Below are 72,089 nucleotides of genomic sequence, written 5' to 3'. Positions count from 1 at the left end.
GTGCCGGAAATTTTATAATTGCTCAAAATATACTTGTTGAATGAAGAAATAAATGAGATTTTCTTACTGTGGCCTTACATGCACCTTCTTGACATTGTCAACCTGTAGATCTGGTTGTTTTATCATTCCACAGGCAGAGGAGGAAGTAAGAAAAGAATCTGGGATATGTGCTCAACCCACTTTCTATATGAATACTGCCACCATGGGCCACGTGAATTTTTTAATCTAATTACTTTTATTTTCAAATGTATAAATTGGTGTGAAGTCTCAGTCAAAGATGACACATTGAACGCATGTATCTATTTTAGTTTTTCCTTGAAACCACACTAAATTGATAATAAAAGATTTTTAAGGACATCAACTCAGAAAAGGAAAGGGAAGACAGATGCGAAGATAACAGCCATCAAATTTTGTAAGCTCAAAAGAAAATAGATAAGCAGGAAATAACTCAGAAGAGCTGAGTAAAATTAATCTTAAACCAGCAAGAGAGAAAGCCAAGGGCTAAGTGAGGAAAGCTGGTTTAAATGACAGAATTGGCTAAATGCTCAGGGACTGACAATCACAGATCCCACTGGAAATGGAGATAAGCCCCACTTACTTTTGGGGGATAACGGGGATATATTTTCTGAAGAAATATACAGAGAATTCTAGACTTGGTAACCAGTGTTGAGGCAGGAAAAGCATATTTACAACAAAGATATCATGAAAATTTGCATGCTCCAGTCTGAAGCCGTTCCTTTCTTCCTCTCATAGCAACCAGTCACAGCAGCTAGGTCATCCTTTGTGCTAGAAATGGGGAGACACTTCTCTAGGAACTGGACCAACCCAAAAAAGAGACCAAACTTCTCCAGCAGATCACTATAATTATATCAATACTCATAGTCCTTATGTCACATTGGTCTATTGGTAATTTGGCTAAATTAAGAGGTACCTATGCCTTTCTCTGTATGGTTCTGAGTTAGAACTGCCAAGAGAAAAATTTGCATTTTCAGTTAAACAGTGGTCATTTCTCTCTAGAGAATCCCACAGGCCCTGGTAACAAGCAGCATTCTCAGGCCCATCACCCAACACCTGGTGGCAAACCTGCAGAGACCATACCAAGGAAATAGTTCTCATGGCCTCACTTTGAGCTCCTGTTTGTAGTCCATTTGAGTGACAGGATATACTTGGTTTCTTAGAATCTCTAGAAATTACAACTTGTCTACCCAGCTCAGCGCATGAACTGGAACTTGCTAGTGGCTATTCCTCTGATTTGCCAGTCTTTCTCTCCCAGGGCACTCTTCCAATCCAGTTCTGTAACTCCTCCCACAATTATTTAGGTTTATTCCCTAAGACAACTTTCTTAACAAATATGTACTTATAGGGTCAACAAGCTCCATTCACTTGCACAGAGTTTCCATTCAGCTTTTTTTTTTTTATTTTATTTATTCATTTTTAGAGAGGAGAGAGAGAGAGAAACAGAGAGAGAGAAGGGGGAGAAATAGGAAGCATCAACTCCCATATGTGCCTTGACCAGGCAAGCTCAGGGTTTCGAACCGGCGACCTCAGCATTTCCAGGTCGACGCTTTATCCACTGCGCCACCACAGGTCAGGCTCCATTCAGCTTTTAATCCCACACTCTTTATTTGCCCAGATCAAGCATTTGAGGAAAGCCTCTGAAGGCCTCTAATAAAAAAGACTCAAAACAGAAAAACAGGGGAAAAAAGCTTCAAGCAGAGATATAAAAAGCTTTCTCCCCAAAAATATGTACTATGGTAAATTTCCTTTGGAAGAAAAGATACAATGTTGCAGACACAAAACAAGAGAAGGTTTTATTATAAACAAGTATTCAGACAACAAAAAGCTCTCAGAATTAGAAATATGATAGTAAAAATAAAAAACTCATCAGAAGAACTAAAACATAATACTGAAGCTATCCCCAGAAAAAACAACAGCAACAACAAAATATATGAGAAAAGTATTTTTTTTCTAAATAGAAAACTAATCCAGAGGATCTAATATCTGAAAATATAGGGGTTCTAGAAAGTGAGAAAAAAAGGAAACAGAAAAGAAGAAAACAAAAAACTGAAGCAATTTGCCTGACCAGGCAGTGGCACAGTGGATAGAGTGTTGGACTGGGATGTGGAGGACCCAGGTTTGAGACCCCGAGGTCACCAGCTTGAGCACGGGCTCATCTGGCTTGAGCAAAAACCTCACCAGCTTGGACCCAAGGTCCCTGGCTCAAGCAAGGGGTTACTCAGTCTGCTGAAGACCCGCGGTCAAGGCACATATGAGAAAGCAATCAATGAACAACGAAGGTGTTGCAACAAAAAACTGATGATTGATGCTTCTCATCTCTCTTCGTTCCTGTCTGTCTGTCCCTATCTATCCCTCTCTCTCTGACTCTCTCTCTGTCCCTGTAAAAACAAAACAAAACAAAAAAAAACTGAAGCAATTCAAGGAAAGTGCCAGAACTGAAGAGTTTCTAGATTAAAAGGGCTCATGCACTGTCCAACAGAATGAATGTAAAAAGATCCACACTAAAGTACATCACTTGAAATTTCACAACACTGGGGAAAAGAGAAATATCGTAACAACTTCTCAAGAATAAAATCTGATCACATACATAGGACTAAAAGAAAGGATATGTTTAAATTCCTAAACATCAATAATGAAGCAATGTTTTTAAATTTTGAAAGAAAATACTTTTCTATATATAATGCTACACGTATTCAAGTCAGATGGTAAGATTTATGCTTGGTTAAGTAAGGTTTTAATTCACTCACCCTGTCTGGAAGCTACTTAGTGAGATGATTAACTGAAGTAAAAGTTCTGACAATTTCAATATTTGAGTTTTTTCACCAGACCACCAACAGTTTTCCAACACCACCTAACGCGCTTACAAATCCACTCAATTCTGACACCAGCCAGCTGGAGATAGTATCAGATCCTACAGACTAAGGCAGTGGTTCTCAAAGTGTGTGCCAGGGTGCACTGGTGTGCCCTGAAAGATTTCCAGGTGCGTCCTATGGTATTCCAGAGAAATGTGTGCCTGTTGGGGACCAAGAAACCAACAGGGTTTTTGGATTTTAGATTTTTTGGGGACAGAGGTGTGGGGAATTAGCTGTAAGCTGATAGTCTGTGTAGCATCCACCGGGTATGAGAACAAACGTCGGAGACTTTCAGGAGTTAAGATGTTACTTTATTGGCCAGTTTAACCTGCGCAGGGGCGAACTCCCAAGATGTCCGGAGACACCGTGCCCACAAGGAGCTGCAAATGGGAGCCGCACCTGGAGCTTACAGCCAGGCCCTTATATATCCTAAGTGAGCAAGCATAGGACAGAAGCAGATGTGGCAGTTTAGCTATTGGCTAGGGAAGTCACACGCAGCATAGCAACAGGGGCCGGCATAGCAACATGGGCCGGTTTTAGCTTAGTGGCGAATTTCAAACCTAAACTTCTGATAAGGGTCTCTGACCTTCTTTGTTCCCAGCCTCACAGGAGCCATATCAGCACTTACTGTTCCTTCAATAGTTACACTCTTTGCAGCACTCCCTGTTCCTTCAATAGTTACACTCTTTGGCAGCCCCAGTACTCCCTGAATCTAACAGTCTGCTCAACCCCCCACCTCACTTGCCTGATTAGGTTGCAAAAGGCTGTTAAGCTGCGGTGATGGATTGTTTACACTACCCCCCTTTTTCCCGGAAAGACTGGAGGCAAGTTTCTTCTATCCTTTGGTGTAAAGTTAAGATGATATGTATGGCGGGGGTTTTCTGCACTCAACATAATTAAGAGTAAAAAGAGAGAAATTCTTCAATGTATTGATGAGGAAATGAGTGTTTGCCTTTCAAATATATGCCCAACATTGAAGAAATCACTAGGACACATCAGGCTCATGTTTCTCATAAACACAAGAATAAAAAAACTTAACACGTTCATGCCGGGACCTGCTGAATTTACTAAATCTTTCTAAGAATGTATCTATATATATATAAAGATAACTTTTTGTCGTTTTTTTTTATTTTTAACTCCTTTTTTACGAATTCTAAAAAGCATAACTCAAAAAATGTAACATAAAATTTTTTTAATGTCAGAATAAATATAATTCTGTTGTATTTATATTGTTTAATTACCATAAAAGCATGCTTGGACTTTATATTTTTTCTTTAATATTTGACTTAATTATTATCACATATTTCTCAGAAATTTGTATATAGTGTGCCTACAATTATTTGTAGAATTTTAAATGTGCCTGTTGGGCAGATAAAATATATTATGCTCACTTTGTTAAAGATGGCGCTGCTGACATGGAAGCTGTCGCCCAGGTGATATTAATGTGTATTGGGGGCGGGCTGTGGGCAGGCAAGATGCTTGTAGCCGGGGGCTTGGTTTTAGGACTAAGCCTTTCCCACCCTTTTTGATGTGGGGTGGTACAATCCCATCATGCCCCAGATAAATGACTTTGTATTAGAGACTTCCCTATTTTGTATATTGGATTAAAGATTTTGATTTCTACACTATAAAATGGGGGCAGAACGGGAGCTTGCTCTCTTGGTTCCTAAGATTATCATTAGAGGAGAGAGTAGAGCAGAGAGCAGAAGGAGGCCATGTGGAGGAGGCCAGGCAGAGTGTTGAGTGAGAAGCCAGTTTGTGCAGAGTTTGTGCAGGGAGAAGGAAAGAGATGGGGAACAGAGGTGAATAAGGTCTGGTGAGCTAGAAACGTTTGATTCTAGGAAACTCGGATAAGTCAGTAGCTTTGTGAGCACTGAATAAGTAGGTTTTGGAGCCCAGTGTGTGTTTTACTTGCCCACCAGGTGCAAGCTGGGATTAAAGATGATGGCCCATCAGTTTTTGGCTCTGTTGTTTCTTTACCGAATGTCAAAATCCAATATGAACCCGCATGGGCCGGGCGGCTGTGATGGTGGCCGTGGATACTGGCTTTACAGTATGAAAACCTCTTCATTTACATTATAAATGTGGCAAGGGATTTCCATGAGGGGTGCCCTGGGTGGCACCAGTTCTGGTTTTTCTCATTATTCTCATCAGCTGTCTTTGGGATGCCAAACTCAAGTCCCCATGTTGTCTGTCTCATTATGAGAAGCTAGTACTAGTGTTTGCAACTCTGAGGATGCAAAACCAGTTTGGACGGTAGAGGGAGAGGAATGTGAAAAATATTGTTTTCAGCATTTGATGGCTTTTGTATTTTGTGCCACATGTATATTACCTATTTCAAACATCAAAATAAAACACACACTTAATTTTAATTAGCCTTCTAGCAAATTAAGCTAACTTGGATGTTGCAGCCTCTTACTGAAGCAGGCTTTCCAAGTTTTATAAAATGTAATGTCCAACTTCTTGGTAGCCAGTGGAAGATAGAGACAATGAAATAATGCCTTCAAAATTAAAAAAAAAAAAAACTTACTTTGAATGTAATGTGGTATGTATGGAATTATTACCTAGAATTCTATGCATAGTCAAACTATCATTCAAGAATGAGAATAGAATAAAGATATTTAGATATTTTCCACCCTGAAAAGCTTCAAATTATATTTCACAGGGACCATTTTCCAAGAAACTACTGAAAAAAACATATCAAGAATAACAGATAGCCTGACCTGTGGTGGCGCAGTGGATAAAGCGTCGACCTGGAAATGCTGAGGTCGCCGGTTCGAAACCCTGGGCTTGCCTGGTCAAGGCACATATGGGAGTTGATGCTTCCAGCTCCTCCCCCCTTCTCTCTCTCTGTCTCTCTCTCCTCTCTCTCCCTCTCTGTCTCTCTCTCCTCTCTAAAAGTGAATAAATTAAAAAAATTAAAAAAAAAAAAAAAAAGAATAACAGATAAAACTGGAAAGACAAAGGTGTAGGTTATAGTAAATAGAAAATTCAACCCAGGAGATAAAAACAAAGGCAAACTTCCAAGAAAGGTGACTACAGGCTCCCCAACATATTCAATCTAGTTAGAGCTGATCAGAGACTTCAGAAACCTCCAGGGAAGTTGCTTCCAAGAAATGAAGTAGCTAGAGCCCTTAATGCACCTGAAAAGCCTGAGAGAAATGTTAGAGAACTGGTTTGTGTCACTCCTCAGTCCTCCTTTTTTCAAATGCATTCCTTGCCAATCCCCTCCTCTACTGTGTTTCAGGAGGGATGGCCCCTGAAAATTGGCTTTCCCAGTGTTGGGCAGATAAAATATATTATGCTCATTTTGTTAAAGATGGCATTGCCCACGTGGAAGCCAGTCGCCTAGGTGATTGCTTGGAATGGGCGTGATTATGTTAATATGTGTTGGGGGAGAGCTTTTGCACCAAAAGGTTTTATTTTATTTTATTTATTTATTTATTTATTTATTTATTTATTTATTTTCATTTTTCTGAAGCTGGAAACGGGGAGGCAGTCAGACAGACTCCCGCATGCGCCCGACCCGGATCCACCCGGCACGCCCACCAGGGGGCGACGCTCTGCCCCTCTGGGGCATCGCTCTGTTGCAACCAGAGCCATTCTAGCGCCTGAGGCAGAGGCCACAGAGCCATCCCCAGCGCCCGGGCCATCTTTGCTCCAATGGAGCCTCGGCTGTGGGAGGGGAAAAGAGAGACAGAGAGGAAGGAGAGGGGGAGGGGTGGAGAAGCAGATGGGCGCTTCTCCTGTGTGCCCTGGCCGGGAATCAAACCCGGGACTCCTGCACACCAGGCTGACGCTCTACCACTGAGCCAACCGGCCAGGGCCTGCACCAAAAGGTTTTAAAAGAAAGAGAGATCACGTTGTTCCGGAAGAAGAGTGATTAGGTTCTACGAGAAGCCCATGCTGTAGGAGAGCAGAGAAAGGCCATGTGGAGGAGAGGAGAAGCAGCTAAGATGGAGGAGTGCTGAAGAAGCCAGTTTGTGCAGAGTTTGTGCAGAGAGAAGGAGATGGGGAACAGAGGTGAATAAGGCTGGTGAGGTAGAAATCTTTGATTCTAGGAAACTCGGTTAACTCAGTGGCTCTGGGAGCCATGAATGGAAAGGGAAGTGTTTTCCCACTGTGTGTATTTCTTGCCCGCCGGGTGCAAGCTAGGACTAAAGGTGATAGCTCACCAGTTTTTGGCTCCGTTGTTTCATTACCAACTATCCGAATCTAATGCAAACCTGCATTGGGCAGGCGGCTGTGATGGTGGCCGAGACTACTGGCTCTACGTCCAGGCTTCTGTGTTAGCACGTGTCTTAGTCTGTTCAAGCTGCTCTAGCTAGATTCTACAGACTGGATGGCTAATAAGCAACAATAAATTGATTTCTCATAGTTCTAGAGGCTGAAAGTGCCAGTGTGGTCTAAGTGTAGGCCTACTTCTGGGTCACAGACTTCTTGCTCCATCTTCATGTGGCAGAAAGGACAGAGGAGCTCTCTCTGACCTTTCCTAGAAGGGCATTAATCTCATTCAGGAGGGCTCCACCATCCTGACGTAATAACTCCCAGAGACCTCCAACTTCTGATCTCATCACATAAGGCATTAGGATTTCAGTTCATAATTGTTGGAGGGACAGAAACATTTGGACCATAGCAGCAAGTTTATGACTGCAGCCTCTGGTGACAGATCAGAGCAGAGAAGAGAATAGAAATCAGATTATTTATTTTCTTCCTTCTCTATTTTGAGCAGCTTCTTTAGCAACATTGGTATTTCCTTTTTGGTGGCAGTTATTCCTGGACATAGAAACCATTACTTTGGACCCTGGAATACAGTAATACCACCTTTTTTTCTTTCCTCTCTTTTCCCTAGAGGTGCTGGTGCCATTCTGCTGTTACTAAATTTTTTAGTTATTTTACTGCTCTCTTTTAGCTTTTCAGCTTATGTCTGCATTCCAATTCCATGTATTGAATTTCCTTGGTTGTAAATACTGAAAGTGGTTTCTTTTCCTGTTGTCTCAGACTGATACAGGCAGTGGTGGGATTCAGCCAGTTTGCACCGGTTCAGCAGAACTACCTAATATTTTGTTGAGTTCAGCAAACCAGTTGTTAATGGTACTTGTAATCAGAATTCTCTCTAAGGTGGGCACCTGGACAGCTGCTCAATGTAGAATTCACAAATTTACATTCTTTACTCTTTTTTAATGTTCATCTGCACAACAGTGTATTCTAAGTGCCCATAGTAATGTTCATTCTGTCCATAGGGAAAAAAAATTGCAAGTGAAGAGACCAATCAAGAAGCAATATGGCCTAACCAGGCAGTGGTGCAGTGGATAGAGCGTCGGACTTGGATGTTGAGGACTCAGGTTCGAGACCCTGAGGTCACCAGCTTGAGCGCAGGCTTATCAGGTTTGAGCAAAGCTCACCAGCTTGAGCCCAAGGTCGCTGACTGGAGCAAGGGGTCACTCGGTCTACTGTAGCCCCCCGGTCAAGGCACCTATAACAAATCAATCAATGACTAACTAAGGAACTGCAACAAAGAATTGATGTTTCTCATCTCTCTCCCTTCCTGTCTGTCTGTCCCTATCTCTGACTCTCTCTGTCTCTGCCACAAAAAAAAAAAGAAGCAATATGGAAATACCTTAAATAACAATTTTATTGGGGTTTTTTAGGTATTAAATATATTTTCATTAATTTTTAAAACTCTTATAACATAATCTAGTTTTGTGTATATCTTTTATTGTTCATAAGTATTAAATGCATAAAATAATAAACTACCTTTCAGTATATATATTTTTATACTTAAAATGGTCATTAAGGCAGAGAACTGGTTGTTAAATTATTTGAATCCCACCATTGGATACAGGTTTAAACTACATAGAAATAAAAATCTAATAAAATGTAAGAAAATCTAAGAAAACAGTAAAACAAAATAATAGCAGGGAGAAAATTTGCATAAGAGAGAGAAGGTGCTCATACTTTATTATATAGCTCAGCTCCTTTTTATTTAAATGGTCAAAACAATGCAAGTAATGAATATTGACCTATCAAATATTGTGTGTACATTTAATAACCCAAGCCCTCCACTTCGATATACCAGATCATAGTATTTCTCATATAAAGTAAAAAAATATTCCTCCTGCCTGCAATAGCTAGGATATCTTGAAGTCCAATTGTTCACATAGGCAGGTAGCTAGCTCTATGGGAAAAAAGAGCAGAGAGGGTTTAATAAAACTTGGAAAGCTTCCTTCAGGCAGAGGCTGCAACAACCCATTTAGCTTAATTTGTTAGAAGGCTAAAGTATTCATAGGCCCAGTTGCACATTTCAAGAATCCATTGTGCCTTAGCCCTCCAAAACCAAGGCACTGCGGGTCAGGTGCTAGGGTTGGGTGGGGAAGCTCTTCTGTGCTTTCACTTTAAGACATACTCAGTGCAAGCCATAATGGCAGCCATAAAGGCTTGTCAGTCTAGCCTAGAAGAAGGAGCTCTGTGTTAAGAGGCACTAATACAAGCCCATTAAATTTTAAAGAAACTGATTGGTTAATTTAAAAGAAAGCTAGTCCTTCCCCCCCCCCCTCAAAAAAAATATAAACATGGGTTTAACAGAGGGCTGGCTCCTTTTTCCCCTCTTCCTGCTTGGAAGCAAGCTTGCCCTGCTCCTTCCCTTGTGGGGTCTCCCAGCAGCAGCCAGGCCACGTAGTCAGCAGCCGAGCAATTTCCCAAGTGCAGGTTTTGAGCAGTACCTGGACTGGAAAAGTTTTGATATGGGCTAAACCATGGCACAGAATATCTGCACTTCGGTCTTTACATTGGGCTCAATGAAGACTAGCTGGACATTTTCCTTGTTGGACAGACACCAAAAGCCTGTGGGCAACCTTCTATTTCAACCCTGAATAAATCTGCCTGCCCAATATCACTGTTGTAGAAGAATATGATATAGAAGAAATAAAAGAAAAGCCCTCTCCTTCTGGCGTAGGTGAGAAGGAGAGGAAAATAGAGGGAAGAGGAGGAGGAAGAAAATATGACAACTAAAACGTGTGGATCCTGACCTATCTCCTCCAGTCTTCTTTTCAGGGTGGGACAAATAAAGTGCATAAAGTCCAAATGCAGGGTATCTGGCCCTTCTCCATTTTGGGAACTTTCAAAGAAGACCCACTTCTTAGAACCAGAGACAGAACCATGCCAAGTAAACTTGGCAGCAACTTAGAATTCTAGCTGGGAGCTTGACAGGAGTGGCTGCTATCATAAGGGTTTTAGTTTTTAGAGAGAGATATTGAAGAACAGAACTCTTTGGAGTCTAGGCAGCACTAAGGAGGGCCAAGATGGGAGTGAAACAGCATTAGTTGATACCAACAATTGTACCTCAGTTCACCAACCTCGGTACTTGAGTTCTGGCTAAGAAAGGATTCAGAGCCAATATCCAAACTATAAAAGAAAGTTTATTTAGAAAGTCACAGAGGTAAAGAAAGTGAACTGCAGAAGAAATGGGCTCAGGAAACAAGTTACAGAAGCAAAAGAAGGGTCCTTGGAGCTTAGAGGAAAGAAAAAGACAAGGAAAATATCCTGGGATGGGGGGCACAGGTGTGCTCCATAGAGAGGGCCACCCTGGGTCCTTGTCTTGAGGGTATTTATCTGGAAGTTTCAGGAGAGGATCTTGATAGAATATTCATTAGCTTTCTAGGTATGTCCTTTGAGAGTGTAGTCTCTATTGATTGGTTGGCACCAGGGAAGATGGTCATTAGTCATTAGTCATTGTATCTGGTCTTATGTCAGTTATTGGCATAGCTTAACTGGTTTTGCGCTTTCCTTGGCCTGGAGCAGAAACACAACTGAGGCCCTGATGTATTTGATGTGAGTCTGAATCTTATTGTTCTGGGGTTTTGATGCTTAAGTGCTATACTCAGGCCACCATGTTAGTTCAACTTCTAAGAGAGTCTAACCCATATGACCCACAAGATGCTAGGCAAGGAAAGGTTATCCTGGGGGCAAGATCCTTGCTTTCCCAGTTTTGCCTGTTGCTAAGCACACAGGGCTTTGCACCTTGGTGGCCTTCCTTATCTGGTCTATCATCCTTGCTCTGCTCATGTCTGTCCAACTGCTGACCCCAGAACTGAGTAATGCAGAGAGAACACCAGGTCCTCACTAAACTGAAGATCAAGAGATAACAAGTTCATTGCCATGATTGTCATCGGTGGATTTCAGTAATGGACACACAGCAGAAAGAAAATAAACCAGCCAGTGCACCCTAAGGACCAGGCTGAAGCCAAGAGATCCTATTTCCCTCCATTCTCTCAACAAAACTGTGGGAATTTGTTATAATACTTTGTAATTTATAACCTTCTGTTAGATATAATCTTTCCTGTCATTCTCACAATGCTGTGTGATAGATGATACAGATGAGAGACTGTGGTTTAGAGAGTTAAAGTGATTTCTCCAAGGTCATGTAACTGGAACATGAGGAGCTAGGATTCAAAACCAAGTCTTGCAACTGTGAACCCCTTTCCACATGGATTCCTTCCTGAATTTCTATGACTTACAACAGGCCGATGACTCTCTAACCTTAAGTCTGCCTTAGCAAATTACCCGTACATTTTCTTAATCATCAAAAAGTAGTTTGTCAAAAATCACTGTCAATTATTCTTAATCTTGTGAACTGTATTTCCCTTCTAAATTTAACTCCATACCAAATTATGCATAGACAGAGATTCCTTGGCCTGCAGGCCCAAGATTCTGAAAGTTTCTGTAATGCCTGATAGAACCTTTTGAGCCATCACATTTAGTCATATCAATCATATTACCTCAAAGAACACATTGTAAAGAAAATAATGTAACATGATTGATGTGAACAGATGTGACATGGGACAATTAAGTTTCAGTTTAAGGACCCAAGAAGAAAAACACCTGATGCTCTCTATAAGGTTCGCTAAACAAAGACTTCATTGCTAAAGGTATAAATATTATTTATAGGCTTTGTCTTCCCAAGTGGGAAGGAGAAGAAATACAATATATGTAAATAGTATAATGTGTGTTTATCCACCAGGCATGGGCAGAAAATTCCCTCTGAGTGTCTGAAATCTAATATTTCCCATCGCATTTCAGAGCCAAGTCTAATTTAGCAATGCTAATCCACAGTAGAAAAATGTATTTTAGGAAATAAATTATTTATCATTATTATACATATGGATGAGAGCACTTCAAAATAATCCAATACATATATTACTTTAAGAAAAATAAAGGATTTTAATAGGCTTGAAATGTAAATATTTTACTGGGAATATTTTTAAAGCGTTTTAGATGGTAAATTTTTAAAAGGCATTTACAATGTTATAAAATATTGTGACCATTTCTTTTAAGGTCTTCTTTTTGTTGAGTTTTACTTCATAATTTAAGCACATGTAAAACAAGATAAAAAATATATACCCTTATGTGTTATAAAAATAATATAAATGGAGTCACTTCCAAATGAAATCAAAGCTGCCAACCCAGAGGGACTTCTTGCGAGTTTTACACTTTAAACCTTTAGGATATTAAAACTGGGCAAAATACCATTGGAATGCAAAGCTACAGGAATGAAAACATTATGACTACCTGATTGAAAATTAAAGAGATTCGTTAGAATTAGCTTCACTCTGTTAGCTTATCTGCATCTATAGAAATTCCTTCCTTAGCTTATTAACACCTATACAAATTTCTTATTTCTATTCACATCATTATTCCCCTGTTCTTTCTCATAACTACCCCTTACCATCACCTCCTAATATTGACACTGCCTCAATCAGTGCTTCCTAAATAGTTATTTTTGGATCTCAAATAAACACTGTTGCTTCTCACTTCGGTTTTTTCATTTAGGTTAACAGCGTGTAATATAAAATTTTAAACTATTGATGTTTTTCTGTGAGTTTTTTTCCCCATTATAAATTGAAAGATGTAACATTTGTATGTTTAAGTAGCTTAGTGGAGAGTGATAATTTATAATCAATCTAATGCTTTTAAAGCATATATTTATTGTTCCTTTTTAATGTTTCTCTCTTACCTATCTCTATTACTCTTTCTATCTTGCCTTTCTTTCTTCCTCTTTTTTTCTCAATTATTTCTTTTACAGACAAAGTCCTCAGGGCTCCAGTGCCTGATTCTCAAATGATGCACTTCTAGTCTTTTGTGTGCATAGTCAGTACTTCCTAGAAAGCCTGTTGCACACACAAAACTCTTCAGATAGGAGGCTGTATGACCTTGGCCATGTGACTAAATTCCTGTTCCTGAGGTTTCTTGATTTTATATTTGAGATAATTACAGCTTTATACTCACAGAGTAATTTGTGAGAAATTAGGTAATTCTAAAATGCTCAACATATTTAGTAGTAGATGTTTAAATATTTGTTTCTTTTTTTTCATTAGTTAAGGGTTGACTGTTTAATCTTTTTGATGAAGCTACAGTTTTATCTCCAAATTTTGTATCTTACTTTTCTTCATTAATGCTAAAGAAAGGAGATAAAAACTGTAAGTTACTTCTCCTCTTTCCCTTTTCTAATTTAATTTAAGCATATATTATGAAGCATTTGACATGGTGCTGATATAGTAAGCAGTTAGGCATGAGCGGAGTAGGAATAGTAGGCCAGGTACTGAAGATCACCAGTACAGAAAGCCCCAGGTGCTTAGAAATGGACGATTATAGGGTGAGATCACACCCATAGAGTGACCTTTCTTCTAGTACACGGATGGTCAAGAGCTTAGAGCCCCTGACCTCCCCCCCCCCCATATGTCACCAACCATACAGTAGACCTACTTAGAGAAGGAACAAAGAAGACTAGAGAATAGCGTCATTCAACCCCTATACAAGGCCTTACATGACCATGCCCTCAAGCTTTAAGCCCTAGAGATAACATCTAAAATTCAGTTGTGTTTCAGCTCTCAGCCCAAAAATGCAATAAGACCATGTAAGGCGAAATCATGGCTGATATCAGGACCCCTTGCCCTGGTATTGCAGAAATCAAAGGAGGACAAAAACACCCAGACAACTTGATGAAGGAAGTAGGATTTATTTAGCCAGTGGAACTGCGTGACCCCAAAACAGGCAACAAAACACATGCTCCCCAAAGTTAGATTTCTTACATCTTATATACCTTTACAGCTTTAGCTTTCATGTGACCAATGCCTGATTTCTATGATTTTGTTGTTTGCGGGCCTATGTGACTTTCATGTCTTAGGGAGGGGAAAGGGAGAGAAGGTCAGAGGGTCCGTCCTTGATAATCCTATCATTCATTCTTCTTACTGGAGCTACAAGTTTATTTCAAGGAACTAATAACAAGTAAGATCCACATCCATGGTTTGTTATTTTTCAAACTTTACTGTCTGTGCTTGTTCCTTCAGTCAAGAACACTGTGGTTACAGGCTGGAGTGTGAGGCCCCAGACATTGCAGGTCCCCCTCTCCTCTGCATTCTTCGGGTTTTTCCTCCTTCACTGGCACCAACCAATCAGTATAGACCACAGCCCTGAGGGGACACACCTGGATAGCTCATGAATATTCTATTGAGATCCTTCCTTGAGATTTCCAGATAGAAACTCTCAAGAACAAGAACTCAGCTCTCTCTCTCTCTCTCTCTCTCTCTCTCTTTCTTTTTCCCAAATCCCAAGGATTGGTCTTTTGCCTCTGTAACTTGTTTCCTGAGCCCCTACTACCTAGCTAGCTCACTTCTTCAACCTTTATGACTTTCTAAATAAACTTTTGCTTGTATTTGAGTCATGGCTCTGAATTCTTTCCTAGGCAGAATGCAAATGCCGAGGTTGCGAAACCAAGGTCTAACTCCACCAATAACACCTGGTGCTGTTTTGCCACTGACAGTGCCATACCTCATGAGAACTAAAGAATAAAACATTATAATTAGGGGACAAAACATTGTATACAGCAAACCAGACCCTTCACAATAATCCTATCCAAATAGTTAAGCTCATAACCTCTCCTCACAAGAAGTACCTACTTCAGCCACAGGGGAAGGCAGCTTAACATGCTTTAAACTTTCCTATTTCTCTACTGTTGCTCATTCTATGGACTTTAGCTACAGTATCCTCTCTATCAAAATTCTACTTACCCTTCAAGAACCATCTCAAATGCTATCTCCACTGGGAAGTTTTCCCTGGTTCTGCCAAAAGAAATCAATTACCATCTCTCTTGCTCCACAGCTTGCTTATAACTCTAGTGTAGACTTGAAATCCTTCCCTACAAACCTCCTTGAATATGAGATCTTATTACCTTATTTATCTCTAACAAGAAAATTCAGTAAATTTTGATAGAATATATAATTAAAAATATGAAGATTGATATGGTAATTATCCTTAAAAGTCACATTGTATGGGGATGTGGAGGTTGGGAGAAGGGAGTAAAGAGGGACAAAAATACAGTGATGGAAAATTATTTGACTTTGGGTGGTGGGTATACAACATAATCAACAGTTCAAATGCAATAGAAATGTTTACCTGAAACCTATGTATTCTTATTGATCAATGTCACTTTGTTAAATTTCAGAATAAAAATTTTATTATTTTTTTTAATTTATGTGAAATAACATTTTATGGACATTTAGAGTTTAGGGCATTTCTGCCAACTTGCCTGCATAGCACCCACATAATAAAATTCTCACATGCAACCACAGTTAATAACAAGAAGCAGAGAGATTTGGAGAAAACACTAAATTGGGAGATTGGAAATCTTGTTTCAGTCCCAGCTTCCCAACGCATTAACTATGTCACTTTGAGCACATCACATCTTTGGGCCACAATCAACTCATTTGTAAAATAAGAAGTTGAGCTAGATGATTTCAAAGGTCATTTCCAGCTGTAATATTCTGCCATTCTACAGTTACCAATCCCAAGGCTTTACCATTATTACATTGCTGTCACCCAAGGATTTATACTGATAACACTGAGTTTAGGTAAAAGTTTTAAAAAGATGAGGATGATGTCTTCAAAACAAGTGGAGAAACATTATTTGTGATTAGAATGCTGTGCCATCTCTTTCTTTTCTGAAAAGTTGGGGAAAGACATCAATGTTGACATGTGGTCAATGACTGTTTTAGGTCAGGTTCCCTGGAAGAAGAGCCAGAGATGAAGATTCCTATTTAAATGATTTATTGGGGAAGTATTCTCAAGAGAAGGGGAATTGGAGGAATAGAGATGGCAGGGGAAAAGAGAGCTCAACAAGGATGTGATTTCAGCTGAAAACAGCTTTAGTCTGAACCCATGGAAAAGCTCTGAAACACAAATTATACCACAAGTTTTATTTGCCTTGAGGAAAGTGGACTGAACATTGGATTTCTAAGTCAGTCTGTCTTTGGGCAAGATTAGGGGTGGGCTGTAACCTCCAAGGTAGGTGAGGGGGTTTCTGACTGCCCTTGACCTAAAGCAATTAAAAGTGATGCTTTAAGTTGTTAGTATTTAACCCTCAGAGCCCCTGTAAGATGGGTATTTCATCTAGTAAAAAGAATCTAGGCAGTGCGGTAAACAGAACAAAGGGGGGGGGGGGAAATCTAGTAAAAGAGGAATGTAGATTTAAAGAATAAAATGGCAATAAACAATTACATATCAATAATAACCTTAAATGTAAATGAATTAAATGCTCCAATCAAAAGACATAGGGTAGCTGCGTGGATACAAAAACAGGACCCATATATATGCTGTTTACAAGAGATACATCTCAAAACAAAAGATACACATAGACTGAAAGTAAAGGGATAGAAGAAAATATTTCATGCAAATGGAAATGGAAAAAAGCTGGGGTAGCAATACTTATATCAGACCAAATAGACTTTAAAACAAAGGCTATAGTAAGGAATAAAGAAGGTCACTACATAACGATAAAGGGAGCAATCCAACAGGAAGATATAACCATTATAAATATCTATGCACCTAATAAAGGAGCATCTAAATAAATAAAGCAGATTTTGATGGACATAAAGAGCGAGATCAACAGCAATACTATAATAGTAGGGGATTTTAATATCCCACTAACATCACTGAATAGATCCTCAAGAAAGAAAATTAACAAAGAAACAGCAGACTTACAGGACACACTAGATATGTGATGGCGAACCTTTTTATAAAAACTGCCCACTTTTGCCGTGCTGGTTGACCTCGTCCCTCCCGCCCACTAGTGGGCATTCCAGCTTTCATGGTGGGTGGTGGTGGAGCAACCAAACAGTGCAGTGATTGGCCCACCATGAAAGCTGGAATGCCTACTAGGGGGCGGGAGGGACCAGGTTGACCAGCACTGCAAAAGTGGATAGTTTTTATAAAAAGGTTCGCCATCACGGCACTAGATCAACTGGATTTAATAGATATCTTCAGAACCTTTCACCCTAAAGCAGCAGAATATACTTTCTTTTTAAGTGCTCATGGTATATTCTCTAGGATAGACTACACGTTAGGAAACAAAACGAGTCTCATCAAATTTAAAAAGATTGAAATCATATCAAGCATCTTCTCGGATCAGAATGGCATGAAACTAGAAATCAACTACAATAGAAAAACTGAAAAACACTCAAACACTTGGAAACTAAAAGCATGTTATTAAATAATGAATGGGTTAACAATAAGATCAAAGAAGAAATAAAAAATTTCCTTGAAACAAATGAAAACGAACAAACAACAACTCAAAATTTATGGGACACACCAAAAGCAGTCCTGAGAGGGACGTTCATAGCATTACAGGCATACCTTAAGAAGCAAGAAAACACTCAAATAATCAATTTAACCCTGCATCTAAAAGAACTGGAAAAAGAACAACAAATAAAACCCAGAGGAAGTAGAAGGAAGGAAATAATAAAGATCAGAGAGAAAATAAATGACATAGAAGCTAAAAAAACAATACAGAGGATCAATGAAACCAAGAGCTGGTTTTATGAAAAGGTAAACAAAATTGATGAACCTTTAACAAGACTCACCAAGAAAAAAAGAGAGAGGACTCAAATAAATAAAATTAGAAATGAGAGAGGAGAAATAACAACTGACACAGCAGAAATACAAAGGTTTGTAAGAAAATCTATGAAGAACTGTATGCCATAAAATTAGACAACCTAGGCAAAATGGACAAATTCCTTGAAACATGTAATCTTTCAAAAATCAATATAGAAGATTCAAAAAACCTAAACAGACTGATTTTATCAAATGAGATTGAAACAGTTATCAAAAAACTTTAAACAAACAAAAGTCCTGGGCCAAATGGCTTCACTGGTGAATTCTACCAAATATTCAAAGAAGAACTAACTCCTATCCTTCTCAAGCTATTTCAAAAAATTCAAGAGGAGGGAAGACTTCCAAACTCCTTTTATGAGGCAAGCATAATACTGATTTCAAAACCAGGCAAAGACACTACAAAGGAAGAAAACTATAGACCAATATCCCTGATGAACTTAGATGGTAAAGTTCTCAACAAAATATTAGCAAACCGGATCCAGCAATACATGAAAAAAATCATACATCATGATCAGGTGGGAGTTATTCTAGGGAGACAAGGCTGGTACAATATCTGCAAATCAATCAATGTGATTCAACACATAAACAAAAGAAAAGACAAAAATCACATGATAATATCAGTAGATGCAGAAAAAGCATTTGATAAAATCCAGCACGCATTTATGATCAAAACTCTCAGCAAAGTGGGGATTCAGGGATCATACCTCAACATGATAAAGGCCATCTATGACAAACCCAAAGCCAACATCATAATCAATGGGCAAAAATTAAAAGAAATCCCCTTAATATCAGGAACAAGGCAGGTGGTAGGATATAACATCAATATTCAGAAATCAGTGGCATTTTTATACATCAACAATGAACTGTCTGAAAGAGAAATTAAGAAAATAATTCCCTTCACTATTGCAACAACAACAAAAAAAATAAAATAAAGTGCCTAGGAATAAATTTAACCAAAGAGGTTAAAGACTTGTACTTGGAAAATTATAAAACATTATTAAAGGAAATCAAGGAAGATATAAACAAATGGAAGCATATACCGTGTTCATGGATAAGAAGAATAAACATCATTAAAATGTCTATATTACCCAAAGCAATCTATAAATTCAATGCAGTTCTTATTAAAATACCAATGACAGCCTGACCTGTGGTGGCGCAGTGGATAAAGCGTCGACCTGGAAATGCTGAGGTCGCCGGTTCGAAACCCTGGGCTTGCCTGGTCAAGGCACATATGGGAGTTGATGCTTCCTGCTCCTCCCCCTCTTCTCTTTCTCCTCTCTCTCTCTCCACCCCCCTTTCTAAAATGAATTAAAAAAATAAATAAATAAAATAAAATACCAATGACATACTTCAAAGATATAGAACAAATATTCCAAAAATTTATATGGAACCAAAAAGGAACACAAATAGCCTCAGCAATCCTGAAAAAGAAGAATAAAGTGGGAGGTATCACACTTCTTGATATCAAGTTATCCTACAAGGCCATTGTACTCAAAACAGCTTGGTACTGGCATAAGAATAGGTATACAGATCAATGATACAGAACAGAGAACCCAGAAATAAACCCACACCTATATGGACAATTGATATTTGACAAAGGAGGTAAGAGCATACAATGGAGTAAAGAAAGTCTTTTTAACAAATGGTGCTGGGAAAATTTGACAGGTATTTGCAAAAAAAAATGAAACTGGATCATCAACTTACACCATTCAAAAAAGTAAACTCAAAATGGATAAAAGACTTAAATGTCTTGAAACCGTAAACATCTTGGAAGAGAACATAAGCAGTAAACTCTCCTATATCTCTCGTAGCAATATTTTTGTTGATTTATCTCCACAGGCAAGTGAAATAAAGGACAGGATGAGCAAATGGGATTATATGAAACTAAAAATCTTTTGCACAGCAAAAACACCATTAAAATAAAAAGACAACCCACACAATGGGAGAATATATTCGCCAATACGTCTGATAAGGGGTTAATAACCAAAATTTATAAAGAACTTGTAAAACTCAACACCAGGAAGACAAACAATCCAATCAAAAAGGGCAAAAGAAATGAATAGCCACTTCTCCAAAGAGGACATACAAATGGCCAATAGGTATGTGAAAAATGTTCAACATCACTAATCATTAGAGAAATGCAAATTAAAACCACAATGAGGTACCACATCACACCTGTCAGAATGGCACTTATTAACAAAACAACACATAATAAGTGCTGGAGAGGGTGCAGAGAAAAAGGAAGCCTCCTGCACTGCTGGTGGGAATGCAGACTGGTGCAGCCACTGTGGAAAACAATATGGAGATTCCTCAAAGAATTAAAAATGAAACTGCCCTTTAACCCAGCTATCCCACTTTTAGGAATATATCCTATGAATACCCAATCACTAATTCAAAAGGAAAAATGCACCCCCATGTTTACTGCAGCATTGGTTTTTTTTTTGTTTTTTGGTTTTTTGTATTTTTCCGAAGCTGGAAACAGGGAGGCAGTCAGACAGATTCCCGCATGCGCCCGACCAGGATCCACCCGGCACGCCCACCAGGGGGCGATGCTCTGCCCATCCAGAGCGTCGCTCTGTTGCCACCAGAGCCACTCTAGCGCCTGGTGCAGAGGCCAAGGAGCCATCCCCAGTGCCCAGGCCATCTTTTGCTCCAATGGAGCCTCGTCTACGGGAGGGGAAGAGAGAGACAGAGAGGAAGGAGAGGGGGAGGGGTGGAGAAGCAAATGGGCGCCTCTCCTGTGTGCCCTGGCCGGGAATCGAACCCGGGACTCCTGCACGCCAGGCCGATGCTCTACCGCTGAGCCAACCGGCCAGGGCCTGCAGCATTGTTTACAATAGCCAAGATCTGGAAGCAGCCCAAGTGTCTATCAGTGGACAAGTGGATTAAAAAGCAGTAGTACATATACACAATGGAATACTATGCGGCCGTGAGGAAGAAGGAAATCTTGCCTTTTGCGACAACATGGATGGACCTGGAAACTATTATCCTAAGTGAAATAAGCCAGGCAGAGAAAGGAAAATACCAAATGACCTCACTCATTTGAGGAATCCAATGAGCAATTTGAACTGAGCAACGGAACAGAGGCAGAGGCGGGATCAAAGGGACCAGAGGGAATGTGGTCAGAGGGAAAGTAGAAGAGAAGATGGGATCAGAGAAGGGAAAGAGATTAATGAAATTATATATACATAACAGCATTATAGAGAACAGGACAGCAAATCCTGGAGGGAAGGGGGAAAGGCATTTGAGGATGTGGTCATGGGGGGGGGGGCGAGGGGAAATAAAGGGGTGGGGGGAAATATATTCAGTGGGACACTTGATTCTATGTAAACACAAATTAAAATCATAAAAAAAAAAAGAATCTAAGCAAGTACCCAAGCCGTCCTCTGATTAAAATTCTTTAAAAAAAAAAAGAAGAAAAAAAATATTTTGCCTCCTAAAGCAGAAATAAGGGCTCAGAATGTAGAAGTGTTTTCATGCTGAGAAAAAAAAATGTTAATAATAGAATATTTTAAGTTCTGAGTGTAGCCATGCATTTACTTATTCACTTTTTCATATGTTTAATAAATAAACATTCATTGAGCCCTGCTTAATATGATCTACTCCAGGAAACAATGCAACTGTGTTCAAATCAGATGTCCTTAAATGTGACAGTCTAATGGGTTTTAACAATTCAGTATAAAAAAACCATACTTCAACAAAAGAGTTCATCCCCAGATGGGATGATTCTATACACTAACTACCCTTTTTTTCTTGTTCTTTTTTCTTTTTTAACAGAGACAGAGAGTCAGAGAGAGGGATAGACAGGGACAGACAGAAAGGAACGGAGAGATGAGAAACATTAATCATTAGTTTTTCTTTGCACATTGCAAAACCTTAGTTGTTCATTGATTGCTTTCTTTTTTCTTTTTTTTTTCCATTGATTGCTTTCTCATATGTGCCTTGACCGAGTAACCCCTTGCTCAAGCCAGTGACCTTGGGTCCAAGCTGGTGAGCTTTGCTCAAACCAGTTGAGCCCGCGCTCAAGCTGGCGACCTCGGGGTCTCGAACCTGGGTTCTCAGCATCCCAGTCCGATGCTCTATCTACTGTGCCACCACCTGGTCAGGCTACACTACCCTTTCTGAAAAGGGCCTCTGAAGAGATGAATAGCTAGCATACACTGAGCCTCATCTACTACTGGGTAGACCTGACCCTACTAGGAGTACCAACCACTGACCTGTTGGTATCAAGACTCAGGATTCAAAGATAAAACCTTTGCCAAAAACAGAGCCTCTATGTGGTATTACAAAACACGTGGGGCTTTGAATTTATGCTCTACAGTTGCATGTTGGTTTTACCTCTTGCATAATATTTGCTTGGTTCTTTCTTCTTCGTTTTTTTGTTTTTGTTTGTTTGTTTTTTTAGAGAGAGGGAAGGACAGGGAAAATATGAAAATTCATATTTAAATCACATCTTTCCTGAAGAGAATGCCTGTAAAGAATAACTCCAAGGTTTCTAGCATAATTGAACAAGGGATAACTGTAGTAGCAAGTGAAACAGAAAATACTAAAAGAGGATATTTGGAAGACAAGTGTTTGAATTGGCTCGAACAATTTAACAGTTCCTTTCCATTCACGTGCATATTTCATGAAAGCTTTCCCCTAGTGGGAGGTTTCGCTTCTTGAGCCTGATAACTCCTCTTGACTGATGTCCTCTCTAGTTCATCCCTTTGGACCCAGTCCTTACTCCTTTCTCCATAATTGTAACTTTCTGGCTTCCTTACCCACTTTTCCTGTTGCTGTGATGTGTCTTTTGTTTTGTTTATACTTTATTTATGGACTAGGACTCCTTCAGCCTTTTCATGCATAGCCTTCAATTGCGAAAGTTCAGACCAAGAAGAGCCCTGGATCCCCCAGTGCCCAGGAAGAGGTGCTCTCTTAGTTATCCCTGAGGCCTGAAGTCTGCAGGAGATGTTGGATCTCTAAGACAGTGGTTCTCAATCAGGGGCAATTTTGCCTCTGGGAACATTTGGCAATGTCTAGAGAATTTTTGGTTGTCAGAGTTGTGGGGAGAGTGCTACTAGGTCATTCTTCTAGGCCAAGGATTCTGCTAAATATCTTAAAACGCACAGGACAACACCCAGGAACAAAGATGGTCTTAAATATCAACAGTGCTGAAGTTCAAATCTAGGATACTATAAGAATGTCAGCCTTTCTCACTCTAAGGCTCCACAACTTGACTCTTCTTTTCACTGAGGTTGTGAAATAATCTCTTCCAGATAACAAGAAGATATCTGTTTGTGTTAACAAAGGGCTCCCCAGTTCCATGCTCAGTCTATTTCCAGCTGCCAAGGAAGAGCATGAAGTGCCTAAGGACTTAGCTGACTTGCTGCTGCTCTCCATGGTCTGATCTCTCCCTCTAGTGGTCAGCAATCCAAATGCAGCTGGGAGGACAGAATTCCTTTTTCCCTGGCATCCGTATGGGGAATTGGAGTGCTATAGAGACTTTGCCTATCCTCTCAACTTCCAATAACAAACATCTTTTGGAAATATAATAGAGTTTTAATGGTGTTTGTGTTCAATAAAGGGCAGATACAATGATTATTAAGTTATCTGGACAGTTAAATTCTGGGTATACACAAGCAGCATCTGTTACCTTCTTGCTTTGCATTAGGTGGGGTCAGAAAGAAATGTACAGTGCCTTTCCTCTGCCCTGCTTAAAACTATTCCAAGGCATTGTAGCACAAAACTGCCTACCTTGTGACCCTCTACAGAACTTCAACAGTTACTATTGACAACCCCATCAGAAGCCAAATCAGTGGTCTACTCCACTATATAGGTCTGGTTTTAACCAGATGTTTGATGAGCTCTTTCATTTTTTTAATTGAATTTATTGGGGTAGAACACACCAGCATTTTTATTTTAAAATTAAATTTATTGGGGTGACACTGGTTAACAAAATTATATAGCTTTCAGGTGCATAATTTCACAACACACCATCTGTACACTGTATTGTGTATTCACCACCCCAAGTCAAGTCTCCTTCCATCACTATTTATCTTCCTTATACAGTGGTGAAATTCAACCAGTTCTCACTGCTTTGGCAGAATCGATACCTAATTTTTGGTTGAGTTCAGCAAATCGGTTGTTAAAATGGCACTTGTAATCAGGGTTCTCTCTAAGGTGGATACATGGGGAGCTGCCCAATGTGGAAATCACAAGTTTACATTCCTTACTCTTTTTTAATGTTCATCTGCACAAGAGTGTATTCTAAGCACCCATAGTAATGTTCATTTCATCCATAGGTGAAAAAAATTGCAAGTGAAAAAATGCCAATCAAGAAGCAATATGGGGCCCTGACTGGTTGGCTCAGTGGTAGAGCATCAGCCAGTGTGTGGATGTCCCAGGTTCAATTACCAGTCAGGGCACATAGGAGAAGCACTCATCTACTTCTCCACCCTCCCCCTCTTGCTTCTCTCTCTCTCCCCCTCCTGCAGCCAAGGTTCAATTGGAGGAAGTTGGCACCAGGCGGTGAGGATGGTTCCATGGCCTCCGCCTCACTCACCAAGAAGGGCTTGGTTGCTGAGCAACAGATCAATGCCCAGAATGGCAAAGCACCATCCTCTAGTGGGTTTGCCAGGTGGATCCTGGTCGGGGCACATGTGGGAGTATGTCTCTGCCTCCCTTTTTCTCACTGAATAAAGGGAGGAAGAAGAAGAAGAAAAAGAAGAAGAAGAAGAAGAATGAGGGGGAGGAGGAGGAGGAGGAGGAGGAGGAGGAGGAGAAACAATATGGAAATATGTTAAATAACAGTTTTATTGTTTTTTCAGGAATTATTTAATATTTTTATTAATATTTTAAAACTCTTCCTTATAACATAATCTAGTTTTGTGTACCTTTTTTATTGTTCTTATTTAAGTATTAAGTGCATGAAATAATAAACTACCTTTCGGTATATTGTTTTCTTTATACTTAAAATGGTCATTAGGACAGAGAACCAGTTATTAAATTATTTGAATCTCACCACTGCCCCTATACACTCCTCTACTTTCCCCAACCCCCCACCCTCACCAATCACCCCACTGTTTGACTGACAAGCTCTTGATTTCAAGTCTAAGAAGAGCCCATAACATAAACCAATGACTTGGAAGGAGCTGTAAATCCTTCTGCAGCACTGGATGTTCCTTATTGCACTGTGACTCCATTCAACACAATCTACCTGTTACTGTCCCTCCTCACTCTTTATCATTCAAGGAGATGGGGCCCAGGCACCTGTGGTCTAATTCAGAGACCTCTGTGATACCCCCCCAAAAAAAGAGGGTATTTTTGTTTGTAGATGCAAATGTAGTTCATAAAACTATAAAGAAAATGAGTATCATAAAAACAGATTATAGTTGTTATAGGGGGAAAAAAGAGTATATGACGAGCTTCTTGGGAGGTCCGAGTATTCTTTTGACATAGGGGATCATGACAGTGATATATGATAAAAAAAAAACATGTGTCTAAATCCAAAACAACTATTTCAATAAACATAAAACAAAAATCCTAAGTCATAATAAAAAAGAGAGAGAATGATAATAAAAAGAGAAAATTTCTTATGTGTCTTTTGGTTCTTTTTACCATCACACAATCAATACCCATGTATACTGGCTCAGTCAGACCTATCTAGTCAAGATTATTGCCTCCAGCTGGACTTCTAGCAGAATTTGACCTAGAAACCTCCGCCTATATCTCTCTTGTGGAAGTTGACTACAGCAGTCTTCTTGGAGACTTGGAGGCACAACCCTCCCAAATACTGTAATGTTTTTTGGTGAGCTGAGGTTTCAGGGGGCCACAGACTTTTGCCAGAACATCTTTTGGCCAGAAAACTTTGTAATCTTTCACTTGACCTGAGCCAGCAGATAAAATAAAAATTATTCATAAATGAAATGTAGAAAAAAATTAACCCTGAATACATTTAATGTTTAGATAGTATATTTAACATTCATAATATATTTAAACATTAACAAGATACAATAATTCCAAAATTTTGCAGAAAGACCATTTATGTGAATTATATTGATTGCAAGTAAATGCTACTATACATGAGCGGAACCTCTTTACACATAATGGTTTTGATAGAATTGCTGACACTCATTTACTTAAAGTGAAGAATAATCATCATATTCTAATCACTCTAAAAACCTGTTTACCGACCCATGATAATTTAAAATCTCTCTTACCTTTCCAATTTTAGGAAATTCCTTTAAAGGTTATTTTTAATCCCTCCAACAATTCATAGATGTTTGGATGAATGAACAAATGAATCACTCTGTCAATCAACAGACTTTATTTATGGCTCCTATGGAGAAATAATACTCTCGTGGACCAAATAGAACTGACAACTGATTTCATAAGAGGTACACTGAATGAGACAGTGTAGTTGAAAACACCTTAGAATGGTTTTTGGAACGTGATAAGGATTTATTAAAATCATGATTTAAATGCTATTCACTTCTCAGTTGTTATTGTAATGTAAGCAAAAATATAAAAGTTATAGAGACAATAGCACTCAGAATAAATATTCTTACAATAACGTAAGCATTCCAAAGATATTTGTTTTATGAATAAAACAAATAATTCCAACAGTTCTTAGAGCTAATTATTTTAATATATATTCTTGTTTCTTTCTCTGCGCATTTTTTACAGAGCTAAAATCACACTGTATACATTATCTTATATTCTGCCTATGTATTATGAAATGTCCTTTCTTCATAAGCACTAAAAACAGTTTGAAAATATAATTTTAGTGGCTCCCTAAAACATTTTATGTTCCTTAATTCACAATTCTCCTGTTGTTGGGCAATAGCATGGTTCAAGTTCTTTTTGTTTGTTTTCTATTTTTTAGCATTATAACTAAAGCTATAATAAACACTGATGTATGTCTGCATCTATTATCTCTTTTCTCATCTTTTTTTTTCTTTTGTGTGACAGAGACACAGAGAAAGAGGCAGATAGGGACAGACAGACAGGAAGGGAGAGAGATGAGAAGCATCAATTCTTTGTTGTGGCTCCTTAGTTGCTCATTGATTGCTTTCCTGTGTGCCCTGACCTGGGGGGTTACAGCAGAGAGAGTGACTCCTTGCTCAAGCCAGTGACCTTGGGCTGAAGCCAATGACCTTGGGCTTCAAGCCAGTAACCTTTGGGCTCAAGCAACCCTGCTCTCAAGCTGGATGAGCCTATACACAAGCCAATGACCTTGGGGTTTAGAACGTAGGTCCTCTGTGTCCCAGTTTGAAGCTTTACCACTGTGCCACCACCTTGTCAGGCTGCATCTATTATCTGTTAACATTGATTCACATGAGTGTTATTAGAGGGTGAAATTGTATAGTAAATATCTATTGATCTTTTCTGACTGGCCTTCATTTCCCCTTCTTTTGTTGACAGCATCTCACTTAGGAGGATCATCCAGCATCTCAAGAGGTTTGGGCAAAGCCAACTCCATTCCTGGCTCCAAGGTGCATGAGGACCCATTTTCAGGATATCTTACGCTCCTGGCTGCAATGACTGGTTCAGGACTGAATGTGAGACCCAAACCAAGCAACTAGATTTAGTCCTGGGTGTTTTCAGGAAATACAGTGCAAGGAACAATCACTCCTTTTTATTAGAGATTGCTATCCTGGTATGTTATAAGGACAATTTTCTAATGACTACTGGAGAAAATCTGCCTTTGTATGAAACTAACACAGAGGAAAGACAAAAGCTAGAAATTAAAAAAAGAAAAGGCAGATTTTTAATAACATAATTTCAGTATAAATTCCATCCTGAAACTGAGATATAATAAATTTCTGTTTGACCTAAGCAAGTTGTGTGGAAATAGTTTGCCATGCCAAAAAATGACTTTAGGGATATTGATTATTGTAAGCTGATTATTTTTTAAGAACAAAAGACTTAGAAAGGCCTGACCAGGCTGTGGCGCAGTGGATAGAGCGTCGGACTGGGATGCGGAAGGACCCAGGTTCGAGACCCCGAGATCGCCAGCTTGAGCGCGGGCTCATCTGGTGTGAGCAAAAAGCTCACCAGCTTGGATCCAAGGTCGCGGACTCCAGCAAGGGGTTACTCAGTCTGCTGAAGGCCCACGGTCAAGGCACATATGAGAAAGCAATCAATGAACAACTAAGGTGTCGCAACGAAAAACTGATGATTGATGCTTCTCATCTCTCTCCGTTCCTGTCTGTCTGTCCCTATCTATTCCTCTCTCTGATTCTCGCGCTGTCTCTGAAATAAATAAATAAATAAATATTAAAAAAAAAAAAAGACTTAGAAAGAACCTTTGACTTTTTCCTTAAATGCCTAAAAGAATGTAGATAGAGGACCTGCTCCAGGAAGGAGCTATCATCATAGATACCTGCAGTTTAATATGAAGCAGGTGTGATAGACAGGGAGGAGCTTGGCAAGACCTTTTTATCCAGGTCCTCTTTGTGTCCCATTGTTAAAGATGGCCCGGTAAACATGTATTTACAAAATATTTGTTCTTTTATCTCCATGTAATTACCTTCTTTCCCTTTGAAATCCCAAACCACACCCCCCCTTCACCTGACCTCAACAAGGCATATAAGCCTTCATTGTCTGACATATTGAGCTATCCTTGGGACCCCCATATTCTTATGGAACTCCATATGTATATACCTATAAATTTGATCACTTTCTTCTGTTAATTGGTCTCATATTATATCTTGACTGGTTTAAAAAAATAGTCTTACTGCTATTTCTAATAAAGTTAACTTTGACATCGAGTATGTTCATGATCATTGTTGGGCAGATAAAATATATTATGCTCACTTTGTTAAAGATGGCACTGCCCATGTGGAAGCACGTTGTCCAGGTGATTATATTGGGTGCCCTTCTTGCTTGACATGGGCGTGATTATATTAATGTGTGTTGGGGGCGGGCTGTGGGCAGGCAGAATCCTTGTAGCCTGGGGCTTGGTTTTGGGACTAAGCCTTTCCCACCCTTTTGATGTGAGGTGGTGCACTCTCATGAGGAATCCCATTATGCCTCAGATAAGTGACTTTGTATCAGAGACTTCATTGTTTGTATATTGGATTAAAGGTTTTGGTTTCTACACTATAAAGTGGGGCAGACTGGGAGCTTGCTCTCTCTTGGTTCCTGAGATTAGCATTAGAGAAGGAGATGGGGAACAGAGGTGAATAAGGATAGTGAGCTAGAAACATTTGATTCTAGGAAACTCAGATAAGTCAGTAGCTTTGTAAGCACTGAATGAGTGGGTTTTGGAGCCCAGTGTGTGTTTTTACTTGACCACTGGGTGCAAGCTAGGATTAAAGCTAATGGCCCACCAGTTCTTGGCTCCATTGTTTCATTACCATCTGTCTGAATCTAATGCGAACCTGCATGTAAATGGCTACGATGGCAGCTTCTGGCCTTACATTTGGCATAGTCTGTGGCAGGATTCGATGAGTACGGAGCCACCTTTGAGTGGTGGAGTAGAGGACTGGCTGCTGTTATGGTTCCTGTATGACCAGTATCCACGGCCACTATCACAGCCACCTGGACCATGCAGGTTCGCATTGGGTTCGGACAGACGGTAAAGAAACAATGGAGCCAAAAACTGGTGGGCCATTAGCTTTAATCCTAGCTTGCACCTGGCGGGCAAGTAAAAACACACACTGGGCTCCAAAACCCACTCATTCAGTGCTCACAAAGCTAACTTATCCGAGTTTCCTAGAATCAAAGGTTTCTAGCTCACCAGACTTATTCACCTCTGTTCTCCATCTCCTTTTCTCTGCACAAACTGGCCTCTCACTCAAAACTCTGCCATCTTGGCTGCTTCTTCTGGCCTCCTCCACAAGGCCTCTCTCTGCTCTCCTCTCTGCTCTCTCTTCTAATACTAAGCTCAGGAACCGAGAGATCAAGCTCCTGGTCTACCCCACTTGATAGTTCAGAAATCAAAATCTTTAATCCAATATACAAAATAGGGAAGTCTCTGATACAAAGTCCACCCCACATCAAAAAAGGTGGGAAAGACTTAGTCCTAAAACCAAGCCCCAGGCTACAACGATCCTGCCTGCCCACAGCCCGCCCCTAACACACATTAGTATAATCACACCCATCCCAAGCAATCACCTGGGCTACGGGCTTCCATGTGGGCAGCGCCAATTTTAACAAAGTGAGCATACTATATTTTATCTGCCCAACACCCATCTAGTGCAAGCTAGGATTAAAGCTAATGGCCCACAGTTTTTGGCTCCGTTGTTTCATTACCATCTGTAAAGCCAGTAGCCATAGCCACCATCATAGCTGCCTGGCCCATGCAGGTTTGCATTGGATTCAAACAGACCGTAATGAAACAACAGAGCCAGAAACTGGTGGGCCATCATATTTAATCCTAGCTTGCACCCGGCAGGCAAGTAAAAACACACACTGGGCTCCAAAACCCACTCATTCAGTGCTCACAAAGCTACCAACTTATCCGAGTTTCCTAGAATCAAAGGTTTCTAGCTCACCAGACTTATTCACCTCTGTTCCCCATCTCCTTCCTTCTCCCTGCATAAACTCTGCATAAACTGGCTTTTCCTTCAGCACTCTGCCATCTTGGCTGCTTCTCCAGGCCTCCTCCACGTTACCTTTCTCTGCTCTCTGCTCTCTAATGCTAATCTCAGGAACCAAGAGAGCAAGCTCCCATTCTGCCCCCATTTTATAGTGTAGAAATCAAAACCTTTAATCCAGTATAAAAAACAGGGAAGTCTCTAATACAAAGTCACTTCTCTGAGGCATGATGGGATTGCACCACCCCACATCAAAAAGGGTGGGAAAGGCTTAGTCCTAAAACCAAGCCCCAGGCTACAAGGATCCTGCCTGCCCACAGCCTGCCCCCAACACACATTAATATCACCTGGGCGACAGGTTTCCATGTGGGCAGCGCCATCTTTAACAACGTGAGCATAATATATTTTATCTGCCCAACACCATCTGTCTGAATCTAATGCAAACCTGCATTGGCCAGGTGGATGTGATAGTGGCAGTGGACACTGGCCACACACCTTACAATCATCTAACTATTTCACAGCACCCCGCCCAATTACCCATTCTCTTTCACAAGGAATTGATCAGAAGTAATAAAAAAAAGTCTCAAGGAAAGACACTTTACATGCTGAAAAGGCTATTAACACCAATTTTATTAAGTCTTTAAATAATAGCAATTAGGTTTATAAAACCTCTTCTAAAAGTCAAAGACAGTAAGTGATATCAGACTGTGGGGAGCTTAATTGAACTCTCTTAGCTCATTTTTTCTGTGGACAAAAAAAAAAGGGGGGGCCATTTGATGAACCTGACAAGCTCATGGGAGGCTTGCCTCATGGATTTACAAACTCAGAGACCTAAGGCAACCACACAGGATGGTCTGAGATTAAAACTTTCTAACTAAAGCAGTTTGTGATGGGTAGTCATGTCCCCAGGGAGATATTTTTCTCTAACAAAGGTCAATGCTTACCTTAATTGAGCCTGTCTGTTGTCTTATTGCATCTACAACATACAGGTATCTGATGCAATACCCTTAAAATACCCTTGGTATATAAGAGTAATCCTCTTTTCCAGCCCCCTCAGGGAACAACCAACTCACCAGAGCTGAAACCACAAATCCCTTTATTTTTATTATTATCATGTTAATTGTAACTGTTAACTATCCTTTACCTGCCTATGTAAAAGAAGGATGTATCTATATTCATTTTATTTTCACTAGAATCCCAAAGATTTCCCTACTTGGCTTTCTACCACTTACCTAATTTATCATCATTGGAGTTCATGTAATGCCCTTACTGTTTCCCTTCTTGGATTCTGATGTGTAAAACAGAATATAAGTGATTGTAAAGCCAGTAGCCACGGCCACCATCTCAACCGCCTGGACCGTACAGGTTAGCATTTGATTCAGACAGACAGTAATGAAACAACAGAGCCAAGAACTGGTGGGCCATTACCTTTAATCCTAGCTTGCACCTGGTGGGCGAGAAATACACATAGTGGGAAAAACACTTCCCTTTCCATTCCAGGCTCCCAAAGCCACTGACTCATCCAAGTATTCCTAGAATTAAAGGTTTCTACCACACCAGCCTTATTTACCTCTGTTCCCCATCTCCTTCTCTCTGCACAAACTGGCTTCTCCTTCAGCACTCCACCATCTTGACTGCCTCTCCTATGCAATGCTAATTTCAGGAACTGAGAGAGAGAGCACAAGCCCCCAGTCTGCCCCATTTTATAGTGTAAAAATCAAAACCTTTAATCCAATATACAAATAAGGAAGTCTCTGATACAAAGTCACTTATTTGATGCATAAATGGGATTCCTCATAAGAGTGCATGTTGGGCAGATAAAATATATTATGCTCACTTTGTTAAAGATGGTGCTGCCCACGTGGAAGCCTGTCACCCAGGTGATTGCTTGGAATGGCTGTGACTACTAGCTTTACATTTGGCATAGTCTGTGGCAAGATTTGATACAGTTTGGTATGGAGCCACCACCACCTTTGAGTAGTGGAGTAGAGAACTGGCTGCTGTTATGGTTCCCCATGGCTGTTCTTTTGGGGGCTGTAGGCTGGCTGACTTTTACAGCCTTGCATGAGGAAACTGAAAGCTCTGTGGAAGAAGCTGCCTGGGACCTGCAAACCGAGCAGTGGAAGGATCTGGAACAAATGCAGGAGAAAGAGATGCCGACCCTGGAGCTGGAGCAAGCACTGGAGAAGGAGGCCAACCAGATTTGTGAGATTCGCTTGGAAATGGAGCAGCTGCTGGAGGAGAATTCACAGGTTCATGAGTTGCAGATTGCCCTGGATGTTGTGAAGAACCAGCAGTAGCAGGGGGCCAGAACTGCAAGGCCTGCGGAGCAGATGGCAGCAGCAGCCCAGGACTCGAGCCCAGCAGTGGGAGCTGGTGTTTTCAGATCCTCTTTGGAGTATGAGAAGAATTGGGCTAGAGTTGCAGTCCTCAGTCTCCAGAAGGTGAGAGCCCAGCAGCAAGAAGTATCTACTATTGTTGGTCAAATAAGTTTGTAAATGTGATATATATGTTTGCTCGCTTGTGACTTATATTGGGTGTGGGGGACAGGCTATAAGCAGGCCAGGTCGTTGTAGCCTAAGGTTTGGTTTTGGGACTAAACTTTTCCCCACACCCTTGACTGATTGTATGATCTGGGTGGTGCACTCTCATGAGGAATCCAATTATGCCTTGGATAAGTGACTTTGTATCAGAGACTTCCTTGTTTGTATATTGGATTAAGGGATTTTGGTTTTCTACACTATAAAGTGGGACAGACCAGGAGCTTGGACACACAGTTCCTGCTATCACAATTGCAGGGGCTTCCCTGATCCCTTGCCCTTCATGGGAAGAGCTGGTTTTCTGCTTTTCCCTTGTCTTCTTTTGTGGTTTGCTTGTCTTGGTGAGACACCAATAAATAGGATGGTCCCCCGTCCTCTGACTCCACCATTTCTTTATCGTCTGCCCGAATCCAATGGGAACCTGCATGTGAATGGCCACGATGGCGGCCCCTGGCCCTACAACTATGTTCCTGGTAGGTCTGCAATTTTGGGACATAGGGGTGAATGCCATCATGCTCTCTGAAGCAAAGATGGAAATGCTGACTGCCATTGCAATGTGCTCCTTTTTGGGACAGTGTAAGACCTGCCAGGATGGCAGGACTGAGGGGGGTAGCTGAGGACCCACGTGCTTGGACTGATTTCCTGGACTACGACTGGAGTGGGCATTGGCTCCTTTGTTGGATGGACTTACGGATTACGGATATTGGACAATGTAAAATACCCTGATGGGGGTGGGGGGTGGCTTTGCTGGAAGCACTCCCCTGCCCCGGGAAGCTTTTCCCATGGCTAGAAAGAAGGCCGAGGACATTTTGCGCTTTTGGCAAAGTGCTCAGAGACTGGTGAAGTGTACCTTTGTAATTGTTGAAACTGTATGATTTGTGCTATTGTAACTTGTGTAATGTGCTAATTTCCTTGCACAGGAATGCCGGTGATGTAAATTGTGGGTAGTAAAGTGAGCATAGGGGTGGATTGTTGGGCAGATAAAATGTATTATGCTCACTTTGTTAAAGTGGAGCTGCCCACGTGGAGGCCGTTGCCCAGGTAATATTAATGTGTTTGTAGCCTGGGGCTTGGTTTTGGGATTAAGCCTTTCCCACCCGTTTTGATGTGGGGTAGTACAATCCAATCATGCCTCAGAGAAGTGACTTTGTATTAGAGACTTCCCTATTTTGTATATTGGATTAAGGGTTTTGAATCTACACTATAAAATAGGGGTAGAACGGGAGCTGGCGCTCTTGGTTCCTGAGATTAGCAAGAGAGAGCAGAGGAGAACAGAGAATGGCCACGTGGAGGAGGCCAGGAGAAGCAGCCAAGATGGCGGAGTGCTGAGTGAGATGCCAGTTTGTGTAGAGTTTGTATCTGGGATAAGGAAGGAGATGGGGAACTGAGGAGAATAAGGCTGGTGAGCTAGAAACCTTTGATTCTAGGAAACTCGGATAAGTCAGTGGCTTTGTGAGCACTGAATGTGACTGGGTTTTGGAGCCCAGTGTGTATTTTTACTTGCCCGCCGGGTGCAAACTAGAATTAAAGACTATGGCCCACCAGTTTGTGGCTCCGTTGTTTCTTTACCGACTGTCCGAATCCTATGCGAACCTGCATGGTCCAGGTGGCTCTGATGGTGGCCCTGTCCTCAGATCTTGGCTTTACCTTGCACCACCCACATCATGAAACAGTCAAGGGTGTGGGGAAAAGCTTAGTTTTGAAAAGATCTTAGTATTAAAAGGGCGGGAAAGGCCTAGTCCCAAAACTAAGCCTTAGGCTATAAGGACTTTGCCAGTTTACAGCCTGTCCCCCACACCCAAAGCAAACTATAAGCGAGCAAACATATATATCATATTTCCAAACTTATTTGACCCACAGTGATGAAACCACCATTTTCCAAAGTATTATCTCAATATGTTGACATTTTGCTTCTAAGCAATTGTCAACAGTTTGGCTCAAATTAACTTATATAAATTCTTACAAGTTTGGATATTTTTTACACTGACACATCTAACTATTCTTACAACAACGAGCTTTCCAAAAATGCAAATTTATCTCATATGTATGTCACACTACTCAAAAAGAGAGATAAAACTATCTAATGGAAATTACTATCATCTTTGGGGCAGTAGGTGGAATGGTATTTCACCAAACACTCGTGGCCTTCTTTAGAGAGGCAGCAGCTTGGTGCTTGACTATAATGTATTTTGAAAGGCGGTTATAAATTCTATGATGATGCCAATATGACACCGCAAATTGTTGAAGGGAGCCATTATTTCTCTCCCTTGCTGAGTATTTGCGTGTGAACAATGCACTGTGTATTTTGTTGGGGAGGAACAAGATCCCAGAAATGCCCATAGCATTGTCAGTTTATTTTCTTAATGAGGTGATTTTATTTCAGAGGGAAAACTGTAAGAATACTGAATTGATTTTTTGGTCTTTATCTTCTGATGGAACATAAGTCACTTGAGGTCAGAGAGCCAGAGTTTTCAATGTTGTGTCCTCAGTGCAGTGTGGTGCCTAGAACCAGGCGAGACACAATGAGTTATTATAATAAATGAATGAATATATAAGCAAATGAATAAGGCCCATTCTTTCTTGTTTTTCTAAGGGAAAATAGTATGTATGTTATACTGAACTATATATATAGTTCTATGCCATTTTGGTATGTTGGGCAGATAAAATATATTATGCTCACTTTGTTAAAGATGGCGCTGCCCACGTGGAGGCCGTACCCAGGTGATATTAATGTGTGTTGGGGGCAGGCTGTGGGCAGGCAGGATCCTTGTAGCCTGGGGCTTGGTTTTAGGACTAAGCCTTTCCCACCCTTTTTGATGTGGGGTGGTGCGATCCCATCATGCCCCAGATAAGTGACTTCGTATTAGAGACTTCCCTATTTTGTATATTGGATTAAAGGTTTGGATTTCTACACTATAAAATGGGGGCAGAACGGGAGCTTGCTCTCTGGGTTCCTGAAATTAGTATTAGAGAGCAGAGCAGAAAAAGGCCATATGGAGGAGGCCAGAAGAAGCAGCCAAGATGGCGGGGTGTTGAGTGAGAGGCCAGTTTGTGCAGAGTTTGTGCAGGGAGAAGGAAGGAGATGGGGAACAGAGGTGAATAAGTCTGGTGAGCTAGAAACCTTTGATTCTAGGAAACTCGGATAAGTCAGTAGCTTTGTGAGCACTGAATGAGTGGGTTTTGGAGCCCAGTGTGTGTTTTTACTTGCCTGTCGTGTGCAAGCTAGGATTAAAGATGATGGCCCACCAGTTTTTGGCTCCGGTGTTTCTTTACCAACTCTCCGAATCCAATACGAACCTGTATGGGCCAGGCAGCTGTGATGGTGGCCACGGCCACTGGCTTTACATGGACGGTATAGCAAATATACACAAATAAAACTGTAGGCTTGAAGTCTTCTGTCCATATCCTGATTTGATATTTAGAAATAATCAATGTTAAAATAAGACCTTACACCTTAAAAACCCAAATTTATGAACACACTACATTAGAATGACACCTGCAGTAGCAGTATTTTTTTTTTTTTAATGTATGACTGTTCACTTTCTGAAATGTTTTACTATCAATCTTAAAGCTTTGGAAACAAGCATGATAACCAACAACTGCCTTTAGACAGGTCAATTACACACTTAAATTTTTCAGTAAATATGGAGGCTAGGTGACTTTGGAAAAGCAGGTGTAACATAAACAAGTGATTTCTACCCACTGACATTAGTTTTCTAAATCACAGTCTGCCAACTTGTGTGTTTGGGGGCTGAAAATGTTGCTTTTTAAAACTGTGTTGTTTTGTGATTTGACTTCATGTTTGTGAACTTAAAGGAAATATTTTTCTGACTTATTTACCGAATTCATTATGTATGAAATAATTCAGAGAAAGACTGGGAAAAAATTCACTCAGAGGCTCATGTCTTTCTATAAACATAAGCCTTTAAAAAAAGGACAATTCAAAGTGCTAAATTGAGAATAATAGATCTGGGCTCTAGTCATAGGTATATTTACTAGGCCTCTCTGGATCTCCAGTAGCTTATAAATAAAATAAGAAGATAGAAGGTGGGAGAGAAAGAAAAAATAGACAATTTCAAGGATCTTTTAAAAGTAAGGCTTTGCAATATTTTTCTGTAAAAAGAGTAGAAAGTGAATATTTTAAGTTTGAGGGTCATACTGTATTGGCTGTAGCTACTCACTTCTGCCATTATAGCACAAAAGCAGTCATTGACAATACATACGCAAATGGCCGTGACTGTATTCCAAGATAAAATAAAGCTTGACTTACAGATGTAATTCATCAATAAACAAGCTGGTCTTGGGTCCCTCCATGGGAGTTTTGAACTTAGAAAACAGTATGTAATAAATTATTAGTTAGCTGACTGACCTTTTCTTATCCAAAATTAGGTGTCAGACTTCCAGATGTCCTTAGAGATAATCACAGAGCTGTCTTAGTCCAAAATAATGGTATTTTACACAAATTCTAATAAAAGAATTGGCTGCGAAACCAAAAGAAATACACATCAGAGGAAAATAATAGAATTCAGAATCTCAACAACTTAAAATTTGTACATTTTAGGATACAAATAAAAATTGCCAGACACATAAAATACCAGATAAATGAAATGTACTTCCAATAAAAAAAAGAAAATCAACTAAGAGTAAGACTGATATGACCCAAGTGTAGGTACTAGAATTGAAGGGTTTTAAAGTGGCTCCTTTAACTTCAGTGCAGTAAAATACAATATGTTCACAATTGAAAAAAAATTAGAAAATCTCAGTAAAGAAATAAAAATAATAAAAAGAAAACCAAACAGAGATTTTAGAACCCCAAAAATATATATAATAATCTAAGAAAAAAATGATTGATGTACTTGACAGACTAGAAATGACAGAAGTAAAAGCAAATAAATTTGAAAATACCTCAAAGAAATTACTCAATATAAAAAATAGAGAAAAAGAATGGGTAGAGTCTCAGGGACACATCAGATGATAGCAAATGGTTCCATACACATGATGGTTCAAAATGGACATGAGTATAAGAGTATAGAAAAAAAATTTTAATTGAAGATAAAATGACTACAATTTTTAAAATTTTTTAAAAGACAAATTTCTTTCAGTTGCATTATGAAAAACTAACGATAAAGAGCAAATCTTAAGGGCAGCAAGAGAAAAATGACATCTAACATATAGGAGAGTAGCAGTTCTATTAACAGCTGTAGTCTCAGAAATTATGATGCCAGAAAAGAGTAAAGCATTAAGCAAAAACGACACTTGAGGAAAAAAAAATTGTCAACCTCAAATTCTATAGCCACTAAAATATTCTTCAAAACAAAGCAAAATAACGAATCAAAATCTATAGAATCATCTTAATGCCATCCTAATAAACATCTGAACAGGCTTTTTTTCTTATTTTCTATTTTGGTTTTTTTTTGCTTGTTTTTTTTTTTTTTTGTGGGATTTTTTTACAGAGACAGAGAGAGAGAGAGGGATAGACAGGGACAGACAGGAATGAAGAGATGAGAAGCATCAATCAGTAGTTTCTCATTGTGCATTGCGACACCTTAGTTGTTCATTGATTGCTTTCTCATGTGCACCTTGACCATGAGCCTTCAGCAGACTGAGTAACCCCTTGCTTGAGCCAGTGACCTTGGGTCCAAGATGGTGAGCTTTTGCTCAAACCAGATGAGCCCACATTCAAGCTGGCTACCTCAGGGTCTCGAATTTGGGTCCTCGGCATTCCAGTCTGACACTCTATCCACTGCGCCACCTGCTGGTCAGTTATTTTCTATTTTGTGTGTGTGTGAAAATTGAGAAGATAATTTTTAAAATTTATACAGAAACGCATAGTCAAGTATAGCAAACACAGCCTGAAGAAGAACAAAGCTGAGGTACTTATACTACCCTATACCAAGATGTATCACAAAAGTATCATAATATCATAATTAAGAGACAAAAACCAATAAATGGAACAGAATAGAGTATTCAGAAATAGACCCAGACACATGTGGTCACAGGAATAACAACCAAGATAACACTACAATACAATGAGAAAATGATGGTATTTTTAATAAATGAAACTGAATCAACTGAATTTCTATATTGACTAAATGTATTTGACTCCTACTTTATAACATACACAATATCAATTCCACAGGTACTGCAGTTCTAAATATGAGAGGTAAAACAATAAAACTTTTAGAAGAAAACATGGAAGAATATCTTCTTGATTTTGGTTGAAATAGGCAATTATATCTTAAAAATTATAAAAAATGCTAATTATAAAAAAATTTTGTTAAAAAGTTAGATTGCGTTAAACCTACCAGTTTTTGTATCAAAAATAATAAATAAGAAAGTAAAAATCAACACAGAAGAAAATAAAGATATCAATATTTACAATATATTTATCTGACAAAGGATTCATAAACAGAGTAAAGAACTCCTACAGATCAGTAAAAAATGACAGAAAACTTAAAAGACCTGTACTAAAATGTTCAGGGAATTTTTATTTGTAAAATACTACAAATAGAAATTACCCAAAAGCCCATTAATAGTCAGAAAGATAAATTGTGGCATATTCATACAAAGGTATATTACACATCAATAATAATGAATGACGTATGACTGCAACAAATAATGCAGATGGAAGTATAAAAAATCCAGACACAAAAAGTACATTTTTGGCCCTGGCCAGTTGGCTCAGCGGTAGAGCGTCGGCCTGGCGTGCGGAAGTCCTGGGTTTGATTCCCGGCCAGGGCACACAGGAGAGGCACCCATCTGCTTCTCCACCCCTCCCCCTCTCCTTCCTCTCTGTCTCTCTCTTCCCCTCCCGCAGCCGAGGCTTCATTGGAGCAAAAGATGGCCCAGGCGCTGGGGATGGCTTCTTGGCCTCTGCCCCAGGCGCTAGAGTGGCTCTGGTCGCGACAGAGCGATGCCCGGATGGGCAGAGCATCGCCCCCTGGTGGGCGTGCCGGGTGGATCCCGGTCAGGCGCATGCGGGAGTCTGTCTGACTGCCTCCCCGTTTCCAGCTTCAGAAAAATACAAAAAAAAAAAAAAAAAGTACATTTTTAAAGATTCAATTTAATTAAATAGAGGGGGAAACTGGATCGTGATTACCCTTATGGAATGCCACTGATGTAGTTTTCCATTTCTTGATATGATTATGAGTTAAGTAAGTGTATTTGATTTGCAAACATTCTTCAAACTACACATTTAAAAAATGTTCTCTCTTCACAGATATGTTATATATCAAAAGTTAGTACAGCCTGAACTGTGGTGGCTCACTGGATAAAAGCTGATGTCACAGGCTTGAAACCCTGGGCTTGCTCAAGCAAAGCACATGTGAGTGAGCAAATACTACGAGTTGATGTTTCCCACTCCCCAGCCCTTTCTTTCTCTCTCCCCTTTCTGTCTAAAATCAATAAATAAAATCTTAAAAAAAAAAAGGTTGGTATAAAAGAAAAGAGAGACAGAACGGGAAATACCCAAAGCAAAAGTGACTAGAATGACAGAAAGACCATTATCAGAAAAGCCATTTATTTATGAAAGGCCTCAAATGTAGAGATTTGATATTACTTCCAGATTAAGCCACACACACAAATATACAATTAGGAGATAACCTGATAATTTGAAAAGAAAAATAAGTTCGTCAAAAACTTCAAACATTATGGGCTCATTCTACCTCATGATGAATTATTATGCAATTTTATGTTATTTTAAATAAATTCTATAATGTATAATGTGAACTGCAAAATTACATAGCTTTCAGAGGGTTTTAATTAAAACTGTTAATTAGTAAAATTAAATAATAAAGTATATCAAGCATTTTATAATCCAGCTTTGCCTTGTCTTCATTTTTTAAGGATATTAAAATCTACTCCAGCCTGACCTGTGCTGGTGCAGTGGATATAGCGTTGACCTGGAATGATGAGGTCACCAGTTTGGAACCCTGGGCTTACCTGGTCAATGCACATATGGGAGTTGATGCTTCCTGCTCCTCCCCCTTTCTCTCTCTCTCCCCTCCCCTCTCCACTCACTCTCTCACCTCTCTAAAATGAATAAATACAAAAAAAGTAACAATGTATAAAAAATAAATAAATCTCCTCCAAATGAATTTGGCTTATCAGAATTGCCTTTACATAAAACCACAGAAATATTAAAGAAATAATAGGCTTTCAATAACTGTTTCTTGAATCTGAATCCAAAATTGTAGCTTTTACTACCTAATTAAGGTGTAAAATAATGATTGATTTTATGTCCTATCTGGTTTACTGGTCAATTCATTTAAAATGTATGTTAAAGCTGGCTATATTTTAGAATTTAGTCTAAACCTACAATATGCTGTATTTTTATGGATGGGGGTAATCAAGAGGTCTGATTTACAACTCTGTAGTGTTTTCCCACATTGGGTAAATAAACTGTTTTATTAAAAGCCAAGCAAGGCCTGACCTGTGTTGGCTCAGTGGGATAAAGTATCAACCTGGATGGAACACTGAGGTTGCCAGTTTGAAACCCTGGGCTAGCTTGGTCAGTGCACGTATGAGAGTTGATGCTTCCTGCTCCTCCCCCACCCCTCCTCTCTGAAAAAAAAATTGAATAAAATCTTTAAAAAAAGCCAAGCAAGTTATTAAAACTTTTTCATAGAATTTCATGAAACAAGAATTATATCACTAAGCTCTATCCATTGACTCTATGAATGCTTTAAAATAAAATAAAAAAATTCTATTACCTATAATAATCATAGATTGATTTATATCACTTTCTACATTTTAATATTTAAAATCCATTAGTATTTTATTCAAGAATGTAAATTAACTACTAAAATTTCTGAAGGGAGAGTGGGTTACTGGAATGAATTCCACTTAATACCACATGAATCTCCAATAGACTTAAAAGTCACCCGAACCTTTCAAATATATCAAATCTGATCTTTTACTGGGATTTTATAAAACAGAATTGTGTCAGGAGAATATCAGATATATTTCTGCCACTTGCAAGATCAGAGGTCAAGTAATGACATCCTGCCTACCAGTATTTCAATAAGAGTGATCCAGGGCCAGGAACATGGCAGACATGCAGGGTGTAGGGTGGGCTGAGGAAAGTTCATGTGAAATACAGCCTGACCTGTGGTGATGCAGTGGATGGAGCACTGAGCTGGAATGTTGAGGTCACCAGTTCAAAAACCCTGGCTTGCCCAGTCAAGGCACATATGAGAAGCAACTCCTATGAGTTGATGCTTCCAGGCTTCTCTCCCACCCCCTTTCTCTCTCTCCTCTCTAAAGAATCAGTGAAATAGAAATATAAAGGAAACCCCACAGAATATGACTAAATTTGAACTTTACATGATATGATAAATTTGAACTTCAAGCTATGTATGAATTCAGTATTATGAAGTATTAAGAACACATGCTAATTTTAAAGTAAAAGCATTTAAAATATCTATGTTTTATTTTAGGGGTAAATTCATAACTTCTTGAGATGGGGGTCATTCAAGTGTAAAATTCTTAAAATATTCGTGTGTTCTTAATACCTTCTAATTTTTCTGGTATATCCTCTCAACATATGGCTTTTACTTTCACCATTTACCCTCAGGAATCCGGAAGCTAATTCCATTTTCTAAAGTACTAACTTGCACTGCCTAAACAGTGCATAGTTTTCCTGTTTTATGATGTCTGTAATTTACTTTTAAGACCATCAACAATGATACCATACTATAAATTTGTGGGATGTTTTATAGAAGTTACACAGAGAGTCTGGGTACTTAAGAATTCATGGTTTAGGGACGGACAGCAAATGTACAGGAGAAGGACCACCTCAGAGACAACTATAAGTGCTTCTGTATCCATGTCTGTGAAACACACCAGACATTTGCTAATTAGCATCCTGAATGTCCGATATGAATTTTCACTGGTCACATTAGTGCTTTTACTGATCAATAGAATTAATGTTAGAAATAGGCTCTCCTTGGTGTAATTAGTAATGTTCAACATATGCAAATTCAAAAACTAGTGACTTGACCCAAAAATGGTCGTGTCCAGTCATTGGTTTGGAGGATATCTGGTGGCTGAGTCAACAATATGAATGTTGTATCTGGACTATCATCACTTTTGCCTCAAAGGAACTTTTTGTGTAAGGTAGAGGTCTCTGTGCCTAAATAGAACAGAGAGTTGGGACTTTATAGAGAATACAAAGCAAGTTTTAAGGAATGTTTAGTGACTGCTTTCTAATAAGTGCTTATTAAATCATTATCTAAGTGTGAAATCAAAATTGTTCTAAGGTTTGTTTTATTTTAAGCTGGTACTTATGTCATGGGAGACTAGCCTTAATACACCTCAGTCTTTTGTGTTGGCCACTAATAATGCCCAAAAGAGCCTAGCCAGCGGTGGCACAGTGTATAGAGCGTTGACTTGGAAAGCTGAGGTCCTTGGTTTGAAACCCCAAGGTCGCCAGTTTGAGCGTGGGCTCATCCAGCATGAATGCAGGCTCACTAGCTTGAGGACGAAGTCACTGACTTGGGCCCAAAAGTTGTTGGCTTGAAGCCCATGGTAGCTGACTTGAGCTCAAGGTTACTGGCTTGAGCAAGGGTCACTGGGTCAGCTGGAGCTTCCTGGTCAAGGCACATATAAGAGACAATCAATGAACAATTAAAGTACCACAACTACAAGTTGATGATTCTCAGTTGATGCTTCTTATCACTCTCCCTTCCTGTCTCTCTCTCTCTGTCTTGCTAAAATATACATGCTCAAAAGAATATAAAAGTTGTACACAACCAAATTAGCTTAGGTCAGCCAGTTCAAAAACCTCTTGTTTTATTTCTGTTTATTCCCATAAAAAATTTATATCTCCAGTCTTAAAGCTCCTTTTGTGAGTCACAACAGTAAACTAATTTTTGTTAATTTTTCTTTACCATTTCCAAGGATATACTTCATTTCCGTTTTTGCCTCTTAAAGACTCCACTGTCTTAATCTGAAGGTGAAACTGTCATGGTGGGAAAATCTAGCTTCCACAGGGAACAAGTAGGGAGATGGTTTTGGATTAAAAGAGCTTTGGACGTCCTTAAAGCTATACTGTATTTCATTGGGTGATAATATACTGACTTTATGTTGGGCTGGCCCTGAACTCTAGTGTTTTGTGACCACATGAATTTCCAATAGTTTAAAAAGCACCTAAGCCTTTCAAACATATTAAGTTTGCTACAACAGTTTTGGACCTTCTTTTTATATCATAACCACCTGAACACTAAAGTAATACTCATTTCCAGTAGTAAATAAATAATTAATTTTCAAAACTGTAAGCTCACTTAAAAGTCTAGTGGTTCTTTTTTTAATTTTGTTATTCTTAGAACTATGATGGTTGTAATACTTTTATTACTATAGGATTTATAATTATTATGATGCATAATTTCTTAGAGATAATTTTGTCTTCATGCTATCCTAAATGAAAACCCTATTAAATTTGATGGTGTCCATAAAGGACATGTACTGTATAAAGCTGTCCACAGGTACCCTTCCCTGTGTACCAAAGCAGACTTTGACATATAACAGCAAGCCATTTTAATGACTTTGGTAAGTGGTGCTATAACTAAACATATAAATATTTCGTTGGGGAATTTTTATCTCTGCTGACTTCTGAAGCAATACAAAGTCTTTTTCTTTGGCATCAATCCAACAAGCATATAAATAATTGTGTTTATATATTTGCTATTATAACTATGTTTGTTCATGTTCTTAATTGTTTGCAAGCATTCTGCCCATAAAGGAATCACTTGCATTTATAAAATGTTTTTTGTGTTTTCCAAATTTCCATTATCTAATACAATGTGAAACACAAAATGATGATGAGTGACAATGCTGACAAGATAACTACTCTGCTGAATAAATTTTAATTAATTTTCACTTTATTTGTCTTAAAATATATTTCTTTATTTTTAAGCTGATATTCAGCTAACTTAAATTGTTAAAGCCAACAGCTGTCAGTCTGTACACATGCCTTATTGTCTCTCTTATATAATTAAAACTAATAAATGCAAAATATATATTATTATTATTTTTTTTGCTTCTGGCATTTTTTTAAGTGGGCAGACCATTAATAGGATGTTTAAAAATAGCAATTCCCTGTGGAATAATAGAGAACATGTTCCTTTAAAAAAAACAAACCCATAAAACCAAACTTATATTATTTTTCCTACCATTATTTGCTTGTTTTTTTAAAATTCAATTTAAATAAAACAAACAAACCCCTCAAAGCCCAAAGTTAAATAAAGTATAACCTGATACTACTTTTGTCTCCAATAGATAACTAAAAAATTCTCACTAGTATAGTTCCTAAGACATAATAAGTACTTGCTGAATTAATAAATGTAAATATTCACAAATGATTATAAAAATTAAGCTTAATAAAAAAAGGTGAAATTTTAAAAAGGGGAAGTATTAAATGATTTTACTAGTTACTATGATGTTCATTTTCACTCTGTACAGAAGGTGGAGCCAAAGACATATGTATCCACTGGCTGTAATTCTTTTCTATTAAACAAAACAAAACAAAAATTCTTCCCTTGACAAAAACTTCTTTTGTGTGTAGCCTCACAGTAAGATTCACTTGGAGAAAGGTGTGGGCTATAGAATCAGTTCAGATTTTACTTAGTTTGAGACAACTTTTGATCCTTAAATCTCTCTCAAAGAGAATAGAATACTAAATGAATGGAAAACAAGTTTCAGTTACGTGAATAGTTCAGAGTTACAAAGTGTCAGACCCCAGAAATAAATCTGTTGAAAAAGGCTTCTAGCACTAGTCAGTATATTGATGGGAAATCACTTCTCTAAAGGAAATGTGGTTGAGCAACAATCTGTCTGGTTGTACCAATGTGGGTAGAGTATCTCTAAATCTGCATACTGTTGAGTCCTAATTAACATTTCTCTTTCCTTACTGTATAATACTAGATAGGTAAAATGGAAATTTGGTGCATAGAAAGGCTTATACTCATGCTGATGAAAGGTAATCCATAAGACAATGTAATTTTATTCAATTACAATAATTTTGGATCCTCCCAGTTGTAGATAATCCTTCTATTCTATACCACCTTTGGCTTTCCCCAGAGCTACTGCCAACTTTTCAACTCTGCTTGACTTGCTTTTACTTCAGTCAGCTAACCCCACCCTTCTTTATCTGAGATGTTGCCTTTACCCTAGGTTCCTAATGCCCATACTCTACACCTCAAAAGATTTTTTTTCTCCTTTATGGTCTGCATTCACTTTTGTTTTAAAGAAATAATTATCTTTTTTATTTTCAAAATTAAGACTCCTCTCAGTGCCCCAGTGATATTTTCCTTATAAACAAGCCAATTTGTCGCTATCTTAAACACCTTTCCCTTTTCCAGTCTACCTTGCCTCTTTTTTTTTTTTTTAGCGAGAAAGCAAAAGCAAGAGAGGGACAGACAGACAGGAAGAGAGAGAGAGATCAGAAGCATTAACTCATCATTAAGGTACCTTAGTTGTTCATTGATTGCTTTATCATACATAACTTAACAGGGGCGTGTGGGGGGGTGTGCTCCAGCTGAGCCAGTGACCACTTGCTCAAGCCAGGAATCTTGGGCTCAAGCCAGTGACTTTGGGCTTCAAGCCAGTGACCATGGGGTCATGTCTATGATCCCACGCTCAAGCCAGCAACCTTGGGATTTCAAACCTGGGTGTCCTATACATCCCAGGTTGACTCTCTAATGCATCATCGCCTGGTCAGGCTTCTTTTTTTTTCATTCTTTTTCTTTGCATTAAATGAGGAAATCCATTTAAGCTGTGTGTATGCTGTTTCTTTGACATACTGCTTCAGCATATCTCTCAGTAATCTCATCTGTACCTGTGGTTGCAAATAGCAATTCTATGAGTATAATACCAAATCTTATAACAATTTTAACTTAACCTTCAGTCCCTGTTTTAAGTTCCCAGATATCTTTACCTAGCCATTTCAGTTCTTCATACCAAAATATTACAAATTGAAATCATTGAATACTTTTCTGTCAATCAGTTCTTCCTCTGGACTTCTTTCTCTGTGTTAATAATTTTTTCCTAATCAAAATCCAAAATCAGTTTCCACACCTTGTGCCCTCCTCACTCAATCTGTCATCAGGTCCTGATCATTTTAACTTCCTTTCCTTTCTCACTCTTAGTATCCCAGCTCTGATTCTTAAAACTCACTCCTCTACCATGTTACTGTAAGAAACATCCAAACAAGTAAAGTATTTTTTTCTTGTGTGTGTGTGTGTGTGTGTGTGTGTGTGTGTATTTTTCTGAAGTTGGAAACGGGGAGGCAGTCAGACAGACTCCCGCATGCGCCCGACGGGGATCCACCCAGCATGCCCACTAGGGGGCGATGCTCTGCCCATCTGGGGCGTCGCTCTGTCGCAATCAGAGCCATTCTAGCGCCTGAGGCAGAGGCCATAGAGCCATCCTCAGCACCCAGGCCAACTTTGCTCCAATGGAGCCTGGAGCCTTGGCTGCGAAAGGGGAAGAGAGAGACAGAGAGGAAGGAGAGGGGGAGGGTGGAAAAGCAGATAGGTGCTTCTCCTGTGTGCCCTGGCCGGGAATCGAACCCTGGACTCCTGCACGCCAGGCCAACGCTCTACCACTGAGCCAAATGGCCAGGGCCAAGTAAAGTATTTTTATGAGTTCATCTGAGCCAAAGTGAAGACATATCCCAGGGAGCAAGATCTCAAATGCTCCAGAGAATACTAGTTTTCTTTTTTTTTTTTTTAAGTTTTCTTCATACATTTTTTTTTCCAATTCTTCTTTAGTGAGAAAGGAAGGAACATCAGAGAGAGAGAGAGAGAGAGAGAGAGAGAGAGAGAGTCAGGAACATCAATCTGTTCCTGTATGTATCCTGACCGGAATTGAACCAAACACCTCTGTATTTTGGTACGATGCTCCAACCAACTGAGCTACCTGGCCAGGGCCTTTAATTTTTTTATTACAGTTTGCATTCAATATTATTTTGTATTAGGTTCAGGTGTACAGCATGGTCATATACTTTACAAAGTGTTCCTTCCAATATTTCAAGTACCCACCTGGCACTATACATAGTTATTACAATATTATTGACTATATTCCATATGCAGTACTTTACATCCCTATGACTATTTTCTAACTTTCAACTAGTACTTCTTTTTTTAAGACTTTATTTGTTGATTTTTACAGAGAGGGGAGAAGAACGAGAAATATCAACTCACAGTTGCTTCACTAGCTGTTCATTGACTGCTTGTCGTAGGACCCGGCAAGCCCAGGGTTTTGATCTGATGAGTGGCCTCAGCATTCCTGCTCGAAGCTCTGTCCACTACACAGTCATACGCCACGCCCAACTTGTACTTTTCAATCCTTTTACCTTTTTCACCCAGTCGCTCAACCCTGTAATAGTTCTGTAATTTCTTTTACACATTTGAAATTAAAGAAAAGACATGAGGCACATTACATGAAGGTGGGAGATAGGAAGATGAGGATTGGATTACAAGGTAGGTAAGACTATTTGCTCTTTTGAGGGTAATTACATTTTAGAAGGAGGAGTCTGAAAGGGTGATTAAAGAGGCATTTCATAGGTGTGTTAACCTACATGCACAGAAACAATGGACAGGGCTTAAGAAAAAGATAGATCTTTTACTAGAGTTACATGCCTGCTCAGTTAGGACTTTATGATTTATTACAGCACCCCTTTTTTGTTCACAACCATGAAAATATTCTTCATAATAATCTCTGATCTATAGTCTCCAGATATTTTTGAATGTTTATGCTACTCATGGAAGTGAGAGTAATCCACCAGAGTTTGTGTGAGATTGGCATTTAGAATCCTTAAACTTAATCCATTCATCTCTTACAATTCCAGAAGTTGATATTTTGAAGCAAAGGTAAAAATCCAAAGAAGGTAGCTGTTTCTGAGAATAAGAAATACTTCTCACTATTCTGAAAAAGAACCTACTCTCCACTGTGACAGTAGTGTGCGTTTCACAAGGTACGGAGCAACATGAATAAAAGAGTCTAAGGGCTGACTCATTGTGGGGATAAAAAAAAAAGTGCAGATGGTGAACTGCAATCGACTGTCCCATAAGCCTCTTGAGCAGTGTTGCTTGACTAGCAAATCAGGCTGCATCCATTTTTCCTGCATAGACAGTCCTTGCAATTGGAGAAGATATAATTCGGGGAAATCAGTGTTGATATTAATGAAATGGCATTGGCATTTCTGAGAATATGATGAAAACATTTATCCCACAATTTTTGCAAAACATTCCAATGGAGACAAGCTTGCAAGGTTAGATAAGTGGAATTTGTTATTTTTTATTGGTCAAAATATAACTCACCAGCACTACTGGAGTGTGAAGTATAATCAAACTTACTACTCAGCATTTGGAGAAGCTGCTAGGAGTCCACGAGAGGAAACTGTGTTGTTCGTGTTTCAACCGAGAGGTCATGCACAGTAACCCAGCTTCCCTACAGCATTATTACTCAAATGATCACATTTTGGAGCCATTATTCCAAAAGAAGAGATGATCAGAACTTTTATGAAAGATCATGGGAAAATCATTTTAAAAATAGAAGATATAATATACTGCATATGCTAAGAGAATTATTTAATTAGTGGCTCTTGCTATGACTAATTCCTTTGACTTAGAAGATGGTTCAAGTGATATCTATGAGAAACTTAATTTGGTATAAAGAAATTCCTAGGTTCTATTTCCAATTTGTAACATAAGCAATAGACTAAAGAGAAAGATAGCAAAATACTTAGACATCAAAGCCCTTTTGTAAGCTTAATAAAACATAATTGGGAATAAACACAATTTTTTTGCATTAATAACCGTGTAATAAAATAGTCAATCACAACTTTTTTCATGCAACTAATTCTGAATTTACATATTAGGAAACCTTTATAATACAATGGCTAATTTCAGTAAGAATTGCACTTGAATAACTTTACAAAAGTAAGCCAAATAATTATGTAAATTAAATGAAGCACAGACTTTTTTTTTTTTTAAAAAAAGAGAAGATGGAAGTGCATTTACTTATAATAAGAATAAATCATATTTTCATGATGTGTTTTGAGTTAAATAAAATAATTTTTAGTTAGGACAAAACAATAGACTCCTTTGAAGGAAAACAATATAAATACAAGACCAAAATAATATTTATGGGTTACTGAACTTGAAGACTTGAAAGTCAGATTACAATATCTTTTTTCTCCTTCTCTATTTAAAGAAAAAATAATCTTGAAAATAGTGTAGCCAACAAATGAGAGAGCAAAATCATGTCTTAAACTGTAACATTTCAAAAGGTGTTTTTATTAATCATTTTAGTGAAAGTATATTTAGAGAACGGCATCTAACAGAACATATTTGCCCTCCTTCTTTTTTCTGATATTTGTATTAGCAAGAAAAAGGTAAGGAACATTAAGCCTGTATCAATTTGCTTTCTTTCCAACCAGAATAATGGCCAAGAGATTTCCCTGTCCATCCTTGGGAGCCTCGCAGAAGCCTTGGGGGAGGAGAAGCGTCTTACCACTTGCCACTGGTATGGCATCTGGAGAGGGGCTGCCCACTCTAAGCAAGAGGCCACATGACTCAGGCTATTCTACACCCTAACTCAGGGTGCTGAACAGGAAGAGGCACAGATATGGTGGACAGGCACATAAAAGGATATATGCTCAGCTCCACTGTCACTGGGCAGAAAACTCTGCAGCAAGCTTTAGAGGAGATGGTCTCAAGGAGCTTTAATGATTTGAGGATCCATTAAGGCCAATTTATCACATCAGTATTTCATAAAAACTACCCTGACATTTCACTACAAAACAGATTCGGTTTCTAGTACATTGGCATGAATGGGGGGAGGGGCAAAATATGATAAATTTTCATTCCTTGGAGATCAGATAAGAGATATATCAGAATTTCATAGTCAAAATGTGTTATACATATAAATATAGTTTTGCTAAACTGAAGAAAAGAGTAAACATTCAAAGCAGTCAAGGGGTTGGAAGGTGTATTTGGGATGGACATACCACCATATCTGTCCATTTTTGAAATCTCTCTCCTCTCTCCCATCTCCGCCATTTCCTTTGTTAATTGTCCCTACTTAAAAGAAAAGGAAATAGCTCATCAGATAACTGACAACTACGTTTAACTTCGTACACCTTGGTCAACATGAAACAAATCTGCACTGCCTTTACTCTTTTTCACCATTTTTACTTACTGTAACATGTATATTTTACTTTAGAAAAGTCTGTAGTAGTATAAAATATACAACTAGGTATTATCTCGAGACCTCTGGTGGAACCAGCACTAACCCAAACCAGTCATTGTTATCTGTAAAGAGGAACTACAAGTCGTAGCATTCAAGTCCCTTAATGCTGTCATTTCTCTCATCAGCAAATTTAAACCACAGCTTTATCTCTCGACCTCGCTGCTCCTCCTCGCCTCTTCATCAACACCCGTCCACGATCCCCGGCCTGCTCCCTACCCTTCTCCCCGCCTTTCCTCTGCCCCTCCCCTCTCTCCTAGCCCCTCCTCCTCGTTGAGTCAGTGGCTTGAAACTTTTAAAAGCTCTGTGTTCCAAGTTAGAAAAAAGCTTTTTACGAGGTACCAGCACTTTTCTTTCATTAGGGGGAAGGAGTGAGGAAAGTACCAAGCAGCAGCAGACTTTTAAAACTTTAAATATAGACAGGTCTGAGTGCCTGAACTGACTTTTTCTTTTTACTTCATCCTCCAAGGAGTTGAATCAGTTGGCGTGCCTACTTCACTTCTTTTAAGAGAAAGAGTAAGTTTTTTAAAAAACTTTACCTATTCGTTTCTTTTTCTACAAGTAAAACGTTTCTCAAGTTTTTAAGTGTTGTATAAATGTACTTTTGGCATGATACTGTAAATGCAATGATAAACTTGAAAGTGTTTCTATAGTTTGAAAGTTTAAATTGAACGTTTGGGTTTTGGGGTTTTTTTAAAACTGGTTTTTTATTAACGATGCAACAGGTAAAGTAAGATTTAGATCTTTCTGATTAGAATAAAGCACTATTTTACTGGATATTTGGTTCTTCATTTTTTTTAGTATATTTTTACTTTTTTCGTAATCAGTAACAGTCTAGTTGCTTTGTAACGGGGGGGAGGAGGTTAAGTAGGGGTCTGGAGTGAGAATTTGACTGACAATATCACAAAAATCAAAGTGCAAATTTACTTTGCGTGCTCGCTATAGAATTCTACACTTGTGCTTTTTCATATGGAAATCTTGATTGATGTTCTATATAGCCCTGCAAAGCAAGCTTCTTAACAAAGTGCTTTGTTAAGACCTTGCGGTTACTTGACTTCCACGTGGTCCCTTCCTAGAATTTTCCCCGGTAAACAAAAAGGTATAAAAGTCAGTGTTGTAATATTGAGGTTTTTAAAGCAACAGTAAAGAGTTACTTTGTTTCATCAACCACTGTGGAAAAACGTGAGACCCGCAGGAGAATCACCTTTTACTCCACGTTGGCAATTCAGGAGACGAAACCCCTTGAATGGCTGATGGGTGGTTACTTACAAAGCATTGGGGGTGGGGGGGGATAGACGTTCAGAGAAGAGTGTATGCCAGGGTGCGTTTCCAAAACCGTCTCCGAAAACCGGAGCTCCTAGAAAGAATATGAATCGAAATTCCTTAAACAGCGCCTTAGAGGGAGCTAACTCCCCCACCTCGCTCCCCTCCCCCGCCTTCCGCCTGGCCGAACCTGTAGACCTCAGAGGTCTGGGCAACGCTCTGGAGTGGGAGCTGCCAGTCGGTGAAGATGACGCTGGATTGCCATTAAAAAGGGTGCAATGTCTCTAATGCTCTTATTGGTAACACACGTTCCGTTAGCGTGCTCGCTAAGGATTCCGTCTGTTCTAACTTCACAGACCAAAGCGATTGTTTAGATTTTTGGTATGACCCCGTAGTTTGAACTATTTACGCCGAGAATGCTGAAAAGCGCTAAAAATGAAAGCTTAGCGGAGAGGCCCGGCGCCGGGGAGCGTCCGGCCGCTGCGCGCCCGCGGGCCCGCGGGGCTCCGGCGTCTGGGGCGCGGAGCCTCCAGCCTTCCTCACACGTCAAGCCCTGCGCAGGTCCGAGTTCCGCCACCGACGAGGAAGGGAGAGGGCGATGGGCTGCGGGCCCAGCGGCAAACTAACGCGTGGTTAATTTAATTAAGCATGTCAATCTAATCTCTCTAACCTCTCACCCCCATCCGCAGGTTTTTTGGTTTGGTTTTTTTTTTCTTTTTTCCTTTTGTGAATTCCTACCGGTGGTAAGGAAATCTGAGTACCTTGGGAATTACCGTACTTAAGTTGCACTTGTAACTCTCCTGGAAGTTCTCGAAACTTCTCAAGAATGTAGGGTGAGGTGGGGTCGGGGTCGGGGTTGGGGCCGGACCGGGGCTGGGGTGGGGTGGGGTGGGGTGGAAGTCCCATAATGAAATTAGGAAAGCGTTCATGACGTGTCTAAAGGCAAATCCACGCAGGATTCGGAAACAAACTTGGAGTTCCGAGCAGCGGATCGCCCACACTGTACCCTTAGAGGGTCATCCACATGTTTACTGAGTGAGCATCTCTGACGAGGCTTCTCCTTACCAGCCTCCTTCACAGGCTAAGCCATACCCGCGTTTCTCCAGAAGTGTGAAGTAGGGGTAGGGGGAGCTATAAACTTGGAAAAATAGACATGGCTTAGGCTTTATTTGGAGGTGGGTTTAATTTCTTTTGCTTCCAAACAAGGTTAATAATGAGAAATTACTTCATTTAATCTTCCAGAAAATTAGGCAAACTTGAACTCAGTCAAAAGTAGCCCCCTGGCATTTTAAGAAACGATTATGAGATTTTTTTTTTAATTTATTTTTTTTAAGAAGCCCTATCTTTACTTTTTGTACAGGGACTGCTGGAAATAAAAGCCAGTAGGAATGCAGAGCTCTCATTAAATTAACTCCATCCCCGAGAATGAAATAAGCCAGTTATATAGAAAATACCTCAGGGAAGAGTAATGCATTCTTCTAGGTAGGCCTAATTGATGGAAACTAGACCAATGGCAGGAAGTAGTTTCTGTCCTGGCAGCTGTTGAATTCTGTACCGCTGAAACATGTCCCCCAACATGTGATATGTTTTTGTTCCCAGATTTTGGGTATACGGTAGTTGTCACCTGTCTTTGGCCTGGAAAATGCAGTGGTAGTGTTCTCACTTTTTTTCTTTTTATTGAATTTATTGGGATGACACTGGTTAACAAAATATCCAGGTTTCAGGTGCACAATTCTACAGTACCTTCCTGCACACTGTATTGTGTGTTCACCACCCTAAGTCAAGTCTCTGTCCATCTCCATTTATCCCCCTGCTTCCACTTTCTTCACTGTTGAAACATTCCACATGTTTCTAATACCTTTTGAAGTTTATCAGCACAGCTTCCCTTTGCACTCTGGCCCTCACCCTTTAGAGCGCTGATTCCTAGTTTCTGGCTTTCCCTGGGAAACAAGGTTGCATAGATACTCTGCAGCAAGGATCTAAAAGGGTATGTTTTCAGATACTGACTATCCTGTGTTACTTAAATGTTTCCAATTCTTCATAGAGAAGGAAAATTCATGATAAGAGTGCATTCCTTAGTTTCTCAATATTATCCAGAGATGTTCTTAGGTATGAGCCTCAGAGCCTTTGTATGTGATACTGTAGGAAAGGGAGTGATAGGAAACTCACCAGTGATTAATAATACCTTCTGCTCCACCTTTCCTGTTGTTATGACTTCCCTTCAAGATTCTCAGCTGTTTGAATAGATTGTTGAAACTTGTCCACACACATCAATTCAGCTCTGGAAAAATAGTAATTATCTAGTGTTTACCATTAATGTTAATATTCAGTATAGAGATGTCACATTAAAAACAATTCTCCAGAGTTTCTCTTATGCAGGATGTTAATTATTATTGCTATTATTATTATTTTTTGTATTGATGGGGTAACAACCTAAGTTCTCCACTTTGCCTGTTTAAATTCACTGTTTTGGCTGTGTATATACAAACTATGTTTTGCCAAAATCAAAACACATACCATGGTGAGAGATACACATCTATATAAATAAACTCAATGACTTTAGCCTTAAAAAGTTCCATACTCTTTATCCAAATTTTCCTACCTTTCTAAAAAATATGTTTTATGGAATGCTCAAAATTTACAGTAATATGAAAAGTAGAATGTTCTCTTTTTTCAGCAATTTCTGTGAGCCATTCTATAGGATATGGATTTTTTTGTGTGTGATTTGGGGAAGATGCCTCCAAACAAATACAAAGAAGGCAGACGCTCTTCATGGTCTTTCTCCCTATCAGTTTATAAAGGGCAAATTCTCATAAATCTGTATGGGATTGCCAAAATAACAATACTGTACTCATTGAAGGAGCATCTTGAAAATTAATTTTGATTACCATTAGGAAAGTGTTACTCATTTCTTAGTTGCTATTTTGCTAAAGAAAAGATGCCAAAATTAGAAAATAAATGAGCTATGTTTACATCTAAAGGTCTTCTAATGATTAATATAAATAGCTAAACTTTCCTGAGTTCTTATTAAGAGCTTCCCATGCATGAGTTATCTCATTCAATGCTCATTGAAGAAAATAGACTGTTCTTTATACAGTTGTGAAGGTCCTAGGGGTATGTTTATATGATGACAAAATAACCAGATTGTTCCATAAAAACAGTCAGAACATCAAAAACTAAGAAAAATGTTTTTTAAGTCCATCACTACAACAGAAGAACATGGTTTTTAGCCTGCAACATCTTCTGATACGGTGTGTTTTGTCTAGCGCTCCTGAAAGTAGCCATGAGAACCATGTCAGTGTGGGACTTGGGTGCTAGCTGTGCAACTAGGGAGAGGATTAAATTGTCCCTGGTTGGCAGCTGTCATCCTGTTTTCCGGTGGAGTTCCTCACCCCTTAACCACCATCTTACTATTTTGTGGAGACAGATAGAGGTTGACTGTGTGAGGAGAAGTGAGAGCCACGGAAAGAAAGGCTTATTGGTATGTTTTTCACCCTCCCACAAAAATACCTTATGCAGTTCAATACCACCCGTAAAATATCTGTGGAAGTGTAACAGTATTATTCTTTACAAAGGAAACTTAAGGCAAATAGGGAAGAAGCAGAACTTTAAATTGAATAGATGTTTACATGGCACTTGCTACACCACAGTTAGGCTAACTGTCCAGGTATAAAAAAGCAACGGTTGTGTAATATCTGATGAACTGGGAATATCAGGTACCTGATAAATCATGTAACTGCCTGCCTAGATTGAGATTATACAGTGATGCTATATTAACCAGGGTAAATATAAGATCTTGTTCTTTCTCTTCAGTTCCCCGACTTTCTGCCAAGATTTGTCATCCTTGAAATAGACACAAGTGTAAACAGGCTATTTTTTCTTGCAATTGTGTTTGCTCTCAGTGACAAAATCATGTGGTACAACCAGAGTTAGGATACCACAGAATTGGGGGACAACACCATATTTTTGTTGTTATTTTTAGATTTTAACCTGTAACAATTTAACAGGGATACTGAATAAACGTGTAGGGTACATGTTGCAGTTCTGTGGGCATCCCAGATCACTATGGCTGGTCTAATAAAGTCAAGAAGCTCTTAAAGAGGCATTTTTGGTTGTTGTTGTTTCATTTAATTCAATCTTATTGCTTGCTCAGAAACTGTTTGAAGCATGTTGTTTCAACAAACAGTTCTGTTTCAGCAATTGGCACTTGAAAATTGAACAGTCTGCATAATATGAGATGCTTGCAATACCTTTTTTTTTTCTTACTGTGAAAGTTTCCTTTTCACAGTAAAATTTTAGAAGTTTGGGACACATGCAATTAAGAAAATTCCAAGAAGATAGTAAAAAAAAAAAGGTGTTTTTTTAAACTGGTAAAACCTGGTTGTTTTTGTTTTGTTTTGTATGATACAGGCTCCATTTAATTCACTCAATAGATATTTATTTATTACTCTTTTAAACTCTGTGAATACTGCAGTGAGTGCAAACTCCCTCATGGAGCTCATATTCTTGATGAAGAAAGCAGATAGTGATAACACCTTGGCATGGAGGGAGACAAACAATAAACCTGTAAATATATAATACATCAAATAAGGCTAAGAGCTATTAAGAAAAAAAAAGCCAGACAAGGGGAATAGGAAGTGACAGGGCTGGAGTAATGGCCAATGAGGTTGTGAGCCATGCTGATGGAGGCAGATTAGCTTGTTAGTTTATTTTTTCAAGACCGACTGAGGAGAACAGGTTGGCAAGCAAGTTGACAAGGTGACTGACATGAAACTTAAAGTTACTGTTGAGACCGGGCTAAGAGCAGGAGTGATGGTGAGACTTAGTCCTAGTCTAGGTGGGGGAGGGGCAGTTAGGGGGAGGTAAACCTGTTGTATTTGCTGATTGGTTGAGAGTGGGTTATGATAATTACATGTGAGTACGACTGTTACTAAAGGAACATCAGGTTGCTGTAGCTGGAAGATTGGTCACAACTCAGCCCCACTCAGCCATTTACTGCAAAGGATAGGGGTTTTTACCAAAGTTAAAGACATTACAGGGGTTTACATTTTAGTTTGGGGGCTTAACATTTTTTGGCCTTAGTATATTAGAAACACACTCATGCCATTTTCTTTTCCTGCAAGAAATCCATAAATGATTTTACCAAGAACTTCCATAGACATTTCATTATGCATTTTTAGACTTCATGATTTTATTCTTTCAAATATTAATAACTTTGTCTTCCTTATGTGTTTTCTTTTTTTTCACAGAGACAGAGAGAGTCAGAGAGAGGGATAGATAGGGACAGACAGACAGGAACGGAGAGAGATGAGAAGCATCAATCATCAGTTTTTCGTTGCGACACCTTAGTTGTTCATTGATTGCTTTCTCATATGTGCCTTGACCGTGGGCCTTCAGCAGACTGAGTGACCCCTTGCTCGAGCCAGCGACCGACCTTGGGTCCATGCTGGTGAGCTTTTGCTCAAACCAGATGAGCCTGCGCTCAAACTGGCGACCTCGGGGTCTCGAACCTGGGTCTTTCCGCATCCCAGTCCGACGCTCTATCCACTGTGCCACCGCCTGGTCAGGCATGTGTTTTCTTTTGATCATAAAAAGGTGATAGATATCAAGTCTCAGTTTAGTTTTCAACAGTCCTGTTTACCTTTATTTTAAGTCCCTTCTCTTAATTAATTTACAGTTGTCTCTTGGGGAAAAGCTTTAAAATTGAGAGGAAAATATTTCCTAACCCCAGTAATCATGAGGACATTAGTGAGATGAAGTGACTTGACTGCAGCTTTGCCACAGTGATTTGTTTTTAAGGCTCTGGCAAAAGAGATAGTCAAAAGTCACTTAAAAGTGAAGCTTTATTTTTATTTTGAATGAGCTATCTGAGTCCTTTTGCTTTTGGGAACAGCGAGATCGGTGGAGTGAGTGACCTGACACGTGGGGCTGGAGGGACAGGAATGGGCGAGTCCTGTCCCCAGGTGTCCAGATAGCCTCTGCTCTTCATTCTGCGCCCCCCCCCAACCCCAACTTTTTAGATATTCTCTATCCCTTTTTGTTTTTCTGAATATTTTGAACAACAGAGCACCAAAATTGTCAAGAAATCATTATTTGCCTTCTGGCCTGAAACCTTACTTTAGAATCACTGGTGCATTTTTGTTTGTTTAAGTAATGAAAAGCACCTGACTAGGCGGTGGTGCAGTGGATAGAGCGTCGGACTGGGGTGTGGAAGGACCCAGGTTTGAGATCCCGAGGTCGCCAGCTTGAGTGCAGGCATCTGGTTTGAGCGAAGCTCACCAGCTTGGACCCAAGGTCGCTGGCTCCAGCAAGGGGTTACTCGGTCTGCTGAAGGCCCGTGGTCAAGGCACACATGACAAAGCAATCAATGAACAACTAAGGTGTCGCAACGAAAAACTGATGATTGATGTTTCTCATCTCTCTCTGTTCCTGTGTGTCTGTCCCTATCCCTCTCTCTGACTCTCTCTCTGTCCCTGTAAAAAAAAAAAAAAGAAAGAAACGAAAAGCTTATTTCTAATGCTCCTCTCCCCCGAAAATCAGATTCATTCAGACTGATGAGTGCTAAGAATGTATTTTTTTTAATTCATTGATATAAGAGAGAAAGAAACATTCGTTTGTTGATCCACTTATTTAATGCATTCATTGGTTAATTATTGTACATGCCCTGACCGAGACAGGGGATCCAATTTGCAATCTCGCCATATCAGGACAACACTAACCAACGGAGCTCCCTGGCCAGGGCAGGAATGTATGTTTTCAGCAATTGCTGCCAAGTGATTGTGATGTAATTCAGAGACCAGACTGTAAAGAGAACTGAGGGTTGTTGAGCAGTTCACACTAGGGGGTGCCTGTGGCTTTTGGCCTCTAGTCTAGATCAGATAGAAAATGTGATCTAGTGATACAAAGAAAGCAGAAAAAGGGGAAGGGTGGTCCAACTGCTGGCAAGCATTGACTTAATGCAAATTTTGCACAGCTCCTTAACCTAATCATCATTCTACATGTACAGTTTCAACTTTGAAACTTGGAAGTGAAGGCATGAGGTTTTCTCATATATCAAAAAGAAAATATACTTGTGTTTTGGTGACTATGAATGAGGTATATATATATATAGTTTGTAAATCAATGCCAGGCATTCTGTAGACATATAATTTTGCTTTAAAAAAATAAAAACTACATTAATTCTTCAACTAAAACTATTAAAAAATGAAAATATTAAAGGAGCAAGCATTTGACAGAATTTTTGATTCACAACAAAGTGAACAACTATCAAAAACAGGTTACAATTTTTGTTACCTCTCTGAGAATCACAAGCATAAGCCATCACATTAAACATTATCTGATGATCTGTATGATAGTGATAATGACAGGTAGCTACATTTTACAGGATGCTAGGTGTCCAACTGGATAATTCATCTTATTTAGATGAAAGAGTATAACTCATTACTGCAAATAAAAATGGGGAGAGGCTTAAAGAAAAGATAGCTTTTGCAATTAAGTTGTTGGTGTATTAATAAAGAACTACTATCTAGTGACTTGTCCAGTGGCCTGATTCATGAAACTGAAGTTAGTAGTTAATTAGCACAAACATCCATGCAATCATATTTTACTTGGAATACTGATCAAACATTGACGAAAATGACCACTGCTCAGTGTGCCTGTCATATTTCTAAATAAGTTAAGTTTGTCCTGACCTTGATCATTGCATAAAAGTGATATGTGTGCCAACAATTTATCATTTTACACTTGTTTGTCCCCTCCACCCCTCCCCGCAATGGGAATATCTGAGCAAAAACAGATGACACTGGCAAAATATTGTAATTCACTACAAACAGAGTTAGGGCCAATTTACACATCATCACATAGAAACTGTCTATTGATATAATTTCAAAAATTCTACTATTTTGTTTGATCCTCCTGGACTGTTCTTATTCCTTCCCAATGTGGTATTTTCTGCTACATTGAAGGTTTCTTTCTTTTATGTTCTCTCACCATCAAACTGTTCATCAAAGCTAAATTACTCTCTGACACTTCAAGCCTTCCCATGGCTATTTAACCCTCTTTGGTCAACCTTACAAGCCTTTGTTCTTGTTTGACTACTCTTTTCATACATCAATTTTACTAAGTTGTGACTACAGAATCTAAAGTGGCTTTTTCTAAAAGTAGAAGGGAAGCTCCCTTTTTATGGCCACTGGGAGAGTGTTATTTCTGTGACCTGCTCAGTCACCTCCCACACCTACCACTGCATTCTTTGGCACCAGTCTCTAGGCTGTCCTCAAAGATATCTATTGCCTGCTAATTTAGATAGTTAGTGCACAGTTTCACTTTATGGAGCCCATCTCTTTGTTTCATTCAGGAAATCACAGGCCGGATTTCCATTTCATTTTTTCTGTCTCTGTAGCCAGGAAGTGCACGCATTAGACAGAAATGTAACGTCAGGTGGCGGGGAAGAAGACTTCTCTGGATTTCATCTATTTCCTCTAAGGCGAAGATGGCTCAAAGTTCATACCAGATGAGAAGCCTCTTTATGTTCAAATAATGAATATAATTCTAAGAAGCCTATATAATCCTAGTTTTAGTTACACTATTTAAAAGTCATTACTAAGCTCCTGGAAAGTCTGTACTTTAGTTGTTTTTGATTATTAAATAATATTTGAGTACTTCATCCTCTTTTAAATCCTCCAATTACTACTCTCTGTTCAAAATTAGACTATGTTTTCTATGCCTGCCACATGTAAAGTTATTTCTTTTTCCCCAGCATTTAGCCCTCACTAAGATTACATATATCAAAGCATGGAAAAATCTCTAGCTGTAAACCAGCTTTATTATCATTTTATAGTCAGTGTAATGCATTGGGAAGCCTTGAACATGGACATGGGATCAAGTTTTCTTTTGGCTCTATTGATAGCTAAATGTTTTCTGTACCCTTAAGACCTCAATTTTCATCAGTTAAATGAAACACCACCACTTAGAAGTATAAAGTGAAATTGATAAATAACTTTTGGAATATCAGCTATCTCTACAGACTAGAGTCTTTTTCTCCTCGCCAATAATGGGCATGTTCTAGGCTTAGATAATTAATTAGGTATTGACAGGAAATTTAGGTGTTGTATCGGCTGAGAGCCCAAAACTCAGGTAGGGAAACTGCAGTATACAGCAATAAAAAGATGAAAATCAGTCATTTTTGCTAGAGATAAACTTTAAAGTGGTTTGTTCTTTTTATTTTCCAGCCTATAATTAGGAGACAAACTTTTACTTGAAAAAAATTTTAAAGATTTTATTTATTCATTTTAAAGAGAAGAGAGAGAGAAAGAGAAGGGTGGGAGGAGCAAGAAGCATCAACTTTCACTTGTGCCTTGACCAGGCAAGCCCAGGGTTTCAAACTGGCGACCTCAGCATTCCAGGTCGATGCTTTGTCCACTGCACCATCACAGGCCAGAACTTTTACTTGAAATATAATGGGTATTTAGTTTTTGTTTTTTAAAGTAGGTTCCCACATACATTGTGTCAAAATGGTGGGATTCAGTACAACATATTTTTCTTTGGACTGAAGACAGACTCTGAGCCACATAAGTCACTGCTTATGAAGAAACAGAAATACAAATGATTACAATATACAGAATGCACAAATTCTACTTGAAATACGAAGGAGAAACATTTCAGAGTACATTTAGGAATAAAGTGCTATATAGTAAGGTTGAGGTATGGAAACAGCTTATATATGTCTATCTGCATGGATATGTATGTTTATGGGCATCCTCACCTCAGTTTTTAGATACAAGAATTTCTGAATAACGTATCATCAGCATTTTACTTAGGCATGCATCCAAACACAGGACTACCGGGCAAGAACTGTCCTCATTCATCAGACGGATAAAATAAGCAGAGGCACTTAGCAGACAGACAGCTCTTTAAATCACGTTCAGAGGCAGTGGTTGAAACTAATACATTTTCACAGGTTAAGACTGAAACTTACTTGGCTCATAGGCTCTGCTGCTTAAGTTTTACTGTATCGAGAAAATTGTAATACCTCTTCTGGGAGGCATGGGACAGAAAGAGTTTACACTTTTTTTTTTTTCCTGAAGTAAGAAGTGAGGAGGTAGAGAGACTTCCCACATGTGCCTCACCGGGATCCACCTGGTATACCCACTAGGGGGCGATGCTCTGCCCATCTGGGGCATTGCTCTATTGCAACTGGAGCCATTCTAGCTCCTGAGGTGGAGACCACTGAACCGTCCTCAGCACCCAGGCCAACTTAGCTCCAATGGAGCCTTTGCTGCGTGGGAGAAGAAAAGAGAGACAGAGAGAAAGGAGAGGGGGAAGGGTGGAGAAGCAGATGAGCGGCCTCTCCTATGTGCCCTGGCCAGGAATCGAACCTGGAACTCTTACACACCAGGATGATGCTCTACCGCTAAGCAAACCGGCCAGTGGTTGTTTTTTTTTGTTGTTGTTGTTGTTGTTTTTTTGGAAGCTTGCTAAAAAAGATCCAAAACCTTTTACAGTATTTTTGACCATATGCTGAAATGAGCCTATATTAAGCTAACAATTTGCAGTCTATGATCATTCAGTTGTCTTTTTGTTTCTTTTCAGACGGCGCCCAGACAACATGGGTGACTGGAGTGCCTTAGGCAAACTCCTTGACAAGGTTCAAGCCTATTCCACTGCCGGAGGGAAGGTGTGGCTGTCTGTCCTTTTCATTTTCCGAATCCTGCTACTGGGAACAGCGGTTGAGTCAGCCTGGGGTGATGAGCAGTCTGCCTTTCGTTGTAACACTCAGCAACCTGGTTGTGAAAACGTCTGCTATGACAAGTCCTTCCCAATCTCTCACGTGCGCTTCTGGGTCCTGCAGATCATCTTTGTGTCCGTTCCCACTCTCTTGTACCTGGCTCATGTGTTCTACGTGATGCGAAAGGAAGAGAAGCTGAACAAGAGAGAGGAGGAACTCAAAGTTGCTCAAACAGATGGTATGAATGTGGATATGCACCTGAAGCAGATTGAAATAAAGAAGTTCAAATATGGGATTGAAGAGCACGGCAAGGTGAAAATGCGAGGGGGCTTGCTGCGAACCTACATCATTAGCATCCTCTTCAAGTCTGTCTTCGAGGTGGCCTTCTTGATGATCCAGTGGTACATCTATGGGTTCAGCTTAAGTGCCGTTTACACTTGCAAAAGAGAACCCTGCCCACATCAGGTGGACTGCTTCCTTTCTCGTCCCACGGAGAAAACCATCTTCATCATCTTCATGCTGGTAGTGTCTTTGGTGTCTCTTGCCCTGAACATCATCGAACTCTTCTACGTCTTCTTCAAGGGTGTTAAGGATCGTGTGAAGGGGAAGAGCGATCCATACCATGCTACCACTGGCCCACTGAGCCCCTCTAAAGACTGTGGCTCTCCAAAATACACTTATTTCAATGGCTGCTCCTCACCAACCGCTCCCCTCTCGCCTATGTCTCCTCCTGGGTACAAGCTGGTTACTGGAGATAGAAACAATTCTTCATGTCGCAATTACAACAAACAAGCAAGTGAGCAAAACTGGGCTAATTACAGTGCTGAACAAAATCGAATGGGACAGGCAGGAAGCACCATCTCCAACTCCCACGCACAGCCTTTTGACTTCCCTGATGACAACCAGAATTCTAAAAAACTGGCTGCTGGGCACGAACTACAACCACTAGCCATTGTGGACCAGCGGCCTTCCAGCAGAGCCAGCAGTCGCGCCAGCAGCCGACCTCGGCCTGATGACCTGGAGATCTAGATCCAGGCTTGAGCATCAAGATTCCACTCAATTGTGGAGAAGCAAAAGGTGCTGTAGAAAGTGCACCTTAGGTGTTCATTTTTTTTTTCCAGTGGAGGTGGTACTCAATAGCCTTCATCATGAGGCTTAGAAAACACAAAGATATTAGAATACCTGGGTTCATTGGGGGTGTTTGGGATAGGTGGGTGGAGAGGGAGGGGATAGGAAGGTACATTGTGGTATTTAATGTAGTCGATTCAAAGGACTGAAGTTCTAAATAAAAGTTTCATTTAGGTGATACATAGATAAGAGTTTTTTTCTCCCCTTCCCCTACCCCCTGCCCCCGCAACCTCATACCATTAAGAATAGTTCTATGTATGTGAAAAGAGTGGATGATATTTTTGACTAAATACTTTTCTGTTTTACCAAGAAACTGAAATAACTTTGTCCAGAAAAAAAAAAAAAAAAAAAGCCTTTCTGAACCTCTTAATATTATTTTTTTTTATCAAGAAAAAGGTGGAAGGTTCTTATGTCCCTGTTAAAACATTCCAAGGTTAAAATTTGCACTTTGACGGTAAGCTTTCTAGGCCTGACCCTCCCTATGGCAGTGGACTTGTACTACTATATATTGTATTCTTGGTATCAGCTAAAAGTTCAGACAAAGCCCACAGGAAGAGACTTTCCATGCATTTGCAAATCTCAGCCAAGTTATATGTACCTTTTTTACATCCACTCATATTTTTGCCATCACTTTTCATCATTCCTCAATTACGATTCATATTCATTTAATGATTTCTGTAAACATTTTTAAAACAGTTGAGATGTCACTTAACATTTTTTGAGTTGAGTCAGGGAAGCAAGCCATGTTCAATATTTAACAATCACTTGTATGTGTATGTGTGTGGAAGAGTGTGTTTTATTTGTCATGTATTGGTACAAACAGATACAGTACAAACTCACACAGATTTGAAAATAATGCACCCACAGTGTTCAAATTTGAACCTTTCTCATGGATTTTGTGGTGTGGGCCAATAATGGTGTTTACATTATATAATTCCTGCTGTGCAAATAAAGCACACTTTTTTTCCTAAAATGTTTTTCCCCATGTATCCTGTTATGGATACTGGTTTTGTTAAATATAGTTCTTTTTTTCCCTTTTTTCTTTTTCTTTTTTTATTTTTAGAATATAGCAGTAAATGCTATTGCTGAAATGAATGATTTTTTTTTTCTGAAATGTAATCAATGATGCTTGAATGATAGAATTTTAGTACTGTAAACAGGCTTTAGTAATTAATGTGAGAAACTTAGAAGAAATGCTTAGAGTGGACGATTAAGTGTGCCTAAATGATTTTTGCAGTAACTGTTATTCTTGGTTTTGTCCTACTTAATGCACATTAATTCAGAACTTGTTTTCTGTTATTAGTTTGACAGTCTTTTGGAGTGACCAGCAACTTTGATGTTTGCACTAAGATTTTATTTGGTATGCAAGAGAGATCGAAGGAGGTTCAGTAGTACACATGTAACTAATTTATTTGAAATGTATCTTAAATAAATCTTCCAGTTTCTTCAAATGCATTCTTAAAACTCATCACAGATGATTAGTGAAAATGCAGAGTATCATACTTCCCTTCTTGCATGTCATCTACATAAACAGTTTTGTACAATGAGAAATGCTAATCTGTTTGACATTCCATGTTAAACTACTGTCATTCATGTTCAGCTTCGTTGCATGTAACGTAGACCTAGTCCATCAGATCATGTGTTCTGGAGAGTGTTCTTTATTCAATAAAGTTTTAATTTAGTGTAAAGGCAGTCTCTATAACCTGTGTGATTTTAAACCTCTTATTGCATCTATTCACTATTATCAAAGACATTTCTTTTGTTTATGAGTATTTGGGAAAATAAGATTCACAAGATTCAAAAATCTTTGAAGTGACAATATTTATCATTAATTAGGTTTAGTGCAACATCATTTTTAGATATTTATTCAACTGAGAAGAAGATAAAATATATCAACATTATCATTTTTAGATATTTATTCAACTGAGAAGAAGATAAAATATATGTGTTAAATTTGGAATATATCCAATTCATGAACTGTATGAATAAGTTTAAAATAAAATACTATTGAGTAATTTAGAAGATCCATGCATGACAAAAGTAAGTATAAAAAAAGACAAATATGCTTATTTGAAGACACTAAAAATAATATTACAAATATAATAATATGTATATAATTTTTATATAATATATTCAGAAAATAATATTTAAAAAATTCTTAGCACCCAAGGAAAACTAGACCATTAGAGAGAGTAGAACAATTCTGAGCAATTAATAATATTCTCTAGTTTTAAATATTAAGTATAATAACATTTTAAGTCACATTTCAAGAATGTTTAACTTATTAAAATTGACTACATAAACATTTTAACACAAAGCCAACTAGTAGATTATTGGAACAAAAAAAATACTAATTTAGAAATAATGTAGTCCAATTCAGTTGTTTCTTTTTTTTTCTATTTTGATGAAGAAAGGTTTTAAGATTTTCCTAAAGTCAAAGGATTATCTAATAAACAGTTTTCTAGTCAAATAATATGATTAGTACTGGCAACAGTTCAAGTATTATTTGCCTGGCTGAAAACTAATGGGAGACGCAGGTTTTCTGTGCCTGGTGTGCTTGTATTTGCTATGGGTAACAGAGAAACTGATTTGCGTATGTGTTTGCGTATCCTACACAAGCAGGGTTCACTGGGTATAGATGGACTAAATGATTAATACTACTGAATGGTAAAGCAGTAAGGTGGAGTTAAAAATGGGTTTCTAATGTTTGCGTGTGGAGGTGGGAGGGCAAACTATATCTTTGAGAAGTAGTTATAGCCCATCCTAAACATTTCCCAACTTGAAAGCTTTTCACAGTTTAAATGAGTATTTAAGCATATTATGAGTATGCAGTCTTAAATTATAAAAGTATATGAAATAAAAAAATCAAGCCTCTCACCTCTCCTTATGTGCCAACATACACATTAGAGAAGTTCTAATTCCCCAAAGAAATTACTGTGGAAAGTTGCAGATACCAGGCACTTTGTTGAGTAGTGGTCATTCTTAGAATTGACTACACAGTCCCTGCCCCGTGAAGCTGACAATTTCAATACTTACAGAAGTTTTTAAAATGATACTTCACTCTTTATTTTGCTTTTCTTATTTGGCTGCCTGCTTTCCACAGCTAAAAATTGCAAGGGAACTGTGCAGTTTCCACAAATACTTATATAATACAATTTTTGCATGAAATTTTATATTAAAAGATTGAAAATTTTGAATCATCTAGAAATAGTAGAACTTTCTGAGATGGTGGACATGTTTTCTTCTGTTCACTGGTAGCCACTAGCCACACAGCTATTGAGCACTTGAAATGTGACCACTGAGTGTAAAAAATGAATGAATTTTATTTTATTTTAATAGCCATTTGTGGCTAATGACTATCATTGAGCAGTAAAGTTCTAGAACCTGCTAGGGAATAAAAAGGTTAATATTGGTTGGAAATTGAGGCTAGGACAGTCATGTTAGAAATGGAAATAGGAAAGATAAATGTCCTTTTTATAATCTTAACTATTTCCTGTAAATAGTAACACACTCGTAAGCAAAGCCTCTGCTTTTATATAAAATTCCCTAGTCTTTGGTTAATCATATGTTTTATATTACCATTGTTTTACTTCAGAATTTTATATACAAACTTATGCTGCCTATTTTTAAAAGTGGTAGGATTCTCTAATGTCTTCAAATATTGGGAAGAAGGCCAGTGCCCTTATTTGGTTCGGAGCATTATCACCCTAGCCCCTGTGGGTCTTTATTAAGCTTCCAGGCCATGGGCTGTTTTTTTACCTTATTTTGAGAAAATTGCTGAACCTCAACCTGCCCAGGGTGCTAGTTCCCTGCCCACAGCACCGCCTCTCCTAAAAATACCAAACTGCAAATTCCAACATGCCAAAACATCTGGGCTTTATTCTTGGAGGGAGAGCAAAATAATGAAGTTTGGGGGCTTATTAAAGTCTTAAAGTGAGTTCTCTTTATAAACAGCACACCAACAGTGTAGAAACATGTTTATACTCTTTACTAGGCTCGGAGATTCTGTTTCTACCTTTTCTTGGTTGGGCAAATCCAGCTGAGCCCTTGGCATGTCAGAATTTGCAGCTGGCAATTTTCAGAACTCAAGAGCAGACGTGGAACAAACACTGTAGAAACAATGCTTCAAGAAGAAGGGAATAAGGAGAGTATCCTGTAAAGAAGAACGCTAATATGGAAGAAAAAAATTTACATTTGTTCCTTGACCTTCAAAAATGTTGAAATTTTAAGTCAGATTATTCTGGTCTCCGGATGTTTCTTTCAACAACCAAATGCTTATTTGGGCTATGACGTGTAGAGTAATTTCAGTGCCCACACACTTTTCTGTTAAATATAAAAACTGTCTCAAGAGGCACCCACTTTAGAAAGCAAACCCTGGGCTCGAGTCTTATTTAATGCATTGAGCCATCTGCCCCTATGCAATATGGAAGGAAATGGAGCCTGTCATTTATACTAGAGTCTCTTGTGAGTCAGTTACTCTTTACAAAACCATGCATCAGAATTAGTATAGTCAGTAAAATAGTTTTTAGTTGCTTTGGTAGCAAAAACCTTGAGGGTAATGTTGTTTTTATAGTGAACAAAGAGAAGTGTAAAAGTGTCAATTGTTTTTTTAAAAATTGAGTCAGTTATATATTTCATATGTTCCCGTACATTTATTAATTCTGTTACCTAATTTAGAAACCCATCCCTTTGAAAATTAAAACTAACCATAAGCCTACATTGTGAAAAATGACTACAATTCAGGTGAACTCAAATAACTTTAGACAATGAATAGTAAAATGTTGAGATTTATTAAAATGAGACTGGAATCCTCAACTCCAGGCAATCTCAGAGTATAAATGAAATGGCCATTGCTTTTGAAGACTTACTGTGAATGTGGGTCAAGTTCAAGTTAGTTCCTCAACTCAGAGCAACTGAAATTAAATTGACCTTTATAATTCTCTACCATATTAATTTCTAGTCATCCAAGCTACTCACTATATAAAGACTTATTTAAAGATAGATACAACTGGAGAACTAGTGAAAGAAAATGTTTGTTCTGAGACAACTTTCCATGTTTTGGCCAAGCTTGTCAATGACTACCTTTTATGGGCAGGTAGGTAATTTAAAAATATTTGGGGAGAACCACTTTACATTCATAAGTTTCAAATTTCAGTGAGTCTGGAGTAATTTAGAAATTAAATGTAACTATATCCAACATCCTGTCATCTATAATTAAGTGTAAGTTAAAATTATAACAGAAAGTTATATTTAAAATAGCTTATCATTTATAATTTTATAATTCATAATTTAGAAAACAAAGTGACAGCAGATACAATAAATTATAATGTGATTGAGATTATTTTTTTCAGTTTAAAACATTTTTTTTTAAATTTTCACATTCTTGGTTTCTTCAGTCTAACCTCTCACCAGAATTTTCTGATTTGTGATAGCTTTAAATAAATGTGTGTGTGTGTGTGTATGTGTGTGTGTATCTTTTTTCTCTCTCAAGTATTGGTCACAGCTGAAGTTTCAACTGTGTTAATTATTCCCCATTCTGAATCTGCAATTCAAATTAAAATGGATTAAATGATAGAAAGCTTCCATCAAATTCCTTCTCTTTTTTTGCACTCATTTAGAACAGTTTTGTTGCCAGATTTTGTTTGTTAATTTGTGTTATCAAACACTTTGTTTTTTTCATATATCTTACACTTTGCTCCTTTAAATATTTACCTTTTAATAAGTAAGTGCCCAGTTAAACATTTCAACTCTGGAATAATCTAGCAGATGTTGAAATTTATAATCAGTGGAAATCATCAACGAATTCATTTACTTTCATCTTTACTCTGGTCCTCACTTGTCTGGAAGACTTGCTGCACTTTGTAATTAAAGAGTACAAGAACTGTAGGTGATGGTTATCTAAGACTCCCAAGATAGCAAATGTGGAATTCAGGGTGCCAGTTGGCATCTGACCATGTTTAGTCAGCATTATAACCAAGCACTGCCTCTATACTGATTCTCCATAAAAATTAGCTATTATGCATGAAAAAAAAAAGCTAAGGAAGTTATAATGTATTACAAGTTACATAAGAGAAAATTTTCAGTGTGGGAATCTGTTCATGGAATAGTATTCCTCTTTTAAGGAAAAAAATAAGAGTAGTTCTGATAAGAAAAAGTATAATTAGCTACAAACAAATTTATAGGTTTTGTTTATTAGCAGCACCATAGCTTTGGAAATAAATTAGTAAAACAAAAAAAATTAACTGTTCTAAAAATTTATTTAAAAATTAAATTCCACTTGCGACAATATGGATAGACCTTGAGAATATTATGCTAAGTGAAATAAGTCAAGAAGCTAACAACTATATGATTTCACTCATATATGGGATATAAAACTAAAACTCACAGACATAGGCAAAAGTGAGGTGGTTACCAGAGGGAGGGGGTAAAACAATGGTGAGTTTAAGGGGCCAAATATATATATATGGTGTACACCTGAAAAATTCACTCTTGATTTATCATGTATCGGTCTAACATAGGAATGAACTCATAGTTTGTGGCAACAAAGGTAACCTGATCATGGTTTTAGTTATTTAGACCGGAATTATTTTTTTATTTAAAAAATATTTTTTAACAATTCTCTCAATTTGTGGCTAAAGGCAGGATGACCTTTAAAAAGCAGACACTGTTTTTAGAAGCCACATTACATCAAGGCTGCAAATGTTTTCAAGAATTAGAAACATGAATGTCTTAACAATTTTCCAAAAATCCCAGGACTTCTGGGGAACTTCCAGTATTCATAGCACAGAAATACAGTTGCCTCTTGAAAAGTTGTTCAGAAAACTTGGGTAATAAGTAAACATGTGCTATGAGGTAAATAAAGTGCTATGGCAAGCGAAAACTGTATAATTGGAATTAGGTGAGGAATTTGCAAGAAAATGGTGTCTGAAAAAATTCTTGCCACATTAAATAAGATTTGGTCTTGTGTTCATCCTTATATAGTACACATTTTAAAAAGATGATGCTCAAACAAGTCTTATGTCCTTTCTTGTTATTTTTAGTATCTACCCAAACCATAAATACAACCATATGTCAGGGCAAAGCTGTATGATGGTTTGAACATGGTGAACTTTTATTTCTAACATTCATTTCCATTTATAACAACTAACCTATTTCTCATCAATGATCAGATTTTGCATATTCTCAATTGTTTGTGGGCTAGAGGTTTGAGGGATAGAATATTTTTCTTCTTACACTTTTCAATACCAATAATCTCAAACATGGTTTTTTTTGCATCTATCTAAGAATATTTTTATTTTCTCTCCCACATTTATGGTTCTAGGAATTTTTGGAGCTGGTAGAAGCACAGATAAGCTGAAATTGATTACTTTGGATTGTCTGTCATTTATGCACTATATATATTGCCTTTAGCAAGATACATAGATAGCTTCTGCTTTAGAAAGCTTGCTTTATGTCATTTTGCTTTCACGAAAGACCTATAGTAGTAACAGTTTTTGCTTAACTGGGAGAAATCCAAACAGAATTTCTGCTTTGATTAAAAAAAATAGGTGAAAGGTGAAAAACTTTTATTTTGCAGGGACCTTTAGTTGTCAAGTCAACACATACCCTGAGGGCTAAATGGCCCCTGCCAAGCTCTTCTTCCCAGCATCTGGGCATCAGGCTGCCATAGCATTGAACTGGTTTGTCTCAATTTATTTTGTGCATTCGTTAACAAGATGAGTCCTATGGTGTTGGGGACCAAATAAATAAACAGGGTATTTGTGCAATCTGGACAGAGATGCTGGGCCCAAACCCCACCTCCTTTGCCTAGTTAACAAAGAGCTACACCTAATTCTCATTTGTCTCACCC

The 72,089-nt window shown here is 38.7% G+C and overlaps 1 protein-coding gene across 1 annotated transcript; it reads left to right on the top strand.

Annotated features, from left to right (window-relative positions):
- The first annotated feature begins 51,443 nt into the window (after positions 1 to 51,443).
- Positions 51,444 to 65,928, top strand: GJA1 (gap junction protein alpha 1). Its single transcript, XM_066373352.1, has 2 exons — positions 51,444 to 51,642; positions 62,977 to 65,928. The coding sequence occupies exon 2, from the start codon at positions 62,993 to 62,995 to the stop codon at positions 64,139 to 64,141; it is 1,149 nt and encodes a 382-aa protein (XP_066229449.1). The 5' UTR covers positions 51,444 to 51,642; positions 62,977 to 62,992; the 3' UTR covers positions 64,142 to 65,928.
- The last annotated feature ends 6,161 nt before the right edge of the window (positions 65,929 to 72,089 follow it).

Source organism: Saccopteryx leptura, chromosome 3 (assembly GCF_036850995.1).
Source record: "Saccopteryx leptura isolate mSacLep1 chromosome 3, mSacLep1_pri_phased_curated, whole genome shotgun sequence".
NCBI lineage: Eukaryota > Metazoa > Chordata > Mammalia > Chiroptera > Emballonuridae > Saccopteryx > Saccopteryx leptura.
This window is presented reverse-complemented; position numbering and strand designations above follow the sequence as displayed.

What these genes read in the sequence shown, in the direction of transcription:
- GJA1 (XM_066373352.1), top strand. Translation starts at nt 62,993, where the DNA reads ATGGGTGACTGGAGTGCCTTAGGCAAACTCCTTGACAAGGTTCAAGCC.